Genomic DNA, 72,089 nt, shown 5'->3' on the forward strand with positions numbered 1-72,089 from the left:
TTTGTTTAAGTTTACAGCAAGCTCTCTAATATTGACATATTGAGACATATTGACAAACTCTCTAGATGACATCTAAGTGGCAACTCCCAGACCACTCCTATTTTTCACTACCTGAGTGAAAAATTATATCCTATAAAATGTTCTTGGTTATGATTTGTAATTATATGGTCACTAGATTGCTAAAGACTCAAAATTACAGAATTAAAGACAGAATAACCTTGTTTACCCAAATTTCAAAAAAATAGAAATATACTTAAATATATTTCAGATATACCCAAACCTTTAAAGAAAAAGTCCTCAGCTGGAAGTAATGTAATTTTACCTCTGAGGCCTATTTTAGATACATTCCCTCGGGAAGAGCAGCCTCATAATTATCGGTCCTGTAGATTAAAAGAAATGTTCCAGTCAGGCATCAGCCCCAGAGCTGCAGGCTAAAGAGTTTAAAAGGAAATACTGACATATGTGACAAGAATGCTTTTCCAACATAACCTCCCTCTCCAATGTCTTGCCCCACCCCAGACCTAATTAATTTTGCTTAACTTTTATTCTCTGACTTTACTACATTGAGAACAAGTCACCAGCATCTTCAGATGCTGATCCTGCAACTCACAGGACAGCCAGGAATGGTGAAGTTTGCCACCGAGGCAGTATCTACTTTTATCTTTTGTATTGAACAGTGTTTTTGAGAGCAAATCCTATAAAAATCTATGTGTCTCTATTGACATCACTGTAAACAGCCCCATTCCTACAGGACTCAAAGGACTCTTTCAGAAATTTTATAGAGCCATGATGACCCATCAAGAGACAGTCCCTTTCCTAATTGTCAGTAAAAAGCAAGCTCCATCAAAGTCCCATACTGACGATAGAGTGATGAGGAGTAGTTATGGGATTGGCCATAAAACGTAGGAAATCATGGTGACCTGAAGTGGCTTTAATGGCCATTCACAATCCATTCACATCCATTGATGTATTTCATTTATCACGCTCCTGCTAGAAATGAGAAAAAGGAAGTTGCCTATCATGCCTATTATTCTCCTTTCTATTTTGGGGCCTCTTTGAGGCCTTAGTTGTTCCAAGAAAATTGTTTCCTTGTCACACAAGATGTTCTGAGTTTTCATTAGCAGAAAAAGCCTCTTGAAAATGTCAGGACTCCTATCAATTTGTAAATGAGAATAAATCAGCTTTTTATTGAACTTTGAGTACCTCATGCTGAGCAAGGCACAAGGCACATGTTGTCTCACTGGTTCTTCCCGCCAACCAATGGAAAATGAGTCAAAATTATCCACAACTCATCATATGGGCAGAAAAATCAACATCCTTTGTGTTATTTAAATATCCCCCTCTTGCCTTTAAGACCCCAGTTCCAATGATGGCAGAACTTGCAGGGGGAGGGGACAAAAACAAAACAAAAGCAAACAGAAATCCCTCTATCTTGATTATTCAATGTAGCTCCCTTTTGAGTAATTAATTACTCAGTTCTTCTGCATTTTGCCTCATTCTGAAGTGTTCTCCTCTTCCACTCTTCCTCCCTGAAGATGGTCAAAAGATTCAGAGAAAAGCCTGCGCATTCTATTGGCCTTCAGAGGGGCACCTGCTCTTGCTGTTGGTGGAGGCTCACATAGGTCTTTTTATGTACACAGACAAGAGGGCTTTGCTAAACCAGTGTTAGGAATCTACTAGAATCTAAAAGGGCTGGTATGGAAGGCTCTTGGGAGGATAATAGCATTTTTGAGCTAAATAGGATCTTTAGCTGCCATCTCTGGGGTTGCATAGAGTTGGACACGACTGAAGCAACTTAGCAGCAGCAGCAGGATCTTTAGGGTAAATTATATATTAAGGTTCTCCAGAGAAAGAAAAAAAAAGTAGTTTAACTATAAAGGCAAGGGAGAAAATGCCAGGTTATTACCAGAGCAATATTTACAGTGGCTTAAAGGTAAGAGAGGACCAGGTGTAAGAGAGAGCAAGTATGCCTGACTGAAATAGAAGGCTTGACTCCATGGGGTGAGGACAATGAGAACCATAGGCTGAGAGGCAGCCCTGATTATAAGACTTAAGCCAAAGAGTTAGCATCAGTGCAGGATGATGCAGGAGAAGGTAAAGGATGTCATTAAAGTGAGACATGAGGTCAATAGCTGTAGATGTGCTTAGCCCTTGTGTCCTATCAACTGTTCTAGTCAACACAAGGAGACAGCACAAGGCCTTCACAAATGAAAGCTTGGAGAGAAAGCCTGCTGAGTGTAGACAGGCATTATCAAAGGAGAAACAGGATTAGGATGAGTGAGCAAACTGGTACCTATCTGGAGTGACCAAGGAAACTGACCCTGACTGAGAAAACCTGAGCAAGTCCAATTCAGACCGTGGCACCATGTTTTCTTCCTTAGAATTTAGTTCAATTTGACAGAGAACTGAGAGCTGGATATTCTTCCTTTGCAAATATTAGAGGGAAAACATGGAAACCCACTGTTAAAAGGAAGCTTGGGAGTTACCAGAGATTAAAGGAAAAACTTGCCTCTCCTCCGATGAGGGCAAAAAGTTCATTACAGGTTTGCAACTATGGGGAGAGAAAGTCAGGCTAAGTTAGAAGAAGAGAAAACTTAAGTAAGGAATTAATGCTAAGTGTGAAGAAATCTGAGCGCTGAAGAATTGATGCTTTTGAACTGTGGTGTTGGAGAAGACTCTTGTGAGTCCCTTGGACTGCAAGGAGATCCAACCAGTCCATCCTAAAGGAGACCAGTCCTGGGTGTTCATTGGAAGGACTGCTGCTAAAGCTGAAACTCCAATACTTTGGCCACCTCACGTGAAGAGTTGACTCACTGGAAAAGACCCTGATGCTGGGAGGGATTGGGGGCAGGAGGAGAAGGGGACGACAGAGGATGAGATGGCTGGATGGCATCACCGACTTGATGCACATGAGTTTGATGAACTCCGGAAGTTAGTGATGGACAGGGAGGCCTGGCATGCTGTGATTCATAGGGTCGCAAAGAGTCAGACATGACTGAGCAACTGAACTGAACTGAACTGATACCTTACATTCAGAAAAGAAACTTGTCTGGGCTGAGAAGTATATTCTTTTAACTAGTACAGTAAATCCCTTACATAAGAATGAGTTCCATTCTGAGAGTGTGTTCATAAGTTCAATTTGTTCATAAGTCCAACAAAGTTGACCTAAGTACCCAACAAACACAATTAGCTATATAGTATTCCTGTACTGTAAGAGGTTTATAATACATTTCACACAAATAATACATAAAAAAACAAACAAACATGCTAGGTTGCATTCTGAGCAGCTGCTGTGATCTTTGCCTACCATTCTATTAATACCTTTGGGTCCTGTGCCTCAAAAGCTAGCAGTTCCACCTCAAATAAAATCTCCTTGAAACTGAAAATCTCTTTGGTCTTCAGTTACTTCTTCCTCTTGTCTCTCTTCATCCTTTCTCTGGGCCTCCAATTCCATCAGGCCTTCCTTAGTAAGTTTCTCATGTTGCACAGCAAGGAATTCAATGAAGTCAACCTCTTGCAGATCTTGCTCCAGCAATGTTTACATTCCTATTATCTGGTGCTTGTTAGCAGTACCAGCTACATCAGTGATGCTTTTATATTTGCTTCAGGAGATACTGGGCTTGAAATAAAGATATTGTACTACAGTACTCTATACAGTAGTGTACAGTAAACTACACAAAAGCACAACCACTTAGACAGGATGCACATACATGAGAGTGTATGCCAGACACGTGAACTAACTTATATGATGGGACACGTGAACACACATTCACATCTTTGAAAGTTTGCAACTTGAAGTTTCATGAAAATGAAAGTGAAGTCACTCAGTCGTGTCCAACTCTTTGTGACCCCGTGGACTCGAGCCCGCCAGGCTCCTTTGTCCATGGGATTCTTCAGGCAAGAATACTGGAGTGGGTTGCCATTTCCTTCTCCAGGGGATCTTCCCGATCCAGGGATCTAACCCAGGTCTCCCGCATTGCAGGCAGACGTTTTAGCCTCTGAGCCACCAGGGAAGCCTTAGTGCCTATGAAGTTTCATATGTATGGAATTTAAATTTAAGTACCTTTAACTTAACTATAGCTACAATTAACAGAAATATGTCTCTGTCATTATATTTAGAGAGATCTATAGACTTTGAGTTTGGCAAGTTTTTGTTGTATTTATAAGGAATTTAATTTTGTAGAAAAAATAATACAAACTAGTGATTAAGAGCTTGGTCTCTGGGGCTTACATTTTAATCTTGGCTATCCATTTAGTGCCTGTGTAATGTAGGTCATTTAAACTATCAAAATTTCCATTTCTATTACATAGAAAATAAGATTATTTCCACATAGCACTCCATTATCTGTAATAAAAATGAATTCTCCTGTTTATTGTGTCTGCTGATTTTCTGTCATGTGTGTTTTGTAATTCTCAGCTCAGCTCATCTTCAGCAAGTTATTTCCTTAGGGAGTTCCATGCAACCTCAGCTGTGGAGGAGGCCCCATGGGACACCTTTGTGTTTGCCCCTTTTCACTAAACTAATTTATCTCCTAAAGTCATTATCAAGATTAAATAAGTTAATAGTTGTGAAGAACTTAGAATAGTATGTGGCTGGTTTTAACAGCATAAATTCTCAACAAATGAGCATTTGTTGAAAAAAATTTCTTGGTTCCATTTCCACATCTCTAGAGGCAGCTCAGTATTCCATTTCCTCACAGATGACTTTCTCTGTGCATTACAAAGTTGCCTGTTGTGGCTGTTGCATCCCTAGTCTAATGGAAAGAATTGTTCTAGGCCCTGATTAAGTCTTTCCCAGTTTTGAGTGTAGGCATGGGACTCAGAGTCCTTGGCCTCAACTTCCACCCATCCTCTATCCTCGCTATTGAAACTATAAGCCTTTTAGGCTTGTATCAAGTTTCAATAGTTCTGTCAGTCTTTCAGATTTGATCCACTCTTGAGTTCTGACTTTGCTTCCTCTTCGTTTCTGGCTGCTCAGAATTTCTCTTTTTTGCTTTCGAGCTGGATTATGGTCTTTCTAACTTGATTACACTGGAACAATTCCATGAGTTGGGAGTGTACACTCCATACTTCCCATGTCAATTCAGTCTGCATATTGACTGGAGGTTGCCTGTGCTGTGCTATGCTATGCTGTGCTTAGTCGCTCTGTTGTGTCCAGCTCAATGTGACCCCATGGGCTGTAGCCTGTCAGGTTTCTCTGTCCATGGGGATTTTCCAGGCAAGAATACTGGAATGGGTTGCCATGCCCTCCTCCAGGGGATCTTCCCAACCCAGGGATCAAACCCAGGTCTCCCACACTGAAGGAGGACTCTTTACCATCTGAGCCACCATGGAAACCCAAAAATATGGGAGCAGGTAAACTATGCCTTCTCCAAGGGAGCTTTCTAACCCAGAAATTGAACTGGGGTCTCCTGCATTGCAGTCAGATTCTTTACCAGCTGAGCTGCCAGGGAATTCTGGAGATTGCCTACACTGCAGATTAAACCAGTGACAAAAATACAGAAGTATATATCACCAAGCCAAACAAAAAACCAGACTACTCCAAATGCTTTGATGAACAATACTTTTGAATTTTTACATTCAAATAGTTGTTTTAACATTTACCATCATAAAGTTATTTCATGAAGTGATATCTGATTATGTTTATGCTATTATCTGAAAATAAAATGTATTCATTTTTGTAACATATTTCCATTGTTAGTTTAAAAATTCAGGGTATAGCAGTGTACTCTTGGGAATGAAATCACATTTTTATTTAGGTGTTTTGGGATTGTCAAAATTATCTCCATATACTTTTTTTTTTACTATTGATTTTTCCATTAATATTTCATGCTGTTACAAGTGAATACCTAATAAGCATGCTGCAAAAACTGTGTAAAAAATCTCACTCAGCCAATTTACTTTTACCTTTTTAAACTAGCCAGATTTCATATTATTTTAAATGTATTTATTTTTTAGCTGAAGGATAATTGCTTTTTCAGAATGTTGTTTTCTGTCAAACCTCAACATGAATCAGCCATAGGTATACATATATACCTTCCCTCTTGAAACTTCTTCCCATCTCCTGTCCCATCCCACCCCTCTATGCTGATACAGAGCCTCTGCTTGAGCTTTGAGACATACAGCAGATTTCCTTTGGCTATCTATTTTAATATGGCAATGTAAGTTTCAATGTTACTCTGTCCATACATTTTACCCTCTCTCCGTGTCCATAAGTCTGCTTTCTATGTCTGTTTCTCCATTCAGTTCAGTTCATTTAGTTCAGTCACTCAGTCATATCTAACTCTTTGCAACCTCATGAACCGCAGCATGCCAGGCCTCCCTGTCCATCACCAACTCCTGGAGCTTACCCAAACTCATGTCCATTGAGTCAGTGATGCCATCCAAACATCTCATCCTTTGTCGTCACCTTCTCCTCCTGCCTTCAATCTTTCCCAGCATCAGGGTCTTTTCAAGTGAGTCAGCTCTTCACATCAGGTGGCCAAAGTATTGGAGTTTCATCTTCCTTATCAGTCCTTCCAATGAACACCCGGGACTAATCTCCTTTAGAATGGACTGATTGGATCTCCTTGCAGTCCAAGGGATTCTCAGGTGTCTTCTCCAACATCACAATTCAAAAACGTCAATTCTTCAGCACTCAGCTTTCTTTATAGTCCAACTCTCACATTCATACATGACTACTGGAAAAAACCATAGCCTTGACTAGACGGACCTTTGTTGACAAAGTAATGTCTTTGCATTTTTGTCCACTGCTGTTCTGTAAATAAATTCTTCACTATCATCTTTCTAGATTCCATATATATGCATTAGTATAAGATATTTATCTTTCTCTTTCTGACTTAATTCTGTTTAATAGGATCTAGGTACATCCACCTCATTAAAACTGACTCAAAGATGATCCTTTTTATGGCTGAGTAATATTCCATTGTGTATATGTACCACAACTTCTTTATCCATTCATTTGTTGATAGATATCTAAGTTGCTTCCATGTCCTAGCTATTGTAAATAGTGCTGCAATGAACATTAGGGTACATGTGTCTTTTTCAATCTTGATTTCCTCAGAGTAGATGCCTAGGAGTGGAATTGCTGGATCATATGGTGGCTTTATTACTAGTTTTTTAAGGAATCTCCATGCTGTGTTTCATTATGGTCATATCAATTTACATTCCCATCAACAGTACCAGAGCATTCCCTTTTCTCCATACCCTCTCCAGCACTTATTATTTGTAGACTTTTTGATGATGGCCATTCTGACTGGTGTGAGATGATATCTCCTTGTAGTTTTGATTTGCATTTCTCTAATAATGAGCGATGTTGCATATCTTTTCATGCATTTGTTAACCATCTGTATGTCTTCTTAGGAAAAATGTCTGGTTAGCTGTTTTTCCTACTTTTTGATTGGGTTCTTTGTTTTTCTGGTGTTGAGTTGTATGAGCTGCTTGTATATTTTGGAAGTTACTCCTTTGTCAGTTGTTTCATTTGCTATTATTTTCGCCCATTCTGAGGGTTGACTTTTCACCTTATTTATAGTTTCCTTTGCTGTTTAAAAGCTTTTGAGTTTAATTAGGCCCCATTTATTTATTTTTCTTTTTATTTCCATTACTCTAGTTGGTGGATCATAGAGGATCTTGCTTTGACGTATGTCATCGAGTGTTCTGCCTATGTTTTCCTCTAAAAGTTATATAGCTTCTTGTCTTACATTTAGGTATTTAATCCATCTTGAGTTTACCTTTGTGTATGGTGTTAGGAAGTGTTCTAATTTTATTCTTTTACATGTAGCTGTCCAGCTTTCCCAGCACCACTTTTTGAAAAGGCTGTCTTTGCTCCATTGTATATTCTTGACTCCTTTGCCAAAAATAAGGCAGCCATAGGTCCATGGGCTTTTTTCTGGGCTTTCTATCTTATTCCATTGGTTTATATTTCTGTTTTGTGCCAGGACCATACTACAGTCTTGATGAATGTCGCTTTGTAGTATAATCTGAAATCAGGAAGGTTGATTCCTCCAGCTCCATTCTTCTTTATCAAGACTGCTTTGGCTGTTCAGGGTATTTCGTGTTTCCATAGGAATAGTGAAATTTTTTGTTCTAGTTCTGTGAAAAATGCCATTGATAATTTGATAAGAATCACTTTGAATCTGTAGATTGTGTTTGGTAGTATAGTCATTTTCATAAAATTGATTCTTCCTACCCAAGAACATTGAATATCTCTCCATCTGTTTATGTTGTCCTTGATTTCATTCATCATATAATTTTCTGTATAGAGTTATTTTGTCTCCTTCAGTTCAGTTCAGTTCAGTCGCTCAGTCATGTCCGCTCCTTGTGACCCCATGAACTGCAGCAATCCAGGCCTCCCTGCCAATCACCAACTCCCGGACTTCACTCAAACTCATATGCATCAAGTCAGTGATTCCATCCAGCATTTGTCTCCTTAGGTAGGTTTAATCCTAGATATTTAATTATTTTTGTTCCAATGGTAAATGGGATTGATTCCTTAATTTTTCTTTCTGATTTTTCATTGTTAGTATATAGGAATGCAAGTGATTTACATGTATTGATTTTGCATCCTGGGACTTTGCTAAATTCACTGGTTAGCTCTAGTAATTTTCTAATAGTATCTTTTGAGTTTTCTGTATATTGCATCATGTCATCTGCAAACAATAAGAGATTTACTTCTTCTTTTCCGATCTGGATTGCTTTTATTTCTTTTCCTTCTCTGATTGCTGTAGCTAGGACTTCCAGAACTATGTTGAATAATAGTGGTGAGAGTGGACACCCTTATCTTGTTCCTGATCTTAGGGGAAATGCTTTCAGTTTTCCACCATTGAGAATAGTTTTTGCTGTGGGTTATCTTATAAGACCTTTACTATGTTGAGGTATGTTCCTTCTATGCCCATTTTTTTTAAGATTTTTAATCCTAAATGGGTGCTGAATTTTTTCAAATACTTTTTCTGCATCTATTGAGATTATCATATGGGTTTTAACTTTCAATTTGATAATATGGTGTATCACATTGATTGATTTGCATATATTGAAGAATCCTGGCATCCCTGGAATAAATCCAACTTGATGATGTTGTAAGAGCTTTTTAATATGTTGTTAAATTCTGTTTGCTAGAATTTTGCTGAGGATTTTTGCATCTATGTTCATCAGTGATATTGACCAGTTTTTTCTTTGTTTGTTTGTTTTTGTTTTTGTTTTTTTTTTGCTGTCTTTGTGTGGTTTTAGTATCAGGGTGATGGTGGTCTTGTAGCATGAGTTTGGAAGTGTTCCTTCCTCTGCAATTTTTTGAAAGAACTTTAGAAGGGTAGGTATTAGCTCTTCTCTAAATGCTTGACAGAATTCACCTGTGAAGCCATCTGTTCCTGAGCTTTAGATTTGGGGGAAGGTTTTTAATGACAGCTTCAATTTCAGTGCTTGTAATTGGTTTGTTCATAATTTCTATTTCTTCCTAGTCCAATCTTGGAAGATTGAACTTTTTAAAGAATCTGTCCATTTCTTCCAGGTTATCGGTTTGATTGCCATATTGTTGTTCATAATAGTCTCCTTTCTAAAAAAATTTATTTATTTTAATTAGTCTCATAATCCTTTGTAGTTCTGCATTGTCTGTTGTAACCTCTCCTTTTTCATTTCTAATTTTGCTGATTTGATTCATCTCTCTTTTTTTCTTGATAACTCTGGCTAAAAGTTTGTCAATTTTCTTTATCTCCTCAAAGAACCAGCTTTTAGTTTCATTAATCTTTACTATTGTTTCTTTCATTTCTTTTTCATTTATTTCCACTCAGATCTTTATGATTTATTTCCTTCTACTAATTTTGGTATTTTCTTTGTTCTATTTTTTCCAGTTGTTTTAGGTGTAAAGTTAGGTTCTCTATTTGATGTTTTTCTTTTTCTTGAGGTAGAATTGTATTGACATGAATCTCCTTCCTAGAAATGTTTTTGTTGCATCCCATAGGTTTTGAGTTATTATGTTTTTGTTGTCATTTGTTTCTAGAAACTTTTTTTATTTCTCTTTGGATTTCTTCAGTTATCTGTTCATTATTTCAAAATGTATTGTTTAATCTTCATGTGTTTGTGTTTTATACAGTTGTTGTTGTTGTTTTTTCCTGTAATTGATATCTAGTCTCATAGTGTCGTGGTCAGAAAAGATGCTTGATATAAATTCAATTTTCTTAAGAGGTTTGATTTATGACCCAAGATGTGGTCTACCCCGGAGAATGTTCCATGTGCACATGAGAAGGTGTAATCTGCTTTTGGAGGGAATGTCCTGAAGATATCAATGAGATCCATTTCACCCAATGTATCATTTAAGACTTGTGTTTCCTTATTAATTTTCTGTTTTGATTATCTGTCCATTAGTGTGAGTGGGGTGTTAAAGTCTCCTACTATTATTGTGTTACTGTCAATTTCTCCTTTTATGTCTGTTAGTGTTTGTCTTATATTTTGAGGTGCTCCTATGTTGGGTGCGTTGATATTTACAGTTGTAGTGTCTTCCACTTGGATTGATCCCTATATCATTATCATTCCTTATCTCTTGTAATATTCTTTATTTTAAGGTCTACTTTGTCTTATATGAGGATTGCTACTCCAGCTTTCTTTTACTTCCTATTTGCATGGAGTATATTTTTCTATCCTCCCACTTTCAGTCTCTAAGTGTCTTTAGGTCTGAAGTGGGTTTCTTGTAGACAGCATATATAGGGGTCTTGTTTTTGTATCCATTCAGCTAGTCTGTGTCTTTTTTGTGTGTGGTTTGTTTTTTGGTTAATCTCATAAATTTTATTCATTGATTGGAGCATTTAATCCATTTACATTTAAAGTAATTATTGATATATATGTTCCTATTGCCATTTTATTAATTGTTTAGGGTTTGATTTTGTAGATCTTTTTCTTCTTTTGTATTTCCTGACTATATAGTCCTTTTAACATTTGTTGTAAAACTGGTTTGGTGATACTGAATTCTCTTAATTTTTGCTTGCTGAAAAGCTGTTGATTTCTCCATCAATTTTGAATGAACCCCTTGCCAGTTAGAGTAATCTTGGTTGTAGATTTTTTCCCTTTGAATACTTTAAATATATCCTGCCATTCCCTTCTGGCCTACAGAGTTTCTGTTGAAAGATCAGCTCTTAAACCTATGGGGTTTCCCTCGTATGTTTCTGGTTGACTTTCCCTTGCTGCTTTTAATAGTCTTCCTTTGTGTTTCATCTTTGTTAGTTTGATTAGCATGTGTCTTGGTGCATTTCTTCTTGGGTTTATTCTGTACGGGACCCATTGTGGCTCTTGGAATTGATTGACTATTTCCTTTTCCATATGGGGGCATTTTCAGCTATAATCTCTTCAAAAATTTTCTAATATCCTTTCTTTTTCTCTTCTTCTGGGACACCTATAATCTGAATGTTGGTGCATTTAATATTGTCCCAGAAGTCTCTGAGACTATCGTCAGTTCTTTTAATTCTTTCTACTTTATTCTTCTCTTTAGCAGTTATTTCCACCATTTTCCCTTCCAGCTCACTTATCTGTTCTTCTGCTTCAGATATTCTGCTATTGATTCCTTCTAGAGTATTTTTAATTTCAGGAATTGTGTTGTTTGTCTCTGTATGTTTATTCTTTAATTCTTCTTGGTCTTTGTTAATTGATTCTTGCATTTTCTCCTTTCTGTTTTCAAGGTTTTTTAAAATCATCTTTACTATGATTATTCTGAATTCTTTTTCAGGTAGTTTGCCTATTTCCTCTTCATTTATTTGGACTTATGTGTTTCCAGTTTGTTCCTTCATTTGTGCAGTATTTATCTGCCTTTTTGTTATTGTTTTTAAACTTATTTTATTTGATGTCTCCTTTTCCCGGTCTTCAAAGTTGAATTCTTTCTTCCTTTTGGTTTCTGCCTTCCTACGGTTGGTCCGGTGGTTTATGTAAGATTCATATGGGGTGAGATTTGTTCTTAGTTGTTTTTTTTTTTTTTTTTTTCCTGCCTCTGATGGACAGGGCTGAGTGAAGTGGTGATCCTGTTTGCTGATGATTGGGTTTGTATTTTTGTCTTGTTTGTTATTTGCATGAGGTGCCCTACACAGGGTGCTACTGGTAGTTGGGTGATGCCAGGTCTTGTGTTTAAGTGGCTTTCTTTGTAGGAGTTCTCAATATTTGATAATCTCTAGAGTTAGCAGTTCTCTGGTAGCCTGGAGCCTTGGAGTCATTGCTCCCACTCCAAAAGCTCAGGACTTGATCTCTGGCCAGGAATAGACATTTCTCAGGTGGTTTGTTATGGCATTCTGTAAGATTAAAACAAATATCCAAAAACGAGAAACCAAAGATGAACCCCAGAAAAATCGCAGGTACAAAATCAGGAAAATAATGATTAAAGTAGTGGAATATACACATATACATATATACCCATAAGCAAAATCAAAACAGTCCAACAAAAATAAAATACAATAGTTTGACCCAGCGAACAAAGGAAACCAAAAATTATATCCACCATTTAAAACAAAACTAACTAAAGTGCCATCTGGAAAACTAAACTAAAGCAAAGTGCCAACTGGCGAATAAAGCAATGAAAACAAAACTAACAAATATGATGAGAAAAATAAAGGAAGGAAAGAAAGGAAAGAGAGAATAGATATGGAAGTTAAATAGAGATAGAAGTCCAAGGAATTCTCCAAGAGAATACTGGAGTGGGTAGCAGTTCCCTTCTCCAAGGGATCTTCCCAACGCGGGGATAGAATCCAGGTCTCTCGCATTGCAAGAGCTTTCTTTACCAGTTGAACCACCAGGGAAGTCCAAGAATTCTGGAGTGGGTAGCCTATCCGTTCTGCAGCAGATCTTCCCAACACAGGAATCGAACTGAGATCTCCTGCATTACAGGTGGATTCTTTACCAACTGAACTATCAGGGAATTATAGCCTAATTTCAGGGAGCATGATCCTCCAGCTTCATTCTTCTTGCTCAAACTTGTTTTTGCCATTCAGGGTCTTTTGTATTTCCAAACAAATTTTTGTTGTTGTTCTAAAGCTGTGGAAGATGTCACTGGTATTTGAAAGAGATTTCACTGAGTCTGTAGATTGCCTTAGGTAGCATGATCATTTTAACAATATTGATTCTTCCAGTCCAAGAACACACTAAATCTTTCCATATGTTTGTGTCATCTTCAATTTCTTTCATGGGAGTCTTACAGTTTTCAGAATACAAGTCTTTTGCCTCCTTAGGCAAGTTTATTACTAGGTATTTTATTCTTTATGAAGTGATATGTCCCTTCTAGTGAGAGATCCACAACGTGAATTTAATAAGGATCAAACACAAGTAGAAAAAAGTCATCCTCAGCCTTAATGTCTCATATAAGCTATGACCAACCTAGACAGCATATTAAAAAGCAGAGACATTACTTTGCCAACAAAAGTCCATCTAGTCAAAGCTATGGTTTTTCCAGTAGTCATGTATGGATGTGAGAGTTGGATTATAAAGATAGCTGAATGATGAAGAATTGATGCTTTTAAACTGTGGTGTTGGAGAAGACTCTTGAAAGCCCCTTGGACTTCAAGGAGGTAAAATCAGACAGTCCTAAAGGAAATCAACCCTGAAAAGTCATTGGAAGGACAGATGATGAAGCTGAAACTCCAATACTTTGGCCACCTGCTGTGAAGAGCTGACTCATTGGGAAAAGACGCTGATGCTGGGAAAGACTGAAGGCAGGAGGAGAAGGGGACAACAGAGAATGAGGTGGTTGGATGGCATCACCAACTCAGTGGACATGAGTTTATATAAACTCCAGGAGTTGGTGATGCACAGGGAAACCTGGCGTGCTGCAGTTCACGGGGTTGCAGAGTCAGACACGGCTGAGCGACTGAACTGACTGACTGATGGTCATTTAATTAAACACCTATTACAATTAAACACACATATGTACAAACATATGGCAAAAGAAAGCATCCCATAAAATATGATTACAAACTTTTCAGCAGTATGAAGAGATACTGATAATATTTTATGATATAAAAGTCAATAGAAATATAACCCTATTTTTCATAAAATGAAACTTATTTGTAGATAAATAATCTGGAAATAAGGGTGGATCTTGATTTTGTATAGTCCAAAGTTTATACCATGTGAGGAAGAGATCATTTTAGGAAAAGAATACAAAATGATGAACACAAAATTACCTGGGCTCCTATCAAGCCCTGGAAGGGGACCTATGGAAGTTTTATTAGCTCCATATAAATCTGTCCTTGTCTAAAAGTTTTTTCCACACAATGTTAACAGGTATATATCCAAGTAGCAAGGTTACCAGTGATATTTTTTATTTCCTCTGTCCACTATTATTTTCTTAGATTTTATAGCAAAATAAATAATTACTCATTTAATAGAAAAAAAAAGTACTTTTAAAAAGTTTTGACAAAGTAAACTTCAGAGGAAGATTTGCACAGCCTGAGTAAAAGAATATTGATTTCAAATGTTAGATATGATAGATTCAGGTCAAGTATATGCTTACAATATCTGAAGAGATTGATTGATAGCATTTCTTAAGACAACAAACACTTAAGAATGACTCAGTCCACTCTATAATGAGAACTAGGGATTTTAGTTTATGGTAACTGTAATAAATAGGAAAAAATTCAAAAGATACAAAGTATTTCTGATGTAAAATGGTCAGTTATTCTTTAGTTCACTTTTCATCACATCCTACTTGGAATCACAAAATTATATAGTTTTATCTAGTATTTTGAAGTCCAAACTCTTTCTCCTCTCCTCCACTTCTCTAGTCCAAGGCACTGTCAGCTCTGGCCAGGACTACTGTGTCAGTCTTGCAGTTTGATTTGGCTTGCACACTCCACCTCAGTCCATTATCCACTGGCAGCTAAAGTCATCTTCTAGAAACATACACTAGATGGTGTTACTCCTGCTTTAAACCACCATGGAGGTTTCCCTCAGGACAAGGAAGGAGATACAAATGTGGTCACATGGCCTTTATGGGTATGTATGATTGGGTTTCTGCCTCCCTCACCAAACTCACTTAGAATTCTCCCTTTACATTCCAACCAAACTCATTCCCTTCCTCTGCCTTCAGGAACAAATTTCCTACTTCACTGTCTTTGCATTTACTATCCTTTCCATTTAGGAAATTTAAGCCCCAGTTTTTCAATTGCCAAACTGCTCCATATCCTGCAGGTTTCCACTTACCTATTGTTGCCTCTGAAAAGTCTTCCCTGTCAACCTCCTAAAACTGCAGTTCCACTCATCAAGACTCCTTAATTTCTAAATATTAATAGGTGTTCCCCCTTAGAGGCAGAATTATAGATTATTTCTTCTCTCTACATTTTTTATTACTGAATTTTTGGAAAGCAGTAGAATAGGAAAGACTAGAGATTTCTTTAAGAAAAGTGGAGATACCAAGGGAATATTTTATGCAAAGATAGGCAAAATAATGGACAAAAATGGCAAGGACCTAGCACAAGCCAAAAAGATAAAGAAAAGATGGCAAGAATACACAGAAGAACTTAATGACCCAAATAACCATGATGGTGCAGTCACTCACCTAGAGCCAGACATCCTGGAGTATAATGTCAAGGAGCCATTAGGAAACATTACCACAAACAAAGCTAGTGGAGGAGATGGAATTCCAGCTGAGCTATTTCAAATCCTATAAGATGATGATGTTTAAATGCTGCACTCAATATGCCAGCAAATTTGGAAAACTTAACAGTGGCCACAGGACTGGAAAAAGTCCATTTTCTTTCCAATCCCAAAGAAAGGCAATGCCTAAGAATGTTCAGGTTGCCATACAATGGCACTCATTTCACATTATAGCAAGGTAATGCTCAAAATTCTTCAAGCTAGTCTTCAGCAGTATGTGAACAAAGAACTTCCAGATGTTCAAGCTAGATTTAGAAAAGGCAGAGGAACCAGAGAACAAACTGCCAATATCTGTTGGCTCATAAAAACAAGAGAATTCCAGAAAAAATTCTGCTTCGTTGACTATCCTAAAGCCTTTGACTCTGTGGATCACAACAAACTGTGGAAAATTCTTCAAGAGATGGGAATAACAAACCACCTTACCTGTCTCCTGAGAAACCTGTATAGAGATCAAGAAGCAACAGTTAGAACCAGACATAGAACAAAGGACTGGTTCTAAACTGAGAAAAGAGTATGTAAAAGCTGTATATTGTTACCCTGGTTATTTAACTTGTATGCAGAGTACATTATGCGAAATGCTGGACTGGATGAAGCACAATCTGGGATCAAGATTACTGAGAGAAATATCAATAACCTCAGATGTGCAGATGACAACACCCTTATGGCTGAAAGCAAAGGGGAACAAAAGAGCCTCTTGATGAAGGTGAAAGAGGAGAGTGAAAAGGCTGGCTTGATATTCAACATTCAGAAAACTAAGATCATGGCATCCGTCCCATTGCTTCATGACAAATAGATGGGGAAAAAATGGAAACAGTAACAGATTTTATTTTCTAGGCCCCAAAATCACTGCAGATGGGGATTTGCAGCCATGATGTTAAAAGATGCTTGCTCCTTGGAAGAAAAGCTATGACCAACCTAGACAACATATTAAAAACCAGAGACATCACTTTGCCAACAAAAGTCCATATAGCCAACGTTATGGTTTTCCAGTAGTCATGTGAAAGCTGGACCATAAAGAAAGCTGAGCAGTGGAGAATTTATGCTTTAAAACTGTGATGTTGGAGAAGACTCTTGAGAGTCCCTTGGACTGAGAGGAGATCAAACCAATCAATCCTAAGGAAATCAACCCTGAATATTCACTGGAAGGACTGATGATGAAGCTGAAGCTCCAGTATTTTGGCCACCTTATGCAAACAGCCAACCCATTGGAAAAGACCCTGATGCTGGGAAAAATAGAAGGGAGGAGGAAAAGGGAGCAACAGAGGATGAGATGTTTAGATGGCATCATTGACTCAATCAACATGAGTCTGAACAACCTCCAGGCGATGGTGAAAGACAGTGAAGCCTGATGTGCTGCAGCCCATGGGGTCACAAATTGTTGGGCACAACTGAGCGACTGAACCACATGCAGACTACATCATGCAAAATGCCAGGCTGGATGAAGCATAAGCTTGAATCAAGATAGCCAGGAAAAATATCAACAATCAGATATGCAGGTGATATCACTTTAATGGCAGAAAGTGAAGAGGAACTAAAGAGCCTCTTGATGAAAGTGAAAGAGGAGACTAAAAATGCTGGTTTGTAGTAACTTTGGGCAGCCTGTATATTGGAGCTCAGGGCTGTGTTCCTGTGTTGCTGGAGAATTTGCATAGTATTATCTCAAGAGGTTCATTGAATGTAAATAATAAATTGAAGTCAGGCTATAAAAAAATAAAAAATAAATAAAAATAAAAATGCTGGCTTAAATCTCAGCATTCAAAAAACAAAGAGCACGGCATCCCGTCCTATCACTTCATAGGAAATATATGGGCAAAATGTGGAAATAATGTCAGATTTCATTTTCTTGGGCTCCAAAATCACTTTGGATGGTGACTGCACCCATAAAATTAAAAGACACTTGCTCCTTGGAAGAATGAAAGTATTAGTCGCTCAGCTGTGTGTGACTCTTTGTGGCCCCATAATCTGTATGTGTAATTCTCCAGGTAAGAATACTGGAGTGGGTTGCCATTCCCTTCTCCAGGGGATCTTCCCAATTCAGGGATCAAACCTGGGTCTCCTGCATTGTAGGCAGATTCTTTACCATTTGAACTACCAGGGAAGCCTTAGAAGAATAGCTACGACAAACCTAGTGAAGTGAAAGTTGCTCAGTCATGTCCAACTCTTTGTGATCCCATGGACTGTAGTCTATAGGGATTCTCAAGCCAGAATACTGGAGTGGGTAGCCTTTCCCTTCTCCAGGGATGACAAACCTAGACAGTGTATTAAAAAGCAGAGACATCATTATGCCGACAAGGGTCCATACAGCCCATGCTATGGTCTTTCCAGTATTCATGTAGGGATGTAAGTGGACTATAAAGAAGGCTAAGCACCAAAGATTTGATGCTTTCAAACTGTGGTACTGGAAAAGACTCCTGAGACTCCCTTGATCTGCAAGGAGATCCAACAAGTCAATTCTAAAGGAAATCAACCCTGAATATTCATTGGAAGGACTGGGGCTGAAGCTGAAGCTCCAATACTTTGGCTACCTGATGCAATAACTGCCACATTGGAAAAGACCCTGATGCTCAGAAAGTTTGGGGGCCAAAAGAGAAAGTGGCTATAGAGGATAAGATGGCTTAATGGCATCACTGACACAAAGGCCATGAGTTTGAACAAACTCCAGGAGATAGTGAAGAACAAGGAAGCCTGGTGTGCTGCAGTTCATGGGGTCACAAAGTGTTGGACATGACTTAGCAACTGAACAACCACAACAATAACAAATTGGTACAGCCAACTTGGAAAACAATATGAAAACTCCTCACAATATTGAAAATAGAATTGCCATATGATCCAGCAATTTCACTTCTGAGTATTCACCCAAAGAAAATGAAAATACTAATTCAATAAGATATATGTCTCTTTTGCAAAAAAACAAAAGAGACCATAGCAAAAATCAACAATGCCAAAAGCTGGTTCTTTGAGAGAATAAATAAAAATGACAAACCATTAGCCAGACTCATCAAGAAACAAAGGGAGAAAAATCAAATCAATAAAATTAGAAATGAAACTGGAGAGATCACAACAGACAACACAGAAATACAAAGGTTCATAAGAGACTACTATCAGCAATTATATGCCAATAAAATGGACAACTTGGAAGAAATGGACAAATTCTTAGAAAAGTACAACTTTCCAAAACTGAACCAGGAAGAAATAGAAAATCTTAACAGACCCATCACATGCATGGAAATTGAAACTGTAATCAGAAATCTTCCAGCAAACAAAAGCCCAGGTCCAGATGGCTTCACAGCTGAATTCTACCAAAAATTTAGAGAAGAGCTAACACCTATCCTACTCAAACTCTTCCAGAAAATTGCAGAGGAAGGTAAACTTCCAAACTCATTCTATGAGGCCACCATCACCCTAATAACAAAACCTGACAAATATTCCACAAAAAAAAGAAAATTATAGGCCAAGATCACTGATGAACATAGATGCAAAAATCCTTAACAAAATTCTAGCAGTCAGAATCCAACAACACATTAAAAAGATCATACATCCTGACCAAGTGGTCTTTATCCCAGGGATGCAAGGATTCTTCAATATCCTCAAAGCAATCAAAGTAATACATGAAATTAACAAATTAAAAATAAAAGCCATATAATTATCTCAATAGATGCAGAGAAAGCCTTTGACAAAATTCAACATCCATTTATGATTAAAAAAAAAAACCTTCAAGAAAGCAGTAATAGAAGGAACATACCTCAACATAATAAAAGCTATATATGACAAACCCACAGCAAACATTATCCTCAATGGTGAAAAATTGAAAACATTTCCCCTAAAGTCAGGAACAAGATAAGGGTGCCCACTTTCACCACTACTATTCAACATAGTTTTGGAAGTTTTGGCCACAGCAATCAGAGCAGAAAAAGACATAAAAGGAATCCAGATTGTAAAAGAAGAAGTAAAACTCTCACTGTTTGCAGATGACATGATCCTCTACATAGAAAACCCTAAAGACTCCACCAGAAAATTACTAGAGCTAATTAATGAATATAGTAAAGTTGCAGGATATAAAATCAACACACAGAAATCCCTTGCATTCCTATACACTAATAATGAGAAAAAAGAAAGAGAAATTAAGGAAACAATTCCATTCACCCTTGCAATGAAAAGAATAAAATACTTAGGAATATATCTACCTAAAGAAACTAAAGACCTATATATAGAAAACTATAAAACACTGGTGAAAGAAATCAAAGAGGACACTAATAGATGGAGAAATATACCGTGTTCATGGATCAGATGAATCAATATAGTGAAAATGAGTATACTATCCAAAGCAATCTATAGATTCAATGCAATCCCTATCCAGCTACGAACAGTATTTTTCACAGAGCTAGAACAAATAATTTTACAATTTGTATGGAAATACAAAAAACCTTGAATAGCCAAAGCAATTTTGAGAAAGAAGAATGGAACTGGAGGAATAAAACTGCTGGACTTCAAGCTCTACTACAAAGCCACAGTCACCAGACAGTATGGTACTGGCACAACAACAGAAATATAGATCAATGGAACAAAATAGAAAGCCCAGAGATAAACCCACGCACCTATGGACACCTTATCTTTGACAAAGGAGGCAAGAATATACAATGGAGAAAACACAATCTCTTTAACAAGTGGTGCTGGGGAAACTGGTCAAACACTTGTAAAAGAATGAAACTAGAACACTTTCTAACACCATACACAAAAATGAACTCAAAATGGATTGAAGATCTAAACATAAGACCAGAAACCATAAAACTCTAAGAGGAGAACATAGGCAAAACATTCTCTGACATAAATCACAGCAGGATCCTCTATGACCCACCTCCCAGAATACTGGAAATAAAAGCAAAAATAAACAATGGGACCTAATTAAAATTAAAAGCTTCTCCACCACAAAGGAAACTATAAGCAAGGTGAAAAGACAGCCTTCACAATGGGAGAAAAGAATAGCAAATGAAGCAACTGACAAAGGATTAATCTCAAAAATATACAAGCAACTCCTGCAGCTCAATTCCAGAAAAATAAATGACCCAATAAAAATATGGGCCAAAGAACTAAACACACATTTCTCCAAAGAAGACATACAGATGGCTAACAAACACATGAAAAGATGCTCAACATCACTCATTATCAGAGAAATGCAAATCAAAACCACACAGCCAGTGTCAATGGCTGCTATTTCAAGCCAGTCAGAATGGCTGCTATCCAAATGTCTACAAGCAATAAATGCCAGAGAGGGTGTGGAGAAAAGGGAACCCTCTTACACTGTTGGTGGGAATGCAAACTAGGACAGCCACTATGGAGAACAGTGTGGAGATTCCTTAAAAGACTGGATATAGAACTGCCATATGACCCAGCAATCCCACTGCTGGGCATACACACCGAGGAAACCAGAATTGAAAGAGACATGTGTACCCCAATGTTCATCGCAGCACTGTTTATAATAGCCAGGACATGGAAGCAACCTAGATGTCCATCAGCAGACGAATGGATAAGAAAGCTATGGTACATATACACAATGAAGTAGTAGCCATTAAAGAGAATACGTTTGAATCAGTTCTAATGAGGTGGATGGAACTGGAGCCTATTATATGGAGTGAAGTAAGCCAGAAAGAAAAACACCAGTAGAGTATACTAATGCATATATATGAAATTTAGAAAGATGGTAACGATAACCCTGTCTGCAAGGCAGCAAAAGACACACAGATGTATAGAACAGTCTTTTGGACTCTGTGGAAGAGGGAGAGCATGGGACGATTTTGGAGAATGGCATTGAAACATGTATAATATCATATGTGAAATGAATCACCAGTCCAGGTTTGATGCATGATACAGGATGCTTGGGGCTGGTGCACTAGGATGACCCAGAGGGATGGTACAGGGAGGGAGGTGGGAGCGGGGGTTCAGGATGGGGAACACGTGTACATCTGTGGCAGATTCATGTTGATGTATGGCAAAACCAATACAATATTGTAAAGTTATTAGCCTCCAATTAAAATAAATAAATTTATATTCAAATAAAATGAGATATATGTCCACACATATTCATTGTAGCAGTATTAACAATAGCCAAGATGTGGAAACAACCTAAGTGTCTGTTAATTAGTGAATAAAGATACACACACACAAACATGAATATTCTCATCTGTAAAAAAATTAAATCTTACCATTTGCAGCAACATGGGTGGATCTAGAATATATTTTGCTAAGTGAAATAAGTCACAGAAAGAAAGGCAAATACTGTATAATCTCTCTTATATGTGGAGTCTAAAAAGCAAAAGAAACAAAACAAATAAAAATAACTCATAAGTAAAGAGAACAAAAGGGTGGTTGGCAAAGGGTGGGATATGAGAAATAGGTAAAGGGGATTAAGAAGTACAAACCTTTAGTAATAAATAAGCCAAAGAAATATAGTACATAAGAAATAGGAATATTACTTTAATAACTTTGCGTGGGGATCAGATCAGATCAGTCGCTCAGTCGTGTCTGACTCTTTGCGACCCCATGAATTGCAGCACGCCAGGCCTCCCTGTGCATCACCAGCTCCCGGAGTTCACTGAGACTCACGTCCATCGAGTCAGTGACGCCATCCAGCAATCTCATCCTCTGTCGTCCCCTTCTTCCCTTGCCCCCAATCCCTCCCAGCATCAGGGTCTTTTCCAATGAGTCAACTCTTCACATGAGGTGGCCAAAGTACTGGAGTTTCAGCTTTAGCATCATTCCCTCCAAAGAAATCCCAGGGCTGATCTCCTTCAGAATGGACTGGTTGGATCTCTTTGCAGTCCAAGGGACTCTCAAGAGTCTTGTCCAACACCACAGTTCAAAAGCATCAATATAGAACAGTCTTATGGACTCGGTGGGAGAGGGAGAGGGTGGGAAGATTTGGGAGAATGGCATTGAAACATGTAAAATATCATGTATGAAATGAGTTGCCAGTCCAGGTTCGATGCACGATACTGGATGCTTGGGGCTGGTGCACTGGGACGACCCAGAGGGATGGAATGGGGAGGGAGGAGGGAAGAGGGTTCAGGATGGGGAACACATGTATACCTGTGGCAGATTCATTTTGATATTTGGCAAATCTAATACAGTTATGTAAAGTTTAAAAATAAAATAAAATTAAAAAAAAAAAAAGCATTAATTCTTCAGCGCTCAGCCTTCTTCACAGTCCAACTCTCACATCCATACATGACCACAGGAAAAACCATAGCCTTGACTAGATGAACCTTTGTTGGCAAAGTAATGTCTTTGCTTTTGAATATGCTATCTAGTTTGGACATAACTTTTCTTCCAAGGAGTAAGCATCTTTTAATTTCATGGCTGCAGTCACCACCTGCAGTGATTTTGGAACCCAGAAAAATAAAGTCTGACACTGTTTCCACTGTTTCCCCCATCTATTTCCCATGAAGTGATGGGACCGGATGCCATGATCTTCATTTTCTGAATGTTGAGCTTTAAGCCAACTTTTTCACTCTCCACTGTCACTTTCATCAAGAGGCTTTTGAGTTCCTCTTCACTTTCTGCCATAAGGGTGGTGTCATCTGCATATCTGAGGTTATTGATATTTCTCCCGGCCATCTTGATTCCAGTTTGTGTTTCTTCCAGTCCAGCATTTCTTATGATGTACTCTGCATATAAGTTAAATAAGCAGGGGGACAATATACAGCCTTGACATACTCCTTTTCCTATTTGGAACCAGTCTGTTGTTCCATGTCCAGTTCTAACTGTTGCTTCCTGACCTGCATATAGGTTTCTCAAGAGGCAGGTCAGGTAGTCTGGTATTCCCATCTCTTTCAGAATTTTCCACAGTTTATTGTGATCCACACAGTCAAAGGCTTTGGCATAGTCAATAAAGCAGAAATCGATGCTTTTCTGCAACTCTTCCTTTTTCCATGACCCAGCGGATGTTGGCAATTTGATCTCTGGTTCCTCTGCCTTTCCTAAAACCAGCTTGAACATCAGGAAGTTCACGGTTCACATATTGCTGAAGACTGGCTTGGAGAATTTTGAGCATTACTTTACTAGTGTGTGAGATGAGTGCAATTGTGCAGTAGTTTGAGCATTCTTTGGCATTGCCTTTCTTTGGGATTGGAATGAAAACTGACCTTTCCAGTCCTGTGGCCACTGCTGAGTTTTCCAAATTGCTGGCATATTGAGTGCAGCACTTTCACGGCATCATCTTTCAGGATTTGGAATAGCTCAACTGGAATTCCATCACCTCCACTAGCTTTGTTCATAGTGGTGCTTTCTAAGGCCCACTTGACTTCACATTCCAGGATGTCTGGCTCTAGGTCAGTGATCACACCATCGTGATTATCTGGGTCATGAAGATCTTTTTTGTACAGTTCTTCTGTGTATTCTTGCCACGTCTTCTTAATATCTTCTGCTTCTGTTAGGTCCATACCATTTCTGTCCTTTATCGAGCCCATCTTTGCATGAAATGTTCCTTTGGTATCTCTGATTTTCTTGAAGAGATCCCTAGTCTTTCCCATTCTGTTGTTTTCCTCTATTTCTTTGCATTGATCACTGAAGAAGGCTTTCTTATCTCTTCTTGCTATTCTTTGGAACTCTGCATTGCTTAATAGACTTATGGTGGTCATTTCATAACATATACAAATCACAAAGCAGTGTTCCTGAAATGACATAATATTGTATATAATGCTATTTCAATTTTTTTATTTATTAAGGAGTTAAAATCAGTAACATACAAACAGTGGTTTGAGTATAGGAAAGAAAAGAATTTAGTCACACATGAGACCAAGGTTTAAGCCCAACTGACTGAGAAATGGTGGCTATTCCTTTAACAACACTACACATGCCAAAGAACTGACCTGATTTGTGAGAAGAGATGCAAACGGGATGTCTAGGAGGTCACTGGAGAACAGGAAGCCGGCTGTGAGGAACCAGAGCTTAGGAGGGAAATGAAGGCTGCAGCGAAAGGGAAGTTGAAGTGGATCCTGTTATTGAGAAAGAAATCACAGAGAAAGAAAAGACAGCTTCCTAACTTGACAAAGCTCTCTAGAAAGATACCAGTAGCTTGAAAAAGGCAGCACAGGAGATTGAACGGAATCCTCTAGAAACACATATCCATCCTCTCCTTTCAGAAGTGCAAATTGGCAACAAGAAAGAACAGTAAGTTCAACATTAGGTTCTTGTCTTCACCATTCTTCTCTTCTTGCAATATTTATGAGGCACCTGTCGTTACTACACAGCCTTAAATGGCATCTGATTTTCAATGTATTGACAGTAGAAATGGCTGTCATCTTGCATCCAATTAAGAGGGTCACTGGCAGTAGACTTCATGGGCAGTAATCCAGTCAGTTCACAGGGTAAAACAAGCACCATGGCTTTAATCTGGAGCATAATGGAAATTCTTTATAACATATTGCTTCTACAAACTCATAGGAGGTATGTCATCACTTTCTTTTGTTTTTATGTCTTCCACTGAGACCTAGTTTTGGCCTGAAATAATCACTCAAAGAAGCATCTAATGTGATAATGCTGGAACACTGTAGGCATGATTTGCATGGCAGTATTTTATGAGATGTAAGTGAAAGGTAACAGGGCCCAATCAATAATTGTGTTTGCTCTATTCAATCAATGAGAGATTTAAAAACCTATAATGCTAACTACAGAAAGGAATGTATTTCTTCATATAATTCAAATCACATGACTTATAAGTGGAGACAAATAGTCTGATATATATATATATATATATATATATACCTTCCTGCACACATGTGCATGCACACACACACACACACACAATCACACACAATACACATCACACAATCAAGACTAATTGTAGAAGAAAAATATCTGTCTTTCTAGGGAGGCATGCCCAAACCTGACATTTTCTACTTCAAGAGGAAATCATGGCAGTTTCCACTTATGTTATTTCTTCAACAGCCATATATGCACATACATACAAGAAGGCAACATGGCCCTAGGGGTTTTCCCTGGTTGTAACTAACCCATATAGTACTTCTGAAATGGATTCAGATAAAAGCAACTACTAAATCAAGTGAAGACACACACACATACACACACACAAACACAAACAAAGTGTTAATGGAAAGAGATCATAAGGGATTGCAATATCAGCAAAGAGCCTCACCAAGAAACCCACAGACCAATGAACATTTCTGAAGCAGCAGTTAGCCTAGATTTGGTTTCCATGGCAATAAATTCAAAAGAGAGGGCTACTACTGCCTGTTGAAGAGAAGAGTCAGAAATCAGTAAAATATTCTTTTAAAAATTGCCAAAACCAATCACAGTGGCACTCACCACTGTCAAAAATAACTGCTTAATGAGATTGTGGCTTTCAATCCTGATTAAAAATAACAAGAGGAGAATTTTACAAAGTCTCCAAATTGTATGGTGATTTTATGCTAAACCCAAATAGTGAAAGAAAGTGTTAGTAGCTCAGTCATGTCCAACTCTTTGAGACCCCATGGACTATATAGCCTGCCAGGCTCTTCTGTCCATGGGATTCTCCAGGTAAGACTACTGGAGTGGGTTACCATGCCCTTCTCCAGGGGATCTTACCAACCCAGGGATCGAATATGCATCTCCTATGTCTCCCGCATTGCATGCAGATTCTTTACCATCTGAGCCACCAGGGAAGCCCAGTAGATCTACATGAATAACCATCAGATGATTCAGGGCCTACTCCAAGTAGTGTGCCTGAATTTGGACACTTTGGACAGTGTTTAGCAAGCACCAGAGGGGCTGCAACAATAGGGTCACCTATGGATGTGGCCTTTAGAATGTCAATATCTTACTGTAAACTCTAACATAACTACATGTGCAAAGTAAGCCTGCATTCAGAGAAAGTGGTGATAATTATTTGTTATTAACTGTACCATTCATTCAGGCTTCAGTGATTCACTTCACACTTGGTCTGTGTCAGGCAAACTGTTGGGCACTAAGTACTTAAAGCTGGAAAAGAAATAACCTTTCTTTCAAGGATTTTAGCATCTACCAGGGAGGCACACCCATAAAACAATGACTGCTGTTGCTGCTAAGTTGCTTCAGTCGTGTCTGACTCTGTGCGACCCCATAGACGCCAGCCCACCAAAAATAAGACAAATGCCCAAAAGAGAGGTAGAAATCTTTCAATGACTTATGAGAAAGTCACTGTAGTTATTGTTTAGTCCCTCAGTCATGTCTGACTCTTTGCAACTCCATGGACTGTGGGCACATCAGGCTTCCCTATCTCTTACTATTTCCCTGTCTTTTACTACTTTTAGAGTTTGCCCAACCTCATGTCCACTGAGTCAATGATGCCATCCAACCAACTCATCCTCTGTTGCCCACTTCTCCTCTTGCCCTCAGTCTTACCCAGCGTTAAGGTCTTTTTCAAAGACTCGGCTTTTTGTATCAGGTGGCCAAAGTAGTGGAGCTTCAGCATTACTCAGAGTTGATTACCTTTAGGATTGACTGGTTTGATTTCCTTGCTGTCCAAGGGACTCTCAAGAGTCTTCTCCAGCACCACAGTTCAAAAGCATCAATTCCTCAGCATTTAGCCTACTTAATGGTTCAACTCTCACATCCATACATAACTACTGAAAAAAACCATAGTTTTGACTATATGGACCTCTGTTGGCAAACTGATGTCAATGCTTTGTAATATACTATCAAGGTTTGTCATAATATTTCTTCCAAGAAGCAAGCATCTTTTAATTTCATGGCTGCAGTCACCATCCACAGTGATTTTGGAGCCCAAGAAAATAAGGTCTGTCACTGTATCCATTTTTATTCATCTATTTGCCATGAAGTGATAGGACTGGACGCCATGACCTTAGTTTTTTGAATGTTGAATGTCAAGCCAGCCTTTTCACTTTCCTCTTTTACCTTCATCAAGAGCTGCTTTAGTTCTTCTTCACTTTCTTCTATAAGGATAGTGTTATCTGCATATCTGAAACCTTAAATATTGATATTTCTCCTGGCAATCTTGATCCCTGCTTGTGAGTCATCCAACCCAGCATTTAGCATGTACTCTGCATACAAGTTAAATAAACAGAATGACAATATGCAACCTTGATGCACTCCTTTCCTTGTTTGAACCAGTTAGTTGTTCCATGTCAGTTTTAACTGTTGCTTCTTGAAGTGCATACAGGTTTCTCAGGAGGCAGATAAGATGGTCTGGTATTTTCTTTAAGAATTTTCCACAGTTTGTTTTGATCCACACACTCAAATACTTTAGCTTAGTGAATGAAGCAGAAGTAGATGTTTTTCTGGAACTCTCTTGCTCTTTCTATGATCCAGCGGACGTTGGCAATCTGATCTCTGGTTCCTTTGCATTTTCTCAATCCAAGTTGTACATCTGGAAGCTTTCACTTCACGTATTGTTGAAGCCTAGCTTGAAGGATTTTGAGCATTACCTTGCTAGTATGTGAAATGAGTGTCATTGTGTGATAATTTGAACATTCTTTGGCATTGCCCTTATTTGGGATTGGAATGAAAACTGACCGTTTCCAGTCCTGATAAAGGACCTTAGGATAAAGTCAGAACTTCCCACGGCTTCATTGCCCTCTGCCAGCTCTTAGTCTCATCTGCCCTGACTCACTCGACTCTCTGTTCCAGCCATTACTGGTCTTCCTGAGCTCTCTGTTGCCTCCAGTTTTTCTACATGTTTTCCCTCTACCTAGTGATCTTTCCCTGTCCCTTCATCAGGCTACTCCTAGTGATCCTTCAGGTATCAGTGTAAGCCTCACTTCCAAGAACTGATTTTATCATATCTTTTTATCACATTTTCTCATCGTCCCATATTCTTCCTCTGGACTTTCCTGAGGCTCATATGGTAAAGAAGCTGCCTACAATGTGAGAGACCTGGATTCAGTCTTTGGGTCGGAAAGATCCCCTGGAGAAGGAAATGGCAACCCACTCCAGTATTCTTGCCTGAAGAATCCCATGGACAGAGAAGCCAGGAGGGCTACAGTCCATGGGTTTGCAAAGAGTCACACATGAGTGAACCACTGACACAAACATTCTTCATCTATCATAATCTGTACTTGGGTGGGTTTAGTTTCTGACTAAACTCAGTGATAGATGTGATCAATTCTTACAGGTTACCTCACATCCCTAGTTGTCATTGTAAGCCCTCAGTGCCCAGAGGGGTGGTATGAGGACAGAGGAGGAAGGGGCTTTCAGGATGGGGAACACATGTATGCCTGTGGCGGATTCATGTTGATGTATGACAAAACCAATACAATATTGTAAAGTAAAAAAAAAAAAAAAAAAAAAGCAAAAGATTTCTTACAAAAAAAAAAATTCAAATATTTATTGAATGAATGAAATTGCTCAGGAATAGGTGATTACAAAAAAATCTAATTCGTATAACTGGCCTGACGCTAGGTGTGGGTATTTACTGTGATAAATGGCAACCCACTCCAGTGTTCTTGCCTGGAGAATCCCAGGGGCGGGGGAGCCTGGTTGGCTGCCATCTATGGGGTCACACAGAGTCAGACACAACTGAAGCAACTTAGCAGCAGCAGCAGCAGCAATATAACTAAATAGATTACAAATTAATATGAAAAGCTTTATAGAATTCAGAAATTTCTACAGGTCTGGTTCAGTATTTGATTAATTCATACCTTATCCAGCAAAAGAGTACCTGAAACATCAAACTGATTTAGTAAGAACCAGAGTAAAAACATATACATTTACACTGCAGACATTTGGAATTCAGCTCATTGAGTTGAAGCTTGCATGCTTTCTCTAATTATTAATAGAAAGGCTTGTTAAGCAGATGGTAGGTATGTTGGGTGAGTCACTCATGAGGTGTAAGCAGAACACAGTAGGTATAAGCAGAACACAATAGGTGTATTTTGAAGTGTGGTAGACAGAACACTCAACCAAGAGTCAGAAGAACTCATTCTTTGACAAAATCTGACACTAACGAGCTCTCATTGACCTTTCTGTGCCCCAAATTCATTAGCTATAATTGAGGTCTGACTCCATGGCCTTCACAATACATCCAGTCTGACACTTCCCTGAATCTGTGAAAACACAGCCAATTCCATACAAATAATCAATAGGTTAATTATTTCAGCAAACCAAATCTTCAAGGGCCTTTAACACAATGAATGTGTTCTGAAGGGATATTGTTGCAATACTACTACATTTCATTAAAAATGAAATATTAATTATGTAAATATTCACTGATTTTCACTACATCTCCCTAGACTAGGTCAGATTAGGAACTTTTGTTGAATATGATGACTGGAATAAATTAATGAACCTTATAAAAGTTGAGCACAAGGCAAGGGAATCATTCTCACAAATATACTACATCTCATCTCTGCAAGTTCAGGGTGGATGGAAAGAAATAGACACAACAGGATCAGTCTAAGTAGCAACATCAAGGATGAAAGCTCCTACTATTTGTCTTCTGATCATAAACTGGTTCACCACTACAGAACCCCATGCCAAGACAGACAATAACTTTCAAAATAATTTAATCTACCCAAGAAACTAATCTTAATAAAAATAAAGAATATCTTTGCCAAAACAAATAATAAAAATATTAAGTACATCATCTCAAAAATGAACACCTACTAAAATATAAGTGCAATAAAAAGCAGAGGCATTACTTTGACAGCAAAGATCTGTCTAGCCAAAGTTATGTAATCATGTGTGGATGTGAGAGTTGAACTATAAAGAAATTTGAGTGCCGAAATATTGATGCTTTTGAACTGTGGTATTGGATAAGGCTCTTGAGAGTCCCTTGGACTGCAAGAAGATCCAACCATCCAATCCTAAAGGAAATCAGTCCTGAATATTCATTGGAAGGACTGATGCTGAAGCTGAAACTCCAATATTTTGGCAACCTGATACAAAGAACTGACTGCTTGGAAAAGACCCTGATGCTGGGAGGGATTGGGGCAGGAGGAGAAGGGGATGACAGAGGATGGCATCACCAACTCGATGGACATGAGTTTGAGCAAGCTCCAAGATTTGGTGATGGACAGGGAAACCTGGAGTGCTGCAGACCATGGGGTCGCAAAAAGTTGGACACAACTGGGCAACTGAACTGAACGGAATAAAATCACTTCAAGTTATGAACAAAAAGAATAAATCAGCCCATCAGTTAGGCAACTGAGATCATTAAATGTTCCTTGATGAGGTCATTCAGTTTTTGTTTTTTTTTTTTCTACATCATTAGTATATGGACACATACAATTATCACCTTTTTCTCCTGCTAGTCTAATTACCCTTGAATACACAGCTCTGTTTTCAATCAGCATATATATTGAAAAATGTAAAACAGAAACACATTTCTAGAGAAAATATTTCCTCCCTTTCTTCCTTCTCTCTCTTCCTTCTTTTGTTCTTCATAAAAACAGCACTATTTGGTGTTGATTGTATAACTAAAAGAATTTAAGTTTCCAAGAGGGAGCATATTTTTCTAGGTAGAAAACAGGTCCTGACCTTGAAACACAATCCATTTCAGAGACAAATCAAATACAAGAAACAATTAGAAATTACCAGGATAAGCAAGAATGAGAATTCAGTGTAATCTGTACATAAATGTGCTGAAAAATAAAGTTATCTTTGAGAGTAGAGTCAGTCTTGGAGGTTGCCCTGAAAAAGATGGTATTTGAACTAGATTTTAAACAATTGGTTGGAATTGTTGTGCTAGAACATAAGGAAGTGCTCAAAAAAAAAAAAAAAAAAAGGAAGGGGTGGAGGGAAGTGGTGGATATCACAAGGATATACAGAGATACTGAGTTAAAAAGTTAAAACTCAACATTCAAAAACCTAAGATCATGGCATCCAGTCCCATCACTTCATGGCAAATAGATGAGGAGAAGTGGAAACAGTGACAGATTTTATTTTCCTGGGCTCCAAAATCACTGCAGACCATGACTGCAGCCATGAAATTAAAAGACACTTGCTCCTTGAAAGAAAAGCTATGACAATTCTAGTCATCATATTAAAAAGCAAAGACACCACTTGGCTGACAAAGATCTGTATAGTCAAAGCTACGGTTTTCCCAGTAGTCATATGAGAGCTGAACCATAAAGAAGGTTGAGTGCCAAAGAATTGATACTTTCAAATTGTAGTGCTGGAGAAGATTCCTGAGAGTCCCTTGAACAGCAAGGAGATTAAACTAGTCAATCCTAATGGAAATCAACCTTGAATATTCACTGAAAGGACTGATGCTGAGGCTGAAGCTACAATACTGTGGCCACCTAATGTGAAGAGTCAATTCACTGGAAAAGACCCTGAAGCTAGAGAAGACTGAGGGGAGGAGGAGAAGGGAGTGACAGAGGATGAAATGGTTGGATGACATCACTGACTCAAGGGAAATGAGTTTGAGCGAACTCAAGGAGATAGAGAAGGACAGGGAAGTCTGGTGTGCTAAAGTCTGATGTGCTACAGTCTGAGGGTTGCAAAGAGTCAGATATGACTTAACAACTGAACAACAGCAACGATACAGGGATACTATAGCCAGCTTGAAGGAAGTTCCACTGGTCAAATCCAGACAATTTCAGCTTCAAAAAAAATTAAGTTCAGTAATAAATAATAAACAATTGAAAAATGGGAATTCATGAGCCTATACAGCTAGTAATTAAATAATCAAATAACTACTTACAGTAGAATGGCAAAGGCCAACTGGTAAATGTGCAAAGAATGTTGTTACTGGAGTGGAAAAATCATTATTTTGTAGTTGTTGTGGTAAAGACTAGATCAGGCAAAAATTGTCAGTGCATTCTAGTTCAAGCCCCTTCATGGATCTCTGCCTTGTCATGTTGAAGGGGTTTGTGTAACTGATGAAGCTATGAGCCATGGCGTGTATGGCCACCCAAGACAGAGGGGTCATAGTGGAGAGTTCTGACAAAATGCGATCCACTGGAGGAGGAAATGGCAAACCACCTCAGTATACTTGCCATGAGAACCTCATGAACTGTATAAAAGGACAAAAAACTTTTACACCTAAAGATGAGTCCCCCAGATCTGAAGATGCCCAATATGCTACTGGAGAAGAACAGAGGGGAAATACTAATAGCCACAGAAAGCATGAAGAGGCTGGGCCAAAGTGGAAATGGTGCTCAGTTGTGGATGTGTCTGGTAATGAAAGTAAAATCTGATTCTTCAAAGAACAGTATTGCATAGGAACCTGGAATGCTGGAATCATGAATCAAGGGAAATTGGACATGGTCTAGCAGAAGATGGTAAAAATAAACATCAACACCTTAGGAATCAGTGAACTAAAATAGATGGGAATGGATGAATTTAATTCAAATAACCATTATGTCTACTACTGTGGGCAAGAATCCCTTAGAAGAAATGGAGCAGCCCTTAAAAGGGAACAGAAGAGTCCAAAATGCAGCACTTGGGTGCAACCTCAAAAATGACAGAATGATCTCAGTTTGTTTCCAAGGGAAACACCACAGTAATCCAAGTCTATGCCCCAACCATCCATACTGAAGAAGCTGAAGTTGATCAGCTCTATGAAGACCTAGAAGACCTCATAGAACTAAGAGCAAATATATATATATATATATTCTATCCATCTTTGGGGATTAGAATGGAAAGTAGAAAACCAAGAGATACCTAGAGTAACAGGCAAGTTTGGCTTTGGAGAACAAAATGAAGCAGGGCAAAGTCTAACTGAATTATGCCAAGAGAGTACATTGGTCATAGCAAATGTCTTTTTTCAACAACACAAGAAATGACTTTACACGTGGACATCACCAAATGGCCAATACCCAAATTAAATTGCTTACATTCTTTGTAGCCAAAGATAGAGAAGCTGTATACAGTCAGCAAAAACAAGACCTAGAGCTGACTGTGGCTCAGATCATCAGTTTCAAAAAGCAAAATTGAGGCTTAAACTAAAGAAAGTGGGGGAAACCACTAGGCCAGCTAGGTACAACTTAAATCAAATCCCCTATAAATATGCAGTGGTGGTAACAAATAGATTCAAAGGATTAGAACTTGTAAGTGGTGTGCCTGAAGAACTTTGTACACAGGTCCATAATATTGTGCAGGAGGCAGAAAATGAACCCTCCCAAAGGAAAAGAAAAACAAAAAGGCAAAGTGGTTGTCTGAGGAGGCCTTACAAATTAAAGAAAGAATAAAAGTGAAAAGCAAGGGAGAAAGGGAAAGGTATATCCAACTAAATTCAGATTTTCAAAGAACAGCACAGAGAGACAAGAAGGCCTTCTTCAATGAACAGTGTGTAAAACTAGAAGGACATAGCAGAAGGGGAAAGCCTAGAGGAAGGAAAATTGGAAATATCAAAGGAGCATTTTTCCCAAAGATGGACACAATTAAAGACATAAATGGTAGAGACCTACTAGATGCTGAAGAGATCAAGAAGAGAGGGAAGGAAGACATGGAAGAACTGTACAAAAAAGATCCAAATGAACTGGATTACTATGATGCTGTGGTCAGCCACCCAGAGCTAGACATCTGGAGAGTGAAGTCAAGTGTGCCTTAGGAAGCACTGCTATTAATAAAGCTAGGGGATGTGATGGAATTCCAGTAGAACTATTAAAACCCTTAAGGACGATGCCATCAAGGTGTTGTATTCAATATGTCAGCAAATCTGGAAGACCCAACAGTGGCCATAGGACTGGAAAATGTCAATCCTCATCCAAATTCCCAAGAAGGGTAGTACTAAAGAATGTGCTAACCATTGGACAGTTGCACTCATCTCTCATGCTAGTAAGATCATGCTTAAAATCTTACATGCTAGGCTTCAGCATTATGTGAACCAAGAGCTTCCAGATGTTCAAGTTGGGTTTAGAAAAGGAAGAGGAACCAGAGATCAATTTTCCAACTTTCACTGAATCATAGAGAAAGCTAGGGAATTCCAGAAAAACATCTACCTCTGTTACATTGACTATGCCAAAGCCTTTGACTGTGTGGATCATAATAAACCTTGGAGAGCTCTTAAAGAGATGGAAACACCATAACATCTTACCTGTCTTCTGAGAAACCTGTATGTGGGTCAAGAAGCAACAGTTATAACCCTGTATGGAACAACTGATTGGTTCAAGATTGAGAAAGGAGTATGACAGGGCTGTCTGCTATGACCGTGTTTGTTTAATCTATATGCTGAGCGCATCATGAGACATGCTGGGCTGGATGAGTTACAAGCTGGAATCAAGATAGGCGGGAGAAACATCAACAACTACTCTGAGGGCAGAAAACTAAGAGGAACCAAAGAGCCTCTTGATGAAGGTGAAGGAGGAGAGTGAAAGAGCTGACTTAAAACTAAATATTAAAAAGACTAAGATCATGACATCCGGCCTCATTACTTCATGGCAAATAGAGGGGGGAAAGTGGAAGTAGTGGCAGATATCCTCTTCTTGAGCTTTAAAATCACTGCAGGTGGAGACTGCAGCCATAAAATCAGATGTTTGTTTCTTGGCAGGAAAGCTATGACAAACCTAGACAGTGTGTTGAAAGGCAGAGATGTTACTCTAGCAACAGAGGTACAATAGTGAGACCTGGACCATAAAGAAGGCAGAGTGCCAAAGAATTAATGCCTTCGAACTGTGGTGTTGGAGGAAACTTCTGAGAGTCCCTTGGACAGCAAGGAGATCAAATTAGTCAATCTTAAGGGAGATCAACCCTGAATACTTGTTGGAAGGACTGAGGCTGAAGCTGAAACTCTAGGATTTTGGTCATCTGATGTGGATAGCTGACTCACTGGAAAAGTCCCTGATGCTGGGGAAAATTGAGGGCAAAAGGATAAGAGGGCATCAGAGGATGAGATAGTAGGATGGGATCACCAATGCAGTGGATGTGAACTTGGGAAAACTTCAAGAGATGGTGAGGGACAGAGAGGCCTAGTGTGCTGCAGTCCATGGGGTTGCAAAGAGTTGAATGTGACCCAGCAACTGAATAACAGCAACAACTAATTCAAGGGGAAACTTCATAACGGTGTATTTGAATATCTCTACAAACTGCTTTGGAGAAGGAAATGGCAACCCACTCCAGTTTTCTTGCATGGAAAATCCCAAGGACAGAGGAGCCCGGCAGACCCCAGTTGATGGGGTCACAAGGAATCAGACATGACTGAGAGACTTCACTTCTTCACAAACTGCTTATTAGTTAAAAGGAGAAAAATAAACAGTAATATTCAGTAGAGAAATCAAACAACACTTGACTAAATAATCAAGATTAATATGACCATCTTGTGCCTCCAAATTTGATACCTTGAGAAGGACCCATCATCTGGGCAGTATATATATATATATATATATATATATATATATATATATATATATATCAACAGCAAAAATGACAGACAAGCTATATAAATGTTTCAGCTTAAAAGAGGCTAAAGAGACTTGATAACTAAAGGTAATCTCTGACCCTAGAGGGGGAAACTGCTGTAAAGGACATTATTAGATTAACTGATAAAATCGAAATGTGAATAGTAAATTAATTAGTGGATCAATGCAAATACACACACACATACGTAGGTAAAGGAGGAGCACATGGAGCCTCTGTAATCTGGTAATGCTCTATTTCTTAAACTTAGTGCCTGTTACAAGTATATTTCTATATATTTTTCTCATATCTCATCATTTTAAAAGTTTAAAAATAAGATAAAACTATATATACACACAGGTAAAATATCACTGATCTGCTTTTACAAACACCAATTGAAATTCATCTCTGCTGTTGGCACTAGAAGTAGAGAAATGAAGAGCAGGTGGGATTTTACTGGGAATTCTAAATGAAAGAAAATTTAAAACTTCCCTGACCTCTGGGGTATTCACTTTTGGACACATCATTATAGCATCTGTAACTAGCCTCATTAGCCACACACAACAGGTAGTCCTCTCTCAGAACAAAGTGGAGCCATTATGATTTTTTAAAAGGATCTTGGTTACATATAAATATAACTCAGGTCAGGGAAGGATAAGGATTGTGGTGTAGATGTTCCCCTGGTTAGATATGTGAGGATAAGTTACTTGAGTAGCTATTTCACTGTTGATGTTTTATTGAATCATAATGCACATGGAGTAAAAAGAATGAATCCTAAGTTGCCAGCTCTGTAAATGCTCAAAGTGAACCTGCTCATTTATCTGCTCCTTAAGATCAGAAACAAATATTACCAGAAGTTCTTCCTGATAACTGTGTCTGTTCTCTAAGAGTAAACATTATTATAATTCCTAATAATATAGACTAATTTTGCCTATTTTTGAATTTTATATGTTAATAAATGAAACCGTATAGCATGTGCTGTGTTCTGACTTCTTTCTCTCAACATTATTTATGAGATTCATATAGGTTATTGCAATTAACAATAGTTTGTTCATTTTCATTACCTTATTGTACTTCTTTCATTCAATCATTAATATAAAATTTGGTTTTCCAAAATGAGGAATTATGAGTAAGAGTACTATGAAAGTCTAACACATGATCTTTGTATGCATTATGTATGCTTTATTTCTGAATATAAAGATGAGAGTATAATTGTCGAGTTATAGGGTCTGTGTCTGTTCAGTTATCTTTGTTGTTGTTGTCAGTCTCTATGTCACATCCGACTGTTTGCAACTTCATGGACTATTGCATGCCATGCTCCTTTATACTCCAGTATCTCCCAGATTTCCCTCAAACTCATGTCCATTAAATTGGAGATGCTATCTAAGTGACATAGATACTGCCAATCAGTTTTCATAAGTAGTTATGCCAAACTATAGTCACACCTGCTGCTGCTGCTGCTGCTAAGTCGCTTCAGTCGTGTCCGACTCTGTGCGACCCCATAGACGGCAGCCCACCAGGCTCCCCCGTCCCTGGGATTCTCCAGGCAAGAACACTGGAGTGGGTTGCCATTTCCTTCTCCAATGCATGAAAGTGAAAAGTGAAAGTGAAGTCATTCAGTCGTGTCCAACTCTTTGCAACCTCATGGACTGCAGCCTACCAGGCTCCTCCATCCATGGGATTGAGTACTGGAGTGGGGTGCCATCACCTTCTCCAATAGTCACACTTAATGTGTGACAATTCCAGTTGCTTTATGTCCTATCCCATCCTTAGAATTGTCATTTATTTTTGCCCTTTTAGTACATTTTAAAGTGATCCACTGTCTTGTCATGGCAAAGGGGCTTGGTTAATTCAATGAAGCTATGAATCCTGTTGTACAAGGCCACCTAAGACAGACAGGTCATAGTGAAGAGTTCTGACAGAATGTGGTCCACTGGAGGAGAAAATGGCAACCCTTTCCAGTATTCGTGCCTGGAAAACCTCATGGACAGTATGAATAGGCAAAAATATATGACACAGGAAGATGAACCTCCCAAGTCAGAAGGTGTCCAATATTCTACTGGGGAAAAGCAGAGGGAAATTGTGAATAGCTCCAAAAAGAATGAAGCAAAGGGCCAAAGCATTATTGATACTCGGTTGTGAATGTGTCTGATGCTGAAAGTAAAGATTGATGCTGTAAAGAACAATATTGCATATGAACCTGGAATGTTAGGTCTATGAAGCAAGGTAAATTGGATGTGAATGGGAGAATTTAATTCAGATGACCTATCTACTACTGTAGGCAAGAATCCCCTTGAAGAACTCTAAAAGCCCTCGTAGTCAATAAAAAGTCCAAAATGCAGTACTTGGGTACAATCTCAAAAACAACAGAATGAACTCAATTCACACCCAAAGCAAACATTAAAACAACACATTAATCCAAGTCTATCCCCCAACCACTGATGCCAAAGAAGCTGAAATTGATCAGTTCTATAAAGACCTGTAAGACCTTCTAAAACTAACAGCTAAAAAGATGTATTTATCATCATAGGAGATTAAAGTGTGAAAGTATGAAGTCAAGAGATACCAAGAATAATCAGCTAGATTGCCATTGGAGTACAAAATGAAGCAGGGCAAAGGCTAACAAAGTTTTGCCAAGAGAACACACTGGTCATAGCAAACACCCTATTCCAAAAACCCAAGAGATAACTCTGGCTTCCCTGGTGGCTCAGAGGTTAAAGCATTTGCCTGCAACGCTGGAGACCCAGGTTCGATCCCTGGGTCGGGAAGATCCCCTGGAGAAGGAAATGGCAACTCACTCCAGTATTTTTGCCTGGATAATCCCATGGATGGAGAAGCCTTGTAGGCTACAGTCCACAGGGTCACAAAGAGTCGGACATGACTGAGCAACTTCACTTTCACTTTCAAGAGACAACTCTACACGTGCACATCACCAGATGGTCACACGTGCAAATAAAATCAGATTGATTATTTTCTTTGCAGCCAAAGATGGATGAGCTTTATACAGTCAGTAAAAACAAGACCTGGAGCTGACTGTGGCTCAGATCATGAGCTCCTTATTGCAAAATTCAGACTTAAATTGAAGAAATCTGGGAAAACCACTAAGCCATTCAGGTATAACCTAAATCAAATCCCTTATGATTATAAAGAAAGCTGAGCACCAAAGAATTGATGCTTTTGAACTGTGGTGTTGGAGAAGACTCTTGAGATTCCCTTGGACTGCAAGGAGATCCAACCAGTCCATCCTGAAGTCTTGAGTGTTCATTGGAAAGACTGATGTTGAAGCTGAAACTCCAATACTTTGGCCACCTGATGCAAAGAGCTGACTCATTTGAAAAGACCCTGATGCTGGGAAAGATTGAAGGCCTGAGGAGAAGGGGATGACAGAGGATGAGATGGTTGGATGGCATCACCGACTCAATGAAGATGAGTTTGAGTAAACTCTGGGAGCTGGTGATGGACAGGGAGGCCTGGCATGCTGTGGTCCATGGGATCACAAAGAGTTGGACACAACTGAGCAACTGAACTGAACTGAACTTATGATTATACAGTGGAGATGAGGAATAGATTCCAGGAAATAGATCTGATAGACAGAGTGCCTGAAGACTATGGACAGAAGTTCATAACATTGTACAGGAGGTGATGATCAAAACCATCCACAAGAAAAAGAAATGCAAGAAGACAAAGTGGTTGTCTTAGAAGGTTTTATAAACAACTGAGGAAAGAAGAGAAGTGAAAGGCAAGGGAGAAAGAAAAAGATATATCCAACTGAATGCAGAGTTGCAGAGAAAAGCAAGGAGAGATAGGAAGGTCATCTTAAATGAACAATGCAAAGAAATAGAGGAAAACAACAGAATGGTAAAGACTAGAGATCTCTTCAAAAAAAATTGGAGATACTAAAGGACTTTTTCATGCAAGAATGGGCATGTTATAGGGCAGAAACAGTAAGGACCTAACAGAAGCAAAAGAGATTAAGAATTGGCAAGAATACACAGAATTATACAAAAAAAAAAAAAAAAAAAAGTCTTAATGAAACAGATAGCCATGATTGTGTGGTCACTCACCTAGAGTCAGACATCCTGAAGGGTGAAATCAAGTGGGCCTTAGGAAGCATTACTATGAACAAAGCTAATGGAGGGATCGAATGCCAGCTGAGCTATTTCAAATTCTAAAAGATAATGCTGTTAAAGCACTGCACTCAATATGCCAGCAAATTTGGAAAATTCAGAAGAATCCAAAAGGCTGGAAGGGGTCCATTTTCATTTCAGTCCCAGAGAAAATGAAAGTGAAAGTCACTCAGTTGTGTCTGACTCTTTGCCACCCCATGGACTATACAGTCCATGAAATTCTCCAGGCCAGAATACTGGAGTGGGTAGCCTTTCCCTTCTCCAGGGGATCTACCCAACCAAGGGATCAAGACCAGGTCTCCCACATTGCAGGCAGATTATTTACCAGCTGAGCCAGACAAGAATATTGGAGTGGGATGCCATCTCCATCTCCAGGGGAATCTTCCCAACCCAGGAATTGAACCCATGTCTCCTACTCGGCAGGTGAATTACTTCCCACTGAGTCACCAGGGAAGCCAAAGGGCCTAGAACAAATAATCTTGAAGAAGTTGAACAAAGTTGAAAAAGTTACACTAGAATTGTCCAGATTTATTTTAAAACAGTAGTCATTAAAGGTGTGTGTGTGGTATTGGCACAAAGGTAGAGAATTAAACCAAAGAAGAATAGAAGTCCAGAGACAGACCTAAACTTACAACAGACTGCTGTGCTCTGTGGAAAGGATGAGTTATCAACAAACGGTAATGGATCAATTGGAAAGTCATATAGAAAGAAACAAATCATAACCTCCAACTTCATGCCAAACTAAAAATCAATTTCAACTGAAACTCCAATACTTTGGCCTCCTGATGGGGAGAGCGGACTCTTTGGAAATGACCCTGATGCTGGGAAAGATTGAAGACAAAAGAAGAAGGAAGTGACAGAGGATGAGATGGCTAGATTGCAACTGAATGAACATGAATTTGAGCAGACTCTAGGAGATAGAGGACAGTGTAGCATGGTGTGCTGCATTTTACAGGATCACAAAGAGTCAGACACTACTTAGTGACTGAAAAACAACAACAAAGTGATTGTAACTTGAATTTCCCTAATGACCAATGAATTGAAACACCTTTTCTTATACTTTTTGGCTATTCGGATATTCTATTTTGTGAAGTGCTTTTCACATCTTTGCCTGCTTTTCTTTTGGGATGACTCTTTCTCATTAATTCCTATGAGTTTGTTGCATAGTCAAATAATTATTTTGATGGATATATGTACTGAAAATATCTTCTTATCTTTGGATTATTATTTTACCCTCCTAGCAGTATCTTTTTATGATTATAAATTGATAATATTGAAATCTGAACTGTCAATCTTTCCCTCATGTTTAGTGCTTTCTGTTTTTGTTTAAGAAATATTTATGTATCAAAAAGACATGAAAATATACCATCATTTTTTTTTCATAGAAGCTTTACTGTTAGGTCTTTCATATTTCTACCTAAATTCAACCTGAAATTGATTTTTAGTTTGGCATGAAGTTGGAGGTTATGATTTGTTTCTTTCTATATGACTTTCCAACTGATTCATTACCATTTGTTGATAACTCATCCTTTCCACAGAGCACAGCAGTCTGTTGTAAGTTTAGGTCTGTCTCTGGACTTCTATTCTTCTTTGGTTTAATTCTCTACCTTTGTGCCAATACCACACACACACACACCCTTAATTACTATTGTTTTAAAATAAATCTGGACAATTCTAGTGTAACTTTTTCAACTTTGTTCAACTTCTTCAAGATTATTTGTTCTAGGCCCTTTGGCTTCCCTGGTGGCTCAGTGGGAAATAATTCACCTGTCGAGTAGGAGCTGCTGCTGCTGCTGCTGCTGCTAAGTTGCTTCAGTCGTGTCCGACTCTGTGCGACCCCATAGACGGCAGCCCACCAGGCTCCTCTGTCCCTGGGATTCTCCAGGCAAGAATACTGCAGTGGGTTGCCATTTCCTTCTCCAATGCATTAAAGTGAAAAGTGAAAGTGAAGTCGCTCAGTCCTGTCTGACTCTGAGCGACCTCATGGACTGCAGCCCACCAGGCTCCTCCGTCCATGGGATTCTCCAGGCAAGAGTAGTGGAGTGGGGTGTCATCGCCTTCTCTGGCTGAGTAGGAGACGTGGGTCCAATTCCTGGGTTGGGAAGATCCCCTGGAGATGGAGATGGCATCCCACTCCAATATTCTTTTTGTTTTTTTTTTTTTAAACTTAAATCACCCCCTTATATATTCTGGATATGAGTCTTTTATCAGATGTGTATATAACAAATGCATTCTCTTACTCTATAGATTTGTTTACACTCTTTTAATGACATCATTTAACAAACAGAAAATCCTAATTTTAATAAAGTTCAATTTTCCATTTTTTCTTTGTGATAGTATAAAGAACACATCATTGCTAGTATATTGAAATAGGCTTGATTTTTGTACATTGTTCTCATATCCTGTATTCATACTGACCTAAGTATTTCTAGAAACTTGCAGATTTGACTGAATTTTCTACTAGAAATAATGGGAAATTGGGCCATCTGCAAATAAAGACATTTTTATTCATTTCCAATCTATTTATCTCTTGTTTCATTTTCTTGTCTTAATGCACTTGTTTGGAACATCTAAAACAATTTTGAATGAAAGTTGTTTGAAAAAATATCCTTGTCCTGATCTTAGAGAGAAAGTATGAAGTTTGTTTCCATTAAGTATGCTGCTGCTACTGCTAAGTCGCTTCAGTCGTGTCTGACTCTGTGCGACCCCATAGACAGCAGCCCACCAGGCCCCGCCATCCCTGGGATTCTCCAGGCAAGAACACTGGAGTTGGGTTGCCGTTTCCTCCTCCAATGCATGAAAGTGAAAAGTGAAAGTGAAGGCGCTCAGTCGTGTCCGACTCTTAGAGACCCCATGGACTGCAGCCTACCAGGCTCCTCCGTCCATGGGATTTTCCAGGCAAGAGTACTGGAGTGGGAAGTATAGTGTTAGCTATACATTTTCAATATTTGATCTTTCCCACAAACAATGGGGGGAGAATTGGAAATAAAATACTGAGAAAAACTGGAATGATACATTGAAGGTGGGGGTATACTTAGAGGCACTGTCACCTGAGCATTGATGCTAATGCTGCAATCTTTGTACATAAAAGTTGGTGAAGATATTCTGAGAATGTGGAACAAGTTATCAGACAAATAAAGCCCTTGCTTTGAATTCAGAAAGAGAATCCAGAAGTGTGTCATGGACACTGGGTATTGACTGGAATTGCTATTCACTAGCCAAAGGCAGCAAAACAAAATTGGTGGGTAGGTTCAACTGGAGCAAGTAATTACCAAGGGAAAAGATTCTGTGAATGCAGCAAGGATCACCATCCAACATATGTGTATCTCAGGTAACCAAGGGAATATAAAAAAGAGAGTGCAGAATACACATGTATATGTACAACCTCGAGTTTCTTGGGGAAGAATATTCTAATGCAGGCAGAGTTTTAGGAAAAACCCTTGGGTAACAATAAGCCTCTTATACCTTGCACTCTGAGTGCCATCACTATGTGAGTTATACTTGCAATTCCACAAAGACATATTCAACCTGAGTCAATTTTAGGTTATTTCCTACATTACCTCCCTGTGAGCATCATCATTTTGTTCTCCCTCATCCTACTCTATAAAACTTCAGCTTGAAAATAGCTTTAACTCACACTGTATTTTAATCTTGATATGCTCAACAACGCTATGCTATAGGTTAGGTAGTGTTATTATCTCTTCTCTAGGTATGTGGGAATGGGCTAGGAAAGTTAAGTGTTTTGTTAAGCCTAATACATAGATACACCAGAATTAAAACATAGATAATCTGATTTTAAGCCCCCTTCTCTTTTCACTACATTATACTCCTTAATCCCCATCAAGAAAGGAAATAGAAACAAGTTTATCCAAGTATTTTTCAAGAATACTTAAATCTACTTTGCCCTAAATAATATCTACTATTTACTATTGTATGTCTTACTAAGTCCCAGGAAACATGTCAAGCATTTTAGACACATTGTACCATATTATTCCTTCAGCAATTTCATAGGCTAGGCATTATACAAAAAAAAAAAAAAAAAAAAAAAAAAAAACAACCTTAATGACCTGGATAACAATGATGGTGTGATCACTCACCTAGAGCCAGACATCTTGGAATGTGAAGTAGAGTAGTTCTTAGGAAGCATTACTACAAACAAAGCTAGTGGAGGGGATGGGATTCCAACTAAGCTGTTTCAAATCCTAAAAGATAATGCTGCTAAAGTTCTAAACTCAATATATCGGCAAATTTGGAAAACTCAGCAGTGGCCAGAGTTTTCATTCCAATCCCAAGGAAGAGCAATGCCAAAGAATGTTCAAACTACCACACAATTATGCTCATTTCACATCCCAGCAGGGTAAATCCTCCAAGTTAGGCTTCAAAAACATTTAAACGAAAACTTCCAGATGTACAAGCTGGATTTAGATATGGCAGAGTAATCAGAGATCAAATTGCCAACATCTGTTGGATCATACAAAAAGCAAGGGAGTTCCAGAAAAACTGCTTCATTGACTACGAGAAAACCTTTGACTGTGTGGATCAAAGCAAAGTGTGGAAAATTCTTAAAGAAAATTCCAAATCACCTTACCTGCCCTCTGAAAAACCTGTATGCATGTCAAGAAGCAACAGTTAGAACCGGACATGAAACAATGGACTGGTTCAAAATTAGGAAAAGAAAAGATCAAGGCTGTATATTGTCATCCTGCTTATGTAACTTGTTGCAGATTACATCATGTGAAATGCCAGGCTGGATGAAGCACAAGCTGGAATCAGGACTGCCAGGAGAAATATCAATAACTTCAGACATGCAGATGACACCATCCTAATGGCAGAAAGTGAAGAGGAACTAAGGAGTCTCTTGAGGAAGGTGAAAGAAGACAGTGGAAAAGCTAGCTTAAAACTCAACATTCAAAAAACTAAGACCATGGCTTCCAGTCTCATCACTTCATGGCAAATAGATGGGGAAACAATGGAAACAGTAACAACTTTATTTTCTTGGGCTCCAAAATCACTGAGGACAGTGACTGCAGCCAATTAAAAGGCACTTGTTCCTTGGTAGAAAGAATCGCCAGTCCAGGTTCGATGCAGGATACAGGATGCTTGGGGCTGGTGCACTGGGATGACCCAGAGGGATGGTATGGGGAGGGATGTGGGAGGGGGGTTCAGGATGGGGAACATGTGTACACCCATGGCAGATTCATGTTGATTTATGGCAAAACCAATACAATATTGTAAAGTAATTAGCCTCCAATTAAAATAAATAAATTTATATTAAAAAAATAAAAAATTAAAAAGAAAATCTCTTCCAATGAGTCAGCTCCTCACATCAGATGGCCAAAGTACTGGAACTTCAGTTTCAGCACCAGTCTTTCCAATGAATATTCAGGGTTGATTCCTTTTAGGTTTGACTGATTGATCTCCTTACTTTCCAAGGGACTTTCAAGAGTCTTCTCCATCACCACAGTTCAAAAGCATCAATTCTTCAATGCTCAGCCTTCTTTATGATCTAGTTCTCACAACTGTACGTGACTACTGGAAAGACCATAGCCCTGAGTAAATGGATATTTGTTGGCAAAGTGATATCTTTGCTTTTTCACACACTTTCTAGGTTTCTTATAGATTTCCTGCCAAGAAGCAATCATCTTCTAATTTCATGGCTACAGTCACTATCTGCAGTGATTTTAGAGTCCAGGAAGAGGAAATCTGTCACTGCTTCCACCTTTTCCCCTTCTATTTGCCATGAAGTGATGGGACTGGATGCCATGATTTTAGTTTGCTTGTTTGTTTGTTTGTTTGTTTTTAATATTTAGTTTTAAGCCAGTTTTTTCATTCTCCTCCTTCACCCTCATCAAGAGGTTCTTTAGTTCCTCTTAGTTTTCTGTCATTAGAATCATATCACCTGCATATATGAGGTTATTGATATTTTTCCCAACAGTCTTGATTCCAACTTGTAACTCATTCAGTCCAGCATTTCTCATAATGTGCTCTGTATATAAGTTAAATAAGCAGTGTGACAATAAACAGTCTTGTGGTACTCTTTTGTCAGTCCTAAACCAGTCTTTTGTTCCATACAAGGCTTAAACTGTTGTTACTTGACCTGCATACAGGTTTCTCAGGAGACAGGTAAGGTCATCTGGTATTCCCATCTCTTTAAGAGCTTTCCACAGTTTTTTTATGATCCACAGTGTCAAAGTCTTTAGCGTAGTCAATGAAACAATAGTGGATGTTTTTCCAGAATTCCCTTGCTTTCTATGATCCAGCAAATGTTGACAATTTGATCTCTGGTTCCTCCACCTTTTCTAAACCCAGCTTGTATATCTGCAAGTTCTTGGTTCATGTAATACTGAATCCTACTATGCAAGATTTTGAGCATAACCTTACTAGCATGGAGATGATGGCAATTTTCTGACGATTTGAACATTCTTTAGTACAGCCCTTCTTGGGAATTGGGATGAGGATTGACCTTTTCGAGTCCTGTGAACACTGCTGGATTCTCCAAATTTGCTGATATATTGAGTCCACCTCTGCTGGTAGCATCTTTTTTTTTTTTAATTTTTTAAATTTAAATTTATTTATTTTAATTAGAGGCTAATTACTTTACAATATTGTATTGGTTTTGCCATACATCAACATGAATCTGCCATGGGTGTACACGTGTTCCCAATCCTGAACCCCCTACCCACCTCCCTCCCCATACCATCCCTAGCATCTTTTAGAATTTTAAATAGCTCAGCTGGAATTCCATTGCCTTCACTAGCAAAGGCAGCCTTCACTGCCTTTATTGACAGCAGTGCCTCCTAAGGCCTACTTGACTTAGGAATGGTCAAGCAGGAAATGGCAAGAGTAAACATCAACATCTTAGGAATCAATGAACTAAAATGGATGGGAATGCGTGAATTTAATTCAGACGACCATTATATCTACTACTATGGGCAAGAATCCCATAGAAGAAATAGAGTAGCCTTCATAATCAACAAAAGAGTCCAAAATGCAGTACATGGGTGAACACTCAAAGTGACAGAATGATCTCAATTCATGTCCAAGGAAAACCATTCAGTATCACAGTAATCCAAGTCTATGCCCCAACCATCCATGTTGAAGAAGCTGAACTTGATCAGTTCTGTTAAGACCTAGAAGATCTCCTAGAATTAACACCAAAAAAAAAAAAAAAAGTCCTATTTATCATAGAGGATTGGAATGCAAAGGTAGGAAGTCAAGAGATTCTTGGAGTAACAGGCAAGTTTGGCCTTGGAGAACAAAATAAAGCAGGGCAAAGGCTAACAGAATTCTGCCAGAGAACACACTGGACAACTTTACCCATGGACGTCACAAATGATCAATACCAAAATCAGACTGATTACAAGAAAAGATTAGCACATGGATAGAAACCAGGCATTCATATCAGACTGGGTTCAAATTCTAGCCCTGCTTCTCAATAGTATTATGCAGCCATTAGTTAGTCAGGTAATCTCTCTTACCTCAGGAATTTAAGTAAGCTGTATTCCTACTTCAAGAAAGTTATTTGGCATGTTACATCAATGTTCTCCAAACTTTTTGGCAGTAGAGACAAGCTTCATGTAAGACAAAGAAACCACTGAAATTTATATGCAATATTTCCATTTGTTCTCATCGTTTTTAGTGCATGAAGACTACAGTGTCTTTCAGGAACTCGTAGATGAAGGGAAGAAAAGATTACATTCTTTGTAGTTGAAGATAGAAAGCTGTATACAGTCAGCAAAAACAAGACCTGGAGCTGACTGTGGCCCAGATCACCAGCTTATCATAAGAAGATTCAAAACTAAAGAAAGTGGGAAAACTCACTAGGCCAGTCAGGTACAACTTAAACCCACTATTAATATACAGTGGAGGGACAAATAGATTCAAGGAATTAGATCTAGTAAACAGAGTGCCTGAAGAACTATGGACAGAGGTTTGTAATATTATTCAGGATACAGTGAACAAGACCACTCCAAAGAAAAAGTAAAGCAAGAATGCAAAGTGGTGGTCTGAGGAGATTTTACAAATTGCTGAGGAAAGAAGAGAAGTGAAAAGCAAGGGGAAAAGGGAAAGGTACATCCAACTAAATGCAGAGTTCCAGAGAATAGCAAGAGAGACAAGAAGGCCTTCTTCAATGAACAATGCAAAGAAATAGAGGAAAACAACAGAAGGGGAAAGTCTAGATCTCTTCAAGAAAATTGGAAATATCAAAGGAAAATTTTGTCCAAAGATGGGCACAATAAAGTACAAAAATGGTAAAGACCTAATAGAAGCAGAAGAGATCCAGAAGGGATAGAAGGACTACACAGAAGAGCTGTACAAAAAAGATCTTAATGACTCAGATAACCACGATGGTGTGGTCACTCTCTCAGAGCCAGGCATTCTGGAGTGTGAAGTCAAGTGGAATACCATTCAATTATTAAAAAGAATTAAATAATGTCATTTGCAGAAGCATGTATGTTACTAGAGATTATCAAAATCAATGATATAAGTCATAAAGAGAAGGACAAAAACCATATGATATCACTTATATGTGGAATTTAAAATATGACACAAGTGAACTTATCTACAAAACAGAAACAGACTTACATACATAGAGCAGACTTGCAGTTGCCAAGAAAGAGGGACTGGGGGAGGAGCGGACTGGAAGTGTGGGATTAGCAGATGCAAATAGTTATATGTATATGTGTATATATAATATATATATAATACATATATATAACAGCAAGAAGAATATATATATATAATAGCAAGGAGAATATGCCTCACTTCCCTGCATATTAGCTTAAGAATGCTGGCAGTTTCAAAGAAGATAAAAGAGTAGACAGATGGTACTATGGGAAAAAAATTCATAAAACTAAATATGTAAAACCTGGCAAGGAAAGAATGTCACTAACCAAAACTAGAATTGTGTTTTAATGAAATTAAAGATTTATTTTGCCTAGCACATATGAAGGATTACCTAGGAATTATGAAACTATTCCATGAAAATTAAACGTTTAGTGTGAAGAATTCTCAAAAAGAAAAGAAAAAAAGTGGGGGGAAAAACACAGTACTGGCACGGCATATAATTCAGTAAATATCTAAACTCAAGACCTGTGAAGAATATTTTAAATATATAAAATTCTCAATGAAATTACAAGTATTTTTAAAACTTCATGCAGTTTCAAAATAAGTTAATCATATACAATTATGTTTAAAAGCAAAGATTAATGGAAAACAGCATTCTACATATTTTTAGCATAACACATTAAAACAAAAAAATCATGATACAGCAAAATGTTATGAACATGAGAATTTTTATATTGGTATAATTTTAGCTTTGTGTATAATTTTCAATATTTCAGTTACCACATTCTGGGTTAATGCTAAGTGAATATGAAATTTTAAAAATAATAAGAAAAGGTCAGAGATAGAAAATGTAGGATGTGCTACTTATTCTTCCTTTATCTTTTATACATGTTTTTTTAACCTAATGATAATACAATGGATTAAAATCTAAAATTTTTAGTCTATGAGTCAAATCCAGGGAGAATTCACTGAGATATTTCCCTAGATCTTAAAGATTTACATCACTAAAATTTATAAATATTAAAATATCATTGGGATATGTGTCCTAATTTACCTTTGACAAGTACTGGTTTGAAATGCCAATTGCTGTTATGCTGAGCTGTTAGATGTATGATTCATAGCTATTCATTTCCTATAAGAAAGATAACAGCTTGTAGAAAAAGTGTGAAAAGACATTAATAGAAAAACACTTTATATTGACAACTATGACACCTTTTGAAAGTTATAAAGAAAGCTATGAGTAAACTATCCACTTTGAAATCATGCTTATTCAATTCTGTTTCCTGGTAAGTAATACAAACATTTGTGAACATAAACAGGAAAGCTCATTAAAGTAAGGTATAATAATAATTTGAAACAAATGTTTAGTAAACAAATTAAACCCATAAATTTTATCTCAATTGTGCCTAAATGGCTCTAGAAAAAAAGTTTTAAAACTCCATATAAATTGACCACTTACAGTAAAAAAAAAAAAAAAACATTAATCAGATATGTAATAAAAAATTTTCCTATAAAATTTTTTTGCAAATTAAAAAAAAATTTAATTTGAGGATTAATGCTTTACAATTATCTGTTGGTTTCTGCCATACAATGCAAATCAGCCATAACTATAAATACACCCTCCCACTTTAGCCTCCCTCCCAACCCCAAATCAACCCTTCTAGGCAGTTACAGAGTGCCAGGCTGAGCTTCCTGTGTTATACAGCAGCTTCCCACTAGCTATCTGTTTTACACGTTAGTGTATATATGTCAATGTTACTCTCTCAATCGTCCCACCCTCTCCAAATCCCACTATGTCCCTAAATCCATTCTCTGCATCTGCATCTCTATTCCTATCCTGCAGATAGGTTCATCAGTACCATTTTTCTAAGTTCCATATATGTCTATATATGTTAATATATGATATTTGTTTTCCCGTTTCTGACTTACTTCACTCTGTATAACAAGCTCTAGGTCATCCACTTCACTATTTGTTCCTGACTCAAATTTGTTCCTTTTAAAGGTTGCATAATATTCCATTGTATATGTGTATCACAACTTCTTTATCCATTCATCTGTTAATGGACATCTAAGTTTTTCCAAGTCTTGGCTATTAGAAATAGTGCTGCAATGAACATTGGGGTACATGTGACTTTTTGAATTGTGGTTTTCTCAGGGTATATGCCCAGTAGTGGGATTGCCAGTTTTTTAAGGAATTTCCATATTATTTTAGAAAGTGGCTGTACCAACTTACATTCCCACAAACAGTACAAGGTGGTTTTCTTTTCTCCACAATCTCCCACGATTTATTGTTTGGCAATTTTTTGATAATGCTAATTCTGATCATTGTAAAATGATAATCTTATTATAGCTTTGATTTGCATTTCTCCCATAATGAGCGATGTTGAGCATCTTTTCATGTGCTTGTTGGTTATCTGCATGTCTTCTTTGGAGAAATGTCAGTTTAGATATTCTGCCCATATTTTGATTGGCTTGTTTGTTTTTCTGATACTGAGCTGCATTACCCGCTTGTATATTTTGGAGATTAATCCTTTATCAGTTGTTTCATTTGTAATTATTTTCTCCCATCCTGAGGATTGTCTTTTCATCTTATTTATAGTTTCCATTGCTGTGAAAAAAACTTTTAACTTTAATTAGCTTCAAGCTGTTTATTTTTGTTTTAATTTCCATCACTCTTGGGGGTGGGTCAATAGATCTAGCTGCAGTTTATGTCAAAGAGTGTTCTGCCTATGTTTTCTTCTAAGAGTTTCATAGTTTCTGGCCTTATATTTAGGTATTTATTTATTTTGAATTTACTTTTGTGTATGGTGTTAGGAAGTGTTCTAATTTCATTCTTTTACATGGAGCTGTCCAGTTTTCCCAGAGCCACTTATTGAAGAGACTGTCTTTTCTCCATTGTACTTTCTTGCCTCCTTTGTCAAAGACAAGGTGCCCATAGATGCATGGGTTTGTCTCTGGGGTTTCTATCTTGTTCCATTTGTCTATATTTCCGTTTTTGTGCCAGTACCATATTGTCTTGATTATAGTAGTTTTGTAGTAAAATCTGAAGTCAGGAAGATTGATTCCTCCAGCTCTGTTTTTCTTTCTCATGATTCATTTGCCCCTTCTGAGTCTTTTGAGTGTCCATATAAATTGTAAAATTTTAGTTCTATTCCTAAGGAAAAAAACTGTCATTGGTAATTTGATAAGGATTGAGTTGATTTGTTTGATTGTTCCAAGTAGTATAATCATTTTCACAATACTGATGCTTCCAACTCAAATTATGGTTTATTTCTCCATCTGTGTCATCTTTGATTTCTTTCATCCATGTCTCGTAGTTTTTTGAATAGAAGTCTTTTGTCTCTCTAAGTAGGCTTACTCCAAGGTATTTTATTAATTTTTATTGTAATGGTAAATACGATTGTTTCCTTAATTTCTCTTTCTGAGTTTTCATTGCTAGTGTATGGGACTTCTTAGGTGGTTCAGTGTTTTAAGGAATCCAACTGCCATGCAGGAGATGCAGGATTTGTGGGTTCAATCCCTTAGAGGCGGGCATGGCAACCTACTCCAGTATTCTTCCTGAGAGAATCCCATGGACAGAGGAGCCTGGCGGAATGCAATCTCTGGGGTCACAAAGAGATTGACATGACTGAATCGACTGAGTACACATGGAAGCATACAAATAGAGATTTCTGTGTATTTGGTATCCTGCAACTTTACCAAATTCATTGATTAGCACTGTAATTTTCCAGTGGCATCTTTAGGGTTTTTAATATATAGTATCATGCCATCTGAAAACAGTAAGAATTTCACTTCTTCTACAATCAGGATTTCCTTATTTCTTTTTCTTCTCTAAGTATCATGGCTAGAACTTCCAAAATTATATTGAATGATAGTGGAAAGAGTGGGCACCCTTGTCTTGCTCCTGGTCTTAGAGGAAATATTTCTGGTTTTTCACCACTGAAAATAGTGTTTGCTATGGGTTTGTAATATATGGCCTTTATTGTGTTGAGGTACGTTCCTTCTATGCTGATTTTCTCGAGAGTTTTTATCATAAGTGGGTGTTGAATTTTGTTGAAAGTTTTCTCTGCATCTATTGAGATGATTATAACATTTTTTTCTTTCAACTTACTAATATAGTGTATCATATTGATTTGTAATCCAAGTCTATGTCCCAACCAGTAACGCTGAAGAAGCTGAACAGTTCTATGAAGACCTACAAGACCTTTTAGAAATAACACCCAAAAAAGATGTGCTTTTCTTATAGGGGACTGGAATGCAAAAGTAGGAAGTCAAAAAACACCTGGAGTAACAGGCAAATTTGGCCCTGGAATACGGAATGAAGCAGGGCAAAGACTAATAGAGTTTTGACAAGAAAATGCACTGGTCGTAACAAACACCCTCTTCCAACAACACAAGATAAGACTCTACGCATGGACATCACCAGATGGTCAACACCAAAATCAGATTTATTATATTCTTTGCAGCCAAAGAGGGAGAAGCTCTATACAGTCAACAAAAACAAGACCAGGAGTTGACTGTGGCTCAAACCATGAACTCCTTATTACCAAATTCAGACTGAAAATGAAGAAAGTAGGGAAAACCACTAGACCATTCAGGTATGACCTAAATCAAATCCCTTATGATTATACAGTGGAAGTGAGAAATAGATTTAAGGGCCTAGATCTGATAAATAGAGTGCCTGATGAACTATGGAATGAGGTTCATGACATTGAACAGGAGACAGGGATCAAGACCATCTCCATGGAAAAGAAATGCCAAAAAGCAAAATGGCTGCCTGGGGAGGCCTTACAAATAGCTGTGAAAAGAAGAGAAGTGAAAAGCAAAGGAGCAAAGGAAAGATATAAGCATCTGAATGCAGAGTTCCAAAGAATAGCAAGAAGAGATAAGAAAGCCTTCCTCAGCGATCAATGCAAAGAAATAGAGGAAAACAACAGAATGGGAAAGACTAGAGATCTCTTCAAGAAAATTAGAGATACCAAGTGAACATTTCATGCAAAGATGGACTTGATAAAGGACAGAAATGGTATGGACCTAACAGAAGCAGAAGATATCAAGAAGAGGTGGCAAGAATACACAGAAGAACTGTACAAAAAAGATCTTCACAACCAAGATAATCACGATGGTGTGATCACTCACCTAGAGCCAGACATCCTGGAATGTGAAGTCAAGTGGGCCTTAGAAAGCATCACTACGAACAAAGCTAGTGGAGGTGATGGGATTCCAGTTGAGCTATTCCAAATCCTGAAAGATGATGCTGTGAAAGTGCTGCACTCAATATGCCAGCAAGTTTGGAAAACTCAGCAGTGGCCGCAGAACTGAAAAGGGTCAGTTTTCATTCCAATCCCAAAGAAAGGCAATGCCAAAGAAGGCTCAAACTACCGCACAATTGCACTCATCTCACATGCTAGTAAAGTAATGCTCAGAATTCTCCAAGCCAGGCTTCAGCACTACGTGAACCGTGAACTTCCAGGTGTTCAAGCTGGTTTTAGAGAAGGCAGAGGAACCAGAGATCAAATTGCCAATGTCCGCTGGATCATGGAAACAGCTAGAGAGTTCCAGAAAAACATCTATTTCTGCTTTATTGACTATGCCAAAGACTTTGACTGTGTGGATCACAATCAACTGTGGAAAATTCTGAAAGAAATGGAAATACCAGACCACCTGATCTGCCTCTTGAGAAATCTGTATGCAGGTCAAGAAGCAACAGTTAGAACTGGACATGGAACAACAGACTGATTCCAAATAGGAAAAGGAGTTCATCAAGGCTGTATATTGTCACCCTGCTTATTTAACTTCTATGCAGAGTACATCATGAGAAACGCTGGACTGGAAGAAACACAAGCTGGAATCAAGATTGCAGGGAGAAATATCAATAACCTCAAATATGCAGATGACACCACCCTTATGGCAGAAAGTGAAGAGGAACTCAAAAGCTTCTTGGTGAAAATGAAAGTGGAGAGTTAAAAAGTTGGCTTAAAGTTCAACATTCAGAAAACAAAGATCATGGCATCCGGTCCCATCACTTCATGGGAAATAGATGGGGAAACAGTGGAAACAGTGTCAGACTTTATTTTTCTGGGCTCCAAAATCACTGCAGATGGTGACTGCAGCCATGAAATTAAAAGACCCTTACTCCTTGGAAGGAAAGTTATGTCCAACCTAGATAGCATATTGAAAAGCAGAGACATTACTTTGCCAACAAAGGTTCGTCTAGTCAAGGCTATGGTTTTGCCTGTGGTCATGTATGGATGTGAGAGTTAGACTGTGAAGAAGGCTGAGCGCCGAAGAATTGATGCTTTTGAACTGTGGTGTTGGAGAAGACTGTTGAGAGTCCCTTGGACTGCAAGGAGATCCAACCAGTCCATTCTGAAGGAGATCAGCCCTGGGATTTCTTTGGAAGGACTGATGCTAAAGCAGAAACTCCAGTACTTTGGCCACCTCATGGGAAGAGTTGACTCATTGGAAAAGACTCTGATGCTGGGAGAGATTGGGGGCAGGAGGAGAAGGGGACGACAGAGGATGAGATGGCTGGATGGCATCACTGACACGATGGACGTGAGTCTGGGTGAACTCCGGGAGCTGGTGATGCACAGGGAGGCCTGGCGTGCTGCAATTCATGGGGTCGCAAAGAGTCGGACACGACTGAGCAACTGAACTGAACTGAACTGAACTGAAATTTAAAAAAAAAGAAAAATGAAACCTAGTGCCTACTGAAAAAGAGCATGCTTATACTTACTTACTCCTGGGAACAAGGTTGAGGAAGCAAACTGAAATTGCTCAGGACACTGGCTGGTTCCCATGACCCAGCACATACTAAGTACCTGCCCCAGCCCCTTTAACATCTGCACAGCTCCACACTAAGGTGAAAGTGGCAACTACCAAAAATAGTGCACATGTGTAGTGGATGAAGCAGATACTGACCTGGCACTGCATCTAAATGGAGCAAGGGTAACCATTACTGGCAGTTGTGAAGGCAGTGGAACTGGAACTGTGTTTGGAGTGCTGGGACCACATTACCTTGCACTCAGCCCACAAAGAGTGCCAGCTATGGCCCTTCTTCTTCCAGAGCCACTCCCTTTTAGAGTGAAGGTGCTGATGCTAAAAGTGGGAAGAGTGCACACCTAGAGGGAATGGAAGGAAATTGGACCCATACCTCGGGTCCTTTGCTCCAGCATCCTGGACCCAACCCCACTCCTGAAAAGGCAATGAAATACACTGAGCATAGAAGCAGCCCAGCCTCACATCTGGCTCTAACTCTAACCCTTTCCTCTTGAGCCCTACCTCTCACCAACCATGATAGCTGCAAACACACCCTGTGGGAAGACTTGACCTATAATCAATTCAGTTCCAGCTCTCTCACCAAACACACTGGGCACATGTAAAAAGCATAGGCCCTGCCTATCTGAACAAGACTCAGTTTCTGTCACAGACAGTCTCTCCCATCAGGAAGTTTCCATAAGCCTCTTATCCTTGTCTGTCAGAGGGCAGACAGAATGAAAACCACTACCACAGAAAACCAATCAAATTGATCACATGGATCACAGCCTTGTCTAACTCAATGAAACTATGAGGCATGCCATGTAGGGCCATCCATGATGGATGGGTCATGGTGGAGAGTTCTGACAAAACATGGTCCACTGGAGAAGGGAATGGTAAACCACTCCAGTAACTTGCCTTGAGAACCCCGTGAACAGTATGAAAAGGCAAAAAAATATGACACTGAAAGATGAACTCCCCAGGTCGGTAGGCGCCCAATATGCTACCAGAGAAGAATGTAGAAATAACTTCAGAAAGAATGAAGAGAAAAAGCCAAAGCAAAAACAGTGCCACATGTATACCTGTGGCGGATTATGTAAAGTTTAAAAATAAAATAAAATTTAAAATCTTCAAAAAAAAAAAAAACAGTGCCCAGTTGTGAATGTGACTGGTGGTGGAAGTAAAGTCCAATACTTTAAGAGCAACATTGCTTAGAAACCTGGAATGTTAGGTCCATGAATCAAGATAAATTGAAAGTGCTCAAACAGGAGATGACAAGAGTGAACACTGACATTTTAAGTATCAGTGAACTAAAATGGACTGGAATGGGCGAATTTAATTCAAATGGCCATTATATCTACTATTGTGGGCAAGAATCCCTTAGAAGAAATGGAGTAGCCCTCATAGTCAACAAAAGAGTCTGAAATGCAGTACTTGGGTGCAATCTCAAAAATGACAGAATGACCTCTGTTTACTTCCAAGGCAAACCATTCAATAGCACAGTAATCTAAGACTATGCCCTAACTAATAATGCTGAAGAAGCTGAAGTTGAATGGTTCTATGAAGACGTACAAGACCTTCTAAAACTAATACTCAAAAGAGATGTCCTTTTCATCATAGGTGGCTAGAATGCAAAAGTAGTAAGTCAAGAGGTACCTGGAATAGCAGGCAAATTTGGCCTTAGAGTACAAAATGAAGCAGGACAAAGGCTAACAGAATTTTGTCATGAGAACACACTCATCATAGAAAACACCCTCTTCCAATAGCATAAGAGAAGGTTCTATACATGGACATCACCAGGTTGTCAATACTAAAATCAGATTGATTATATTCTTTGTAGTCAAAGATGGAGAAGCTCTATACAATCCTAAAAATAAGACTGAGAGCTGAATATGGCTCAGATCATGAGCTCCTTATTGCAAAATTCAGACTTAAATGAAGAAGGTAGGAAAAACCACTAGACCATTCAGGTATGACCTAAATCAAATCCCTTAAGATAACACAAACAAAGTGACAAATAGATTCTTGGGATTAGATCTGATGGACAGAGTGCCTGAAGAACTATGGACAGAGGTTCGTGACACTGTTCAGGAGGCAGTGATAAAGGCCATCCCCGAGAAAAAGAAATACAAAAAGCCAAATGGTTGTCTGAGGAGGCCTTACAAAGAGCTGAGAAAGGAAGAGAAGATAAAGGCAAAAGAGAAAGGAAAGATATACCTGTCTGAATCCAGAGTTCCAAAGAATAGCAAGGAGAGATAAGAAAGCCTTCCTCAGTAATCAAAGAAACAGAGGAAAACAATAGAATGGGAAAGATTAGAGATCCCTTCAAGAAAATTAGAGATACAAAGGGAACATTTGACACAAAGATGTGCACAATAAAGGACAGAAATGTCATGGACCTAACAGAAGCAGAAGATATAAAGAAGAGGTGGCAAGAATACATAGAAGAACTATGCAAAAAATACCTTCATGACCCAGATAACCATGAAGGTGTGATCATTCACCTAAAGCCAGATGTTCTGGAATGCAATGACAACTGGGCCTTAGGAAGCATCACTATGAACAAAGCTAGTGGAGGTGATGGAATTTCAGGTGAAAATGGATAAGAACGCATCATCTTTTAGGATTTGAAATAATTCACCTGGAATTCCATCACCTCCACTAGCTTTGTTCATAGTGATGCTTCCTAAGGCCCAGTTGTCATTGCATTCCAGAACATCTGGCTTTAGGTGAATGATCACACCTTCATGGTTATCTGGGTCATGAAGGTATTTTTTGCATAGTTCTTCTATGTATTCTTGCCACCTCTTCTTTATATCTTCTGCTTCTGTTAGGTCCATGACATTTCTGTCCTTTATTGTGCACATCTTTGTGTCAAATGTTCCCTTTGTATCTCTAATTTTCTTGAAGGGATCTCTAATCTTTCCCATGAAAGCTATGGTACATATACACAATGGAGTATTACTCAGCCATTAAAAAGAATACATTTGAATCAGTTCTAATGAGGTGGATGAAACTGGAGTCTATTATACAGAGTGAAGTAAGCCAGAAAGAAAAACACCAATACAGTATACTAATGCATATATATAGAATTTAGAAAGATGGTAATCATAACCCTGTGTACGAGACAGCAAAAGAGACACAGATGTATAGAACAGTCTTTTGGACTCTGTGGGAGAGGGAGAGGGTGGGATGATTTGGGAGAATGGCATTGAAATATGTATAATATCATGTATGAAACGAGTCGCCAGTTCAGGTTCGATGCATGATACTGGATGCTTGGGGCTGGTGCACTGGGACGACCCAGAGGGATGGTATGGGGAGGGAGGAGGGAGGAGGGTTCAAGATGGGGAACACATGTATACCTGTGGTGGATTCATTTCAATATTTGGCAAAACCAATACAATATTGTAAAGTTTAAAAATGAAATAAAATTTAAAAATAAAAAAAAAGAAAGAAATCTAAAAGATGATGCTGTGAAAGTGCTGCACTCAATATGCCAGCAAATTTGGAAAACTCAGCAGTGGCCACAGGACTGAAAAAGTCAGTTTTCATTCCAATCCCAAAGAAAGACAATACCAAGAATGTTCAAGCTACTGCACAATTGGACTCATTTCACACACTAGCAAAGTAATGCTCAAAATTCCCCAAGCTAGGCTTCAAAAGTACATGAACCAAGAAATTACAGACGTTCAATTTGGATTTAGAAAAGGCAGAGGAACCAAAGATCAAACTGCCAATATCTGTTGGATCATCAAAAAAAACAAGAGTCCAGAAAAACCTCTACTTCTGCTTCATTGATTATGCTAAAGCTTTGACTCTGTGGATAATAACGAACTGTGGGAAAATTTTCAACAGATGGTAATACCAGACCACCTACCTGCCTCCTGAGAAATCTGTATGCAGGTCAAGAAGCAAGCATTAGAACCAGCATGAAGCAATGACTGGTTCCAAATTAGTAAAGGAGGACATTAAGGCTGTATATTTTCATCCTGCTTATATGCAGAGTACATCATGCAAAATGCTGAACTGGATGAAGCACGAGCTGGAATCAAGATTGCTGGGAGAAATATCAGTAACCTCAGATATGCAGATGACATGATCTTAATGGTAGAAAATGGAGAGAAACTAAAGAGCTCCTTGATGAAAGTGAAAGAGGAGAGTGAAAAAGCTAGCTTAAACTCAACATTCAAAAACTGAAGATCATGGCATCCAGTCCCATCACTTCATTGCAAATAGATGGGGATAAAATGGAAACAGTGACAGACATTATTTTCCTGGGTTCCAAAATCACTGCAGATGGTGGCTGCAGATATGTAATTAGAAAAGATGCTTGCTCCTTGGAAGAAAAGCTATGACCAATCAAGACAGCATATTAAAAAGCAGAGACATTACTTTGCCAACAATGGTCCATCTAGTCAAAGCTATGGTTTTTGCAGTAGTCAAGTATGGATGTTAGATTTTGACCAAAAAGAAAGCTGACCCCTGAAGAATTGATGCTTTTGAACCATGGTGTTGGAGAAGACTCTTGAGAATCCCTTGGACTGCAAGGTTATCAAACCAGTCAATCCTAAAGGAAATTAGTTTTGAATATTTTGAATATTCATTGGAAGGACAGATTTGAAGCTGAAACTCCAATACTTCGGCCACCTCATGTGAAGAACTGACTCATTTGAAAAGACCCTAATGCTGGGAAAGATTGAAGACAGGAGGATAAGGGGATGACAGAGGATGAGATAGTTGGATGGCATCACAGACTCAATGAACATGAGTTTGAGAAAGCTCCAGGAGTTGATGATGGACAGGCAAGCCTGGCATGCTGCAGACATGGGGTCATTAAGATTTGGACACAACTTAGTGACTGAACTGAACTGAGAGACAGTTATGCAAAATGAGAAAAGAGAAACTGGTTTGAAAAAAAATGACAATATCACCTGAAAAAACAGCTAATGAAACAGAAATAATTTACAACTGATTAAGCAGAGCTAATTTACCACATAAAGATTTCAAAGCATTAGTTATAAGAAAGGAAAGGCTGGGGGAAAGAATAGATGAACAAAGTGAGGATTTTAATAAGGAACCAGGAAATATAAAAAAGAACAAGTCAGAACTAAAGAATACAATAAATGAAACAAAAAGCACAATTGAAGGAATTAACAACAGACTAGGTGATATGACCAACCTAGACAGCATATTAAAAAGCAGAGACATTACTTTGCCAACAAAGGTCCATCTGGTCAAGGCTATGGTTTTTCCAGTAGTCATATATAGATGTGAGAGTTGGACTGTAAAGAAAGCTGAGCACCAAAGAATTGATGCTTTTGAACTGTGGTGTTGGAGAAGACTCTTGAGAGTCCCTTGGACTCCAAGGAGATCCAACTAGTCCATCCTAAAGATCATTTTGATATTTGGCAAAACTAATACAATTATGTAAAGTTTAAAAATAAAATAAAATTAAAAAAAAATCAGTCCTGAGTGTTCATTGGAAGGACTGATGCTGAAGATGAAACTCCAGTACTTTGACCACCTGATGCAAAGAGCTGACCCATTTGAAAAGACCCTGATTCTGGGAAAGATTGAGGGCAGGAGGAAAAGGGGACGACAGAGGATGAGATGGTTGGATGGCATCACTGACTTGATGGACATGAGTTTGGGTAAACTCCAGGAGTTCGTGATGGACAGGGAGGCCTGGTGTGCTGCAGTTCTTGGGGTCACAAAGAGTCAGATACAACCGAGTAAATGAACTGAACTGAGTTGATATGGAAGAATTCATAAGTGATCTGGAAAATAGAATAATGGGAACTGCACAATCAGAATAGCAAAAAGGAAAAAATAAAGAGTTTACTTTAAGGGCCCTCTGGAACAACTTCAAAGCAAATTAACTTTCATGTTACAGGGGTCCCACAAGGAGAAAAAAGGGGTCAAAACATATATTTGATGAAGGTATAGATGAAAACTTCCTAAACCTAAAGATGGAAACAGATATCCAGGTTCAGTAAACATAGAAAATCCCAATCAAGATGAACCTGAACAGACCAACATCAAGACATAGCATAATTAAATGGCAAAAAAAGATGAAAAAGAGAGAGAGAGAGAGAGAGACTTCTAAAGGCAGCAAGAGGAAAACAATGTCATATATAAGGAAATCCTCATAAGGCTATCAGCTGAATTTTCCACAAAAATTCTGCAGACCACATGAAAGTGTCATCGTATAGTTAAAGAACTGAAAGGGAAAACCTACAATCTAGGCTATTCTACCCAGCAAGATTACCATTCACAATTAAAGGAGAGAGAAAGAATTTCTCAGAGAAAAAAAATTAAGAGTTCATCAATACTAAACTGACCCTAAAAGATATGTTAAAGAGTTTTCTCTAAATGGAAAGAAAAGGCTACAACAAGAAGTAAGAATGTACAAGAAAGGAAAATTACACTACTAAAGGCAAATATATAGTAAAGGTTGAAAACTGACTTCTTAGATAAGCTAGTATGATGATTAAAATTATAAAATCAACTATTACTACAAAACAATAGTGACAGGATAAATAGGAAGATGCAAAATACAAAATATATACATATATATTTTCCAATATATAAATTGGAGAGGTGATTTAAAATGTTTTAGATTATTTGAATTTAAATGACTATCAGTTCAAACAAGTAGATATAGTTATATGTCAATGTACATAAATATCAATGTAACCATAAGTCAAAAACCTACAATAGAAACAAACAAAAAAATTACTAAAGAGAAATGAATGCAAGCACACCACTACAGAAAACTATCAAATCACAAAGGAAAAAGCTAAAAAAAGGAAAGAACAGAGAAGAACTACAAAAACAATCAGAAAACAAGTAACAAAATGGGAATAAGTACATAGCAGTCAATATTCATTTTAAATGTTAATAGAATGAATACTTCAATCAAAAGACAAAGGGTGACTGATTGGATACAAAAACAAAAATCCATCTATATAGTTCTTAAAAGAGACTCAATTCAGAGCTAAAGACACAAATTCAAAGTGAGGGGACAGTAAAAAATACTTCATGAAAATGGAAATGACAAGAAAAATATTCAAGCAATATTCATCTCAAGCAAAACATACTTTTTAAAAAGTCTATAACAAAATACAAAGTAGGTATTATATAATGATAAAGGGACTAATATAAGAGAATAAAACATTTGTTAATATATGTACCTAATATAGGAATACCTAAACATACAAAGCAAGCATTTAACAGACATAAAGGAAGAAACTGACAATAAAACAATAGTAGAGGAGATTTTAGCACCTCAGTCACAACAATAGACAGATTATCCAGACATAAAACAATAAAGAAACAGTGGCCTTAAATTACACATTAGATCAGTTGGACTTAAGAGATTTCTACAAAACATTCTGTCCAAAAGCAATAGAATATATATTCAAGTGCACATGGAATGTTCTGCAGGATAGATCACATGCTAAACCACAAAAATCTATCACCAGATTTAACAGGACAGAAATTAAATCAAGCATTTTTTTTTTTTTTCTAATCAAGAAACTTGAAATCAGTTACAGGAAGAAAAATGGAGAAAACACAAACACATGGAGACTAAACAACATACCACTAAGAAACCAAAGGATCAATGAAGAAATCAAAGATAAAATCAGAAAACACCTTGAGATAAATGTGAGTGAAACACAGATTTACAAAATCTATGAGATGCAGGAAAAACAATTATGAAAGAGAACTTTATAGCAATACAGGCCTATCCTAAGAAACAAGAAAAGTCTCAAATAAACAACCTGAGCTTCCATCTAACAGAATTGTTTTTTAAAAAAGCAAAGGCCAAGCTCAACATAAGGAAGGAAATAATGAAGATCAGAGAGAAAATAAAGCGGAGACTAAAGAAAAAAGCAGAAAAAGTCAATGAAACAAAGAGAAATTTTGTTTAAAAAGATAAGCAAAATTGGTAAGCCTTTGACCAGACTCTTTAAGAAAAAAAAAAAAAAAAAAGACTCAAATAAACAAAAGAAAGAGAAAGGAAAAATTACAACTGATATCACAAAAATTTAAAAATCATTAGGGTACTATGAAGTTCAGTTCAGTTCAGTCATTCAGGCGTGTCCGACTCTTTGCGACCCCATGAATCGCAGCACACCAGGTCTCCCTGTCCATCACCAACTCCTGGAGTTCACTCAGACTCATGTCCATCAGGTTGGTGATGCCATCCAGCCATCTCATCCTCTGTCGTCCCCTTCTCCTCCTGCCCCCAACCCCTCCCAGCATCAGAGTCTTTTCCAATGAGTCAACTCTTCACATGAGGTGGCCAAAGTATTGGAGTTTCAGCTTCAGCATCAGTCCTTCCAATGAACACCCAGGACTGATCTCCTTTAGGATGGACTGGTTGGATCTCCTTGAAGTCCAAAGGGACTCTCAAGAGTCTTCTCCAACACCACAGTTCAAAAGCATCAACTCTTCGGCGCTCAGCCTTCTTCACAGTCCAACTCTCACATTCATACATGACCACTGGAAATACCATAGCCTTGACTAGATGGATCTTTGTTGGTAAGGTAATATCTCTGCTTTTCAATATGCTATCTAGGTTGGTCATAACTTTCCTTCCAAGGAGTAAGTGTCTTTTAATTTCATGAAGTTATACACCAACAAATTGGACAACTGAAAAGCAATAGATGAATTTGTAGAAACACAAAATCTTCCAGGACGGAGTTAAGAAGTCAAGAAGAAATAGATAAAGTGTGAACAGACTAATCACTAAATTAGCAAGAGAAGTTAGTAATCAAAAAACTTCCAGCAAACAAAAGTCCAGGACCAGATGGCTACACAGGGGAATTCTATGAAACATGTAAAGAAGAGCTAATACTTATGCTGCTCAAGTTATTCCAAGAAATTGAAGAGGCAGGAATAAACCTAAATTCATTCTTAAAGTCCAGCATTATCCTGATACCAAAGCTTCCTAAAGTCACCACCAAAAAGAGAGAAAATTACATGATAATATCACTTATGAAGATAGATGAAAAAATTCAACAAAATATTAGCAAATGGAACTTAATTACCTAGAAAAAGAATCATGCACCATAATCAAATAGAATTTATTCTAGGAATACAAGGATGGTTCAATATCTGCAAATCAATCACTATGATAATCACATTTTTAAAAAGGAAGAATAAAATTATATTATAATCGCAGATAAACAGTAAAAGCATTTAACAAAATTCAGTATCCACTTATGATAAAAATTCAAAGTTGGTATAGAGGGAACATATTTTAACATATTGAAGGCCATTTATGCCAAACCCACAACTAACATTGTACTCGATAACGAAAAGCTGAAAGCTTTATGTCTAAGATTAGGAACAAGACAAGGATGCTTACTTGTGCCATTTTTATTTAACATAGTATAGTTATAGCTCTAGTCATAATAAACAAGCAAGAGTCACATCAAACAAGCAAGAAAAAGAAATAAAAGGTAATAAAATTGGAAGGAAAGAAGTAAAATTGTCACTATTTATAGATAGTATGATATTATTACAGAAAACCCTAAGAACTCCATCAATATACTATACAATATACTAGAGCCTCTTCCAGGGGATCTTCTTGACATAGGGATCAAACCCACATCTCCTGTGACTCCTGCATTGCAGGGGAATTTTTTAGAAAATGAAAACACTAACCTGAAAAAGACACATGCATTCCAATGTTAATAGCATCATTTATTATTTTATTATTAATTATTACAAAACCAAGATATTGAAGCAATCTAAGTATCTATCAGCAGATGAATGGATAAAGAAGGTGTGTGTGTGTGTGTGTGTGTGTGTGTGTGTATTACTCAGGCATAAAAAAACTGAAATTTTGCATTTGCAACAACATGGGTGGACTGGGAGGGGTCATTCTTAGTGAAATAAACCAGAGAGAGAAACATAAATACTGCTTTAACTCATATGTGGAATATGAAAAATAAATGAAAGAAAAAGTAAAACAGAAACAAGCTCATACATAGAGAACAAACTAATGGTTACCAGTGGATAGATGAAAGCAAAAATATTAAGTATAGAGGATTAAGAGATACAAACCATTATGTATATAATGAATAAGCTACAAAAAATTATTGTGTAGGACAGGGAATATACACATATATTACTCAGCAATCCACTGGACTGCAGCATACCAGGCCTCCCTGTCCTTCACCACCTCCCAGGGTTTGCTCAAACTCTTGTCCACTGAGTCTGTGATGCCATCCAACCATTTCATCTTCTGTCACCCTCTTCTTCTGCCTTCAATCTTTCACAGCATCAGGGTCTTTCCAATGAATCAACTCTTTGCATCAGGTGGCCAAAGTATTGGAGCTTCAGGTTCAGCATCAGTCCTTCCAATGAATATCCAGGGCTCATTTCCTTTAGGATGGACTGGTTGGATCTCCTTGTAACAAAGGGACTGTCAATAGTCTTCTCCGGCACCACAGTTCAAAAGCATCAATTCTTCAGCACTCAGCCTTCTTTATGCTCTAACTCTCACATCTGTACATGACTACTAGAATAACTTTAGCCTTTGTTGAAAAGTGATGTCTCTGCTTTTAATACACTGTCTAGGTTTGTCATAGTTTTTCTTTCAAGGAGGAAACATCTTGTAATTTCATGGCTGCAGTCACCATCTTCAGTGATTTTGGAGCCCAAGAAAAGTCTGTCATTGTTTCTGTTGTTTGCCCATCTATTTGCCATGAAGCAATGGGACTGGATGCCATGATCTTAGTTTTTTGAATGTTGAGTGTTAAACCAGCTTTTTCACTCTCCTTTTTCATCAAGAGGCTTTTAAGTTCCTCTTCACTTTCTCCCATAAGGGTGGTGTCATCTGCATATCTGAGGTGATTGATATTTCTCCTGGAAATCTTGATTCCAGCTTGAGCTTCATCCAGTCCAGCCTTTCACTTAATGTACTCTGCATATAAGTTATTTAACAGGGTGACAATATACAGCCGTCACGTACTCCTTTCCCAATTTGGAACCAGTCTGTTGTTCCATGTCTGGTTCTAACTGTTGTTTCTTGACCTGCATACAGATTTCTCAGGAGGCAGGTAAGGTGGTCTGGTATTCCCTACTCTAAGAATTTTCCACAATTTGCTGTGATCCACACAGTTAAAGGCTTTAGCATAGTCAATGAAACAGAAGTAGATGTCTTTCTGGAATTCTCTTGTTTTGTAAGTAGCCCAGTGGATGTTGGAGATTCAATCTCATTCTTCTGTCACTTCAAATCCCAACTTGTACATTTAGAAGTTTGGCTCATGTACTGTTGAAGTGTAGTTTGAAGGATTTTGAGCATTACCTTGCATGTGAAATGAGCGTGATTATGCAGCACTTTGAAGATTCTTTGGCATTGCCTTTCTTTGGAATTGGAATGAAAACTGACCTTTTCCAGTCCTGTGGCCACTGTTGAGTTTTCCATATTTACAGACACATTGAATGCAGTACTTTTAACAGCATCATCTTTAGGGATATAAAATAATTCAGCTGGAATTCCATCACCTCCATGAGCTTTGTTTGTAATAATTCTTCTTAAGGCCCATTTGACTTTACACCCCAGGATGTATGGCTCTAGCCAAATAACCACATAGTCGTGGTTATCCAGGTAACTAAGACCTTTTTTGTAGAGTTCTTCTGTGTGTTCTTGCCACTACTTCTTAATCTCGCCTGTTTCTATTGGGTCCTTATCTCTTCTGTACTTTATTGTGTCCATCTTTGCATGAACTATTCCCTTGGTATCTCTAACTTTCATGAAGAGATCTCTAATCTTTGTCATTCTATTGTATTCCTCTATTTCTTTATACTGTTCATTTAAGAAGGCTTTCTTATCTCATCCTGCTACTCTTTGGAACTCTGCATTCAGTCGGGTATAGTTTTCCCTTTCTCCTTTGCTTTCCCTTCCCTTTTTCTCAGCTATTTATAAGACCTCCTCAGATAACTATTTTGCTTCCTTGCATTTCTTTTTTTTTTTTTGCAATGGTTTTGGTCACTGCTTCCTGTATAATGTTACAAAACTCCATTCATAGCTCTCCAGGAGTTCTGTCTATCAGATCTAATCCCTTGAATCTATTTGTCACTTCTACTTTATAATCATAAGGGGTTTTATTTAGGTCATACATGAATGACCTAGTGATTTTCCCTACTTTCTACAATGTAAGTCTGAGTTTGCAATAAGAAGCTCATATCTGAGCCACAAGTCAGCTCCAGGTCTTATTTTTGTTCACTGTATAGAACTTCTCCTTCTTCAGCTGCAAAAAAATTAATCAATCTGATTTAGATAGTCACCATCTGGTGATGTCCATGTGTAGAGTCATCTCTTCTGTTGTTGGAAGAGAATGCTTGCTATAACAAGCGCATTCTCTTGGCAAAATCCTGTTACCCTTTGCCCTGCTTCATTTTGTACTCCAAAGCCAAATTTGCCTGTCACTCCAGGTATCTCTCTACTTCCTGCTTTTGCATTCCAGTCCCTTCTGATGAAAAGAACACCTTTTTTAGATGTTAGCTCTATAAGGTCTTGTAGATCTTCATAGAACCTTTCAATTTCAACTTCTTTGGCACTGGTGGTTGGGGTATAAATTTGGATTGCTGTGACTTTGAGTTGTTTGAAATGAACCAAGATCATTCTGTCATTTTTGATATTGCATCCACACTATTCATAGCAAACACTCTTTTCCAACAACTCAAGAGAAAACTCTGCACATGGACATTACCAGATGGTCAATACCAAAATCAGACTGATTATGTTCTTTGCAGCCAAAAATGGAGAGCACAATGCAGTCAGTAAAAATGAGACCTGAAGCTTATTGTGACTCAGATCATGAACTCCTTATTGCAAAATTCAGGCTTAAGTTGAAGAAAGTAGGGGAAATGATTAGGCCACTCAGTTATGAAAGAAATCAAACCCCTCATGATTATACAATGGAGTAACAAATTGGTCCAAGGGGTTAAATTTGACAGAGTGCCTGAAGAACTATGAAAAAAGATTCATAACATTTTACAGAAGGCAGTGACCAAAACCATCCCAAAGAAAAAGAAATTCAAGAAGGCAAAATGCTTGTCTGGGGAGGATTTACAAATAGCTGAGGAAAGAGGAGAAGCAAAAGGCAAATGAGAAAGAGAGAAAGATATATCCAAGTGACTGCAGAGTTCTAGAGAATAGCAAGGAGAGATAAGAAGGCTTTGTTAAATGAATAAGGTAAAAAATAGAGAAAAACAATACAATGGGAAAAATCAGACATCTCTTCAAGAAAATGTGAGATATCAAAGGAATATTTCATATACGAATGGGCATGTTAAAAGACAGCAATGACTAGGACCTAACAGAAGTAGAAGAGATTAAGAATAAGTGACAAGAATATTCATAAGAACTGTACAAAAAAAAGGTCTTCAAAACCCAGATAACCATGTTGGTGCAGTCACTCACCTAGAGCTGGATAAGCTGGAATGTGAAGTCAAGTGGGCCTCAGGAAGTATTACTACCAATAAAGTTAGTGGAGGTGATGGAATTCCAGCTAAGTTATTTCAAATCCTAAAATATAATGCTGTTAAAGTGATGCACTCAATATGTCAGCAAATTTGGGAAATTCAGCAATGGCCACAGGACTGGTAAAGGTCAGTTTTCATTCCAGTCCCAAAGAAGGAACTATCCAAGAATGTTTCAGTTCAGTCGCTCAGTCATGTCCGACTCTTTGCGACCCCATGAATCCCAGCACGCCAGGCCTCCCTGTCCATCACTAACTCCCAGAGTTCACTCAGACTCATGTCCATTGAGTCAGTGATGCCATCCAGCCATCTCATCCTCTGTCGTCCCCTTCTCCTCCTGCCCCCAATCCCTCCCAGCATCAGAGTCTTTTCCAATGAGTCAACTCTTTGCATGAGGTGGCCAAAGTACTGGAGTTTCTGCTTTAGCATCATTCCTTCCAAAGAAATCCCAGGGCTGATCTCCTTCAGAATGGACTGGTTGGATCTCCTTGCAGTCCAAGGGACTCTCAAGAGTCTTCTCCAACACCACAGTTCAAAAGCATCAATTCTTCAGCGCTCAGCTTTCTTCACAGTCCAACTCTCACATCCATACATGACCACAGGAAAAACCATAGCCTTGACTAGACGGACCTTTGTTGGCAATGTAATGTCTCTGCTTTTCAATATGTTATCTAGGTTGGTCATAACTTTTCTTCCAAGGAGTAAGCGTCTTTTAATTTCATGGCTGCAATCACCATCTGCAGTGATTTTGGAGCCCCAAAAAATAAAGTCTGACACTGTTTCCACTGTTTCCCCATCTATTTCCCATGAAGTGATGGGACCAGATGCCATGATCTTCGTTTTCTGAATATTGTGTTTTAAGCCAACTTTTTCACTATCCTCTTTCACCTTCATCAAGAGGCTTTTTAGTTCCTCTTCACTTTCTGCCAACTACCATATAAATATGCTCATTTCACATTCTAGCAAGAGTATGCTCAAAATCCTTCAAGCTAGGCTTCAGCAGTATGTTAACTGAGAACTTCAACATGTACAAGTTGGGGTCTGAAGACGCAGTGGAACCAGAGATCAAACTGACATGTCAACATTTGTTAGATCATGGAGAAAGCAAAGGAGATCCAGAAAAACATCTACTTCTGCTTCATCAACTACTCTAAAGTCTTTGACTGTGTGGATCACAACTATGAAAATTCAAGAGGCGGGAGTATCAGACAACCTTACTTGTCTCCTGAGAAACCTGTATGCAAGCCAAGAAGCAACAGTTGGAACCAGACATAGAAGAGTGGACTGGTTCCGCTGGGAAAGGAGTACATCAAGGCTGTTTATTGTCACCTTGTTTATTTAACTTAAGTGCAGAGTACATCATTCAAAACGCTGGGCTGGATGAATCACAAACTAGAATTAAGATTGCTGGAAGAAATATCAACAATCTCAGATAAACAGATGATAACACTGTAATGACAAAAATGGAAGAGGAACTAAAGAACCTCTTGATAAAGGTGAAAGAGGAGAGTGAAAAAGCTGGCTTAAAACTCAACATTCAAAAAACTAAGTTAATGGCATCAGGTCCCATCACTTCATGGCAAATACATGGGGGAAAAGTGTGGACAGTGGCAGATTTTATTTTCTTAGACTCCAAAATCATTGTAGATGGTGACTATCATCTATTTATTCCTTTTCCCTTGCTGCTTTTAATATTTTTCCTTTGTATTCAGTTTTTGTTAGTTTGACAAACATGTGTCTCATTGTGTTTCTCCTTGGGTTTATCCTATATGAAACTCTCTGTGCTTCCCAGATTTGAGTGGTTATTTCCTTTCCCATGTTACGGAGGTTTTCATTTATAATCTTTTGAAATAGTTTCTCAGGCCCTTATTTTCTTTTTAGTTCAGTTCATTTCACTTCAGTAGCTCACTTGTGTCCAAATCTTTGTGACCCCATGAATCGCAGCACAACAGGCCTCCCTGTCCATCACCAACTCCTGGAGTTCACTCAAATTCATGTCCATCGAGTTGGTGATGCCATCCAGCCATCTCATTCTCTGTCATCCCCTTCTTCTCCTACACCCAATCCCTCTCAGAAGCAGGGTCTTTTCCAATGAATCAACTCTTCACAAGAGGTGGCCAAAGTATTGGAGTTTCAGCTTTAGCATCAGTCCTTCCAAAGAAATCCCAGGGCTGATCTCCTTCAGAATGGACTGGTTGGATCTCCTTGCAGTCCAAGGGACTCTCAGGAGTCTTCTCCAACACCACTGTTCAAAAGCATCAATTTTTCGGTGCTCAGCTTTCCTCATAGTCCAACTCTCACATCCATACATGACCACTGGAAAAACCATAGCCTTGACTTGACGGACCTTTGTTGGCAAGGTAATATCTCTGCTTTTTAATATGCTATCTAGGTTGGTCATAACTTTCCTTTTAAGGATTAACTGTCTTTTAATTTCATGGCTGCAATCACTATCTGCAGTGATTTTGGAGCCCCAAAAAATAAAGTCTGACAGTGCTTCCACGGTTTCCCCACCTATTTCCCATGAAATGACGGGACCAGATGCCATGATCTTAGTTTTCTGAATGTTGAGCTTTAAGCCAACTTTTTCATTCTCCTCTTTCACTTTCATCAAAGGCTTTTTAGTACCTCTTCACTTTCTGCCATAAGGGTGGTGTCATCTGCATATCTGAGGTTATTGATATTACTCTTGGCAATCTTGATTCCAGCTTGTGTTTCTTCCAGCCCAGCATTTCTCATGATGTATTCTGCATATAAGTTACATAAGCAGGGTGACAATATACAGCCTTGACGTACTCCTTTTCCTATTTGGAACCAGTCTGTTATTCCATGTCCAGTTCTAACTGTTGCTTCCTGACCTGCATACAGGTTTCTCAAGAGGCAGATCTGGTGATCTGGTATTCCAATCTCTTTCAGAGTTTTCCACAGTTGATTGTGATCCACACAGTCAAAGGCTTTGGCATAGTCAATAAAGCAGAAATAGATGTTTTTCTGGAACTCTCATGCTTTTTCCATGATCCAGCAGATGTTGGCAATTTGATCTCTGGTTCCCCTGCCTTTTCTAAAACCAGCTTGAACATCTGGAAGTTCATGGTTCACGTATTGCTGAAGCCTGGCTTGGAGAATTTTGAACATTACTTTACTAGCGTGTGAGATGAGTGCAATTGTGTGGTAGTTTGAGCATTCTTTGGCATTGCCTTTCTTTGGGATTGGAATGAAAACTGACCTTTTCCAGTCCTGTGG

Source organism: Bubalus bubalis, chromosome 16 (genome assembly GCF_019923935.1).
Source record: "Bubalus bubalis isolate 160015118507 breed Murrah chromosome 16, NDDB_SH_1, whole genome shotgun sequence".
NCBI lineage: Eukaryota > Metazoa > Chordata > Mammalia > Artiodactyla > Bovidae > Bubalus > Bubalus bubalis.